General features: G+C 42.3%; 1 long non-coding RNA gene across 1 annotated transcript; it reads right to left on the bottom strand.

Moving 5' to 3' along the window:
• Positions 1–31,960: 31,960 nt before the first annotated feature.
• On the bottom strand, positions 31,961–44,124 carry LOC310876327. Its single transcript, XR_014570721.1, has 3 exons — positions 43,874–44,124; positions 32,321–32,360; positions 31,961–32,075 (listed from the first exon to the last, which is right to left on the bottom strand). It is a non-coding gene; the product is annotated as an uncharacterized lncRNA (long non-coding RNA).
• Between the last annotated feature and the right edge of the window lie 27,965 nt (positions 44,125–72,089).

The following is a 72,089-nucleotide window of genomic DNA, read 5'->3' as shown; positions in this document are numbered from 1 at the left end:
TTTTCTTGTTTGCCAAATTTGACTGAGGGACTCCATTGGATTTTTTTTCATGAAAGCAGGGAATCATAGCTTCAAATTGACATTGGTTGTCATGTAATGTCTTGCAGAAAACAGGCTTTTTTCATTTATTTTCTCAGCATTTATTTCATATTTACATGTCTTCTGTGGACTCTTAACATTACACCTAGCTACGTTTAAGCATTTATTTCATATTTACATGTCTTCTGTGGACTCTAACATTACACCTAGCTACGTTTAAGCATTTATTTCATATTTACATGTCTTCTGTGGACTCTAACATTACACCTAGCTACGTTTAAGCATTTATTTCATATTTACATGTCTTCTGTGGACTAACATTACACCTAGCTACGTTTAAGCATTTATTTCATATTTACATGTCTTCTGTGGACTCTAACATTACACCTAGCTACGTTTAAGCATTTATTTCATATTTACATGTCTATCAGCTCTGACACATTTATGCTCTAGTATGTGAGTATTCTGCCTGTGCTATTCACTGTATTATGTGTAGATAAGAAAAACAAGGATTTCATCCTGTGCTGGAAATCTTTTCAATAAGGACCCCAAACATATGCACTTGGCCACCGACCCCCATCTGAAAATGTTATTCCAGGAACCCCCCAGAAGCAAAGATTTGAGTTAAAAACGTTGGCTCTGAAAGAATATATATTTGTGCCGCATTCACGATTTTTCAAAAATAGCAGACCTACAAGCTCCTAGCGTGTTGCGCTGAGCTTGTAGATCTGCTATTTTTCAATAGCTAAAGTGTAACATAATGCTTAAAACACAAAGGGGTTCCCGTTCAGAATGGGTTAACAAAATATTGGAGTTCAAGGGATATTTCACTTAAAAATAAACATGATTATTTATTTTTCTTCTTTTTACTCATTTCAACCTGAGAACACATTCTACAAAATCCTGACAGTTTTCTGAAAAACCTGTTTCTATGTCAGTGGTGCTCAACCTTTTCCATGTCAAGGACCCCCAGATTTATCTGTATTTGGCCGCTGACACCCATCTGAAAATATGTAGTTTCAGGGACCCCCCAGAAGCAAAGGTATGAGTTAAAACGTTCATTGTGAAAGAATATATTCAAAGATTTGCTCCACATTTTTTCAAAAATAGCAGACCTACAAGTAGTACAAGCTCGTAGCGCGCCATCGAGTGGCACGCTATGAGCTTGTAGATTGGCTATTTTCAGTAAGTGTAAAAGTGTCATTACAACGGCATCAAGGCCCGACGAAATACATTTTAGTCGACTAAATCAGCCGTAAATTTAGTCGACTAAAAACACAAACATTACAGGTGACTAAAATGTGACTAAAACTAAATGAAGTTTCATTCCAAAGACTGACTCAACTAAAATAGAAATTTGCTGCCAAAAAAATCCACTTAACCATAGTTTTTCCAGTTAATTGTTAAATATGTAACAGTACATGGAGTGAGCCATCTCTCTTCAGTTACAATCTGCAGATTATTGATTATTAGAAACATATGACAAAACAATGAAATTGTGGTGCCCTATGCAGAATCACAAGGCCCAGGCCTTAACAAGAGGCCCATACTGGTAGTTGCTCAGCAAGCAGGCTACGGTCCACGTAGAGTTTATGCTTCCCATCTGAGACACTGGGATGTCAGAGTGGAAGAGTTTGTTAAATTTAATCCTACCAATTAATCTTTCTACGTGGACTCGAAGGTGCGCAATATCCTGTGTTTTCTTCACCTGTTCCGCTGGCATCTGGCTCTGTTTTGAGAGGAAGGGTGGACGATACAGTTTACCAGGGATACAGTCTTCTATCAGAAATCCTTTGTCTGCCATTACAGCCATATCCTCTGTCAGTAGGCGTTGGATGCCTGACTGCTTAAACAGTTCTTTGTCACTGATGGAGCCAGCATACAGGGAAGATATAAAAGTGACTGCTCCATGCGGTGACATTCCAATCAGACCCTTCAGGGTGGTATGAGACTTGTAGTTGGAGTACAGTTCACTTTGCAGAGGCAGACTTTCTGGCTGTTGGCATCTCAGCTCGGTGCAGTCAACAACTACCTACCAAATCAAGTAACATCAAATAATTTTTCACACATCAATGTCCTACTGCAACGTTGAGTGATAAGTTAGGTTTATTTGGAATACATTACATAACACGTAGTGTATTTGAGAGCTTATGTTTACCTGTGTGTCTGCATATTGGCTCTGCCTGAACTCCCTTGGCAACGCAGCTTGAACTTGCTCTTTAGTCAGCCAGATTTTCAGTGAGCCAAGTAGGAAGTACAGGTAGTGGGTCCATGTTGTGATGATCCGGCTAACTGTAGATGTGTGGATCCCAAAACGGTCTGCCAAGTCAGCTTCTGTGGACCCCAGGGCCAAGTACATGAGGTAGAGGAACATCTCATCCATAAGAGGAAGAGCATGTCTCTGTAAGACATTGTACAAAACAGATTAGAGACAATTATGTCACACACACACACACACACACACACACACACACACACACTTACTGAATTACTGAATAACTTACTGAATAATTACATGGAAACATTATTTCCTCATTTCTCTGCTGGGCTCTCCGTGCTCGAGTGACCCGGATGATGTTGGCAGTGGATGGTGCAATGAGTTGCCAAAAGGCCATCAGGTGCTCATAGCTAGCAAATCTAAGAAACTTAAGACACAGTCATAAGCAAGGTTTAAATTAATGGCATTTACAGCATCATACAGTTGCCTGCCACTGATTGTGTCTGAAATCCTTTTTAAACGCTTTGGCTTTTGCGAATATTGGAAAATGTAGTACTGAAATCAACCAGCAGGTGGAGCAGTTGAGTATGTTTTTTATAAATGGCCTGAACCCTGCACTAATAGATTGCATGTGCTAATAAAAAGTATTTATGCTTAAACTTTTAAATTATATAGTTATATATGTTATATAGCCTATAAAAGTTTAAGGGGATATGATGGACATATAGTGCCCTGATATAAAATACCAATGTAATAAAAAGTATTTATGCTCAAAAATTTAAATTAGTTATGTTATATAGCCTATAAAAGTTTAAGGGGATATGATGGACATATAGTGTGTGCCCTGATAATAAATACCAATGTGAATATGTTTATGTTTCAAATTAGCATTCTATACAGATGCGAGAGAGAGAGAGAGCGATGCATGGTCACACAATGCCCACATTCCTCAGACACTAGCCTACAAACTTAACCATATTGTTCATGTTTATATATCACTGTTAACAACATTGAAACTTATCATATGTTGCATTAAATGCAGCGAGCAAATATAAATGAACAATATGCACTTATCATGTGTCTAACATAGTGTGTGTAGTCTAACATCACCATAATATCGCTCTCTCTCTCTCTCTCTCTCTCTCTCTCACACACACACACACACACACACACACACACACACACACACACACACACACACACACACACACACACACACACACACACACACACACACACACACACACACACACACACACACACACACACAGCAGCCAGCAGTGGTGGAGTTTAAAGCTGCAAATACCGCACACGCCTCACCGATGAGAGCTTGCAATCGTGTGTGAAGATTAAAGTGACATTTTACGTGCCCAATGTTGAAAAAAAACATGGCATAATAATGGAGGGTGCGTTGACTGCGTTCGGAAATGCGCACCGCGGGAGCACACTCGCCTATTAGTTTGCATTGCACAGTGCGCTCAGTGCGCTATTTCCGAACGGGCTTAAACCATAGCGCACTTTTTATTTTGATAGATAGATAGAGGGGTATACATACAACTGATATAAAGGCTATTCATTCTTTATTTTAAAGGTATGATTGACGGTGCAAAAGTTTCAACAATCAACATACATTGCAGCTACCGACACACACACACACACACACACACACACACACACACACACACACACACACACACACACTTATCATATGTTGCATTAAATGCAGCGAGCAAATATAAATGAACAATATGCACTTATCATGTGTCTAACATAGTGTGTGTAGTCTAACATCACCATAATATCGCTCTCTCTCTCTCTCTCTCTCTCTCTCTCACACACACACACACACACACACACACACACACACACACACACACACACACACACACACACACACACACACACACACACACACACACACACACACACACACACACACACACACACACACACACACACACACACAGCAGCCAGCAGTGGTGGAGTTTAAAGCTGCAAATACCGCACACGCCTCACCGATGAGAGCTTGCAATCGTGTGTGAAGATTAAAGTGACATTTTACGTGCCCAATGTTGAAAAAAAACATGGCATAATAATGGAGGGTGCGTTGACTGCGTTCGGAAATGCGCACCGCGGGAGCACACTCGCCTATTAGTTTGCATTGCACAGTGCGCTCAGTGCGCTATTTCCGAACGGGCTTAAACCATAGCGCACTTTTTATTTTGATAGATAGATAGAGGGGTATACATACAACTGATATAAAGGCTATTCATTCTTTATTTTAAAGGTATGATTGACGGTGCAAAAGTTTCAACAATCAACATACATTGCAGCTACCGACACACACACACACACACACACACACACACACACACACACACACACACACACACACACACTTATCATATGTTGCATTAAATGCAGCGAGCAAATATAAATGAACAATATGCACTTAAATATTATCATGTGTCTAACATAGTGTGTGTAGTCTAACATCACCATTATATCTCTCACACACAAAGGGTTTGAGGAAAAAATATCTGCCCAAAGCACCCTTATACTGTACATTTATCACTGTGCCTGCATGCCGACAATGTGAACTTTTATTAGCCTACATTATAACTAGAGCTGGGACTCGATTAAAAAAAAATCTAATTAATCAGAGTCTTTGCGATTAATATGTTTTTTGGTATCCCAGTGAATCAACGAATAGTGACTACAGGATACCACTCACGCTTTACATGGGGGGGCTTTACAGAGGTAAAATAAATTAAAAACAACTTTAATAGAAAAGGAAAAATAACACTAAAAGCTAAAGAACATTAAAAGACAGTGACATATACTGTAGCAAACAACACTACAGTATAACCGGTTTGGCAACCCCCAGACCCCCATCTCAGGCACAGAGGTGCGTGCTATCTCCACGCCCCTGCACCCGCCCACTGGGATAGTATAAAGCATGAATGAATTGATCCAATCATTAATCATGGAACTAAGCAATTTCTATGGTCAAGCGAACACCGACGTCGGAAAGATGCCCCGAAAATCTGCACAACAGCCGTTGCTCCAGCCGTTGCGCCAGCGTCCAAAGAGGTCAACAACAGCTGGAAAATCTTCAACGAAACAGCTGGCAGGACCGTCGGTGACGCCGGTGACGCCAGTCCAAGCCAGAAAGACACGCACCAGGCCAAGATGTGTCCCCAGCACGACCGAGGGCCTGGCTAGACCAACTAAACCAACAACCGTACGCATGGTTAAGAAAAAAGCGGGTAAAACTGTACTCCGTCCGCCTAATAGAAACCCACAGGGTGGCAACTACGGCACCATGATGCAATACTGTAAACTGAACATCGCCGCGGAACGACGAATTGCTCGCAAAATCGACGAAATACATGCCTTGCGTAAGAGTGCAGAGACGCAAAAAGAAACTATGTCTGCACTTGAAGCTGAGCTTTCCCGTCTGCAAGAGTCACAGAACGAGCATGATGGACAGATGTCGTCACAGAGGGATGTCAGCGCAGCCATAGAGGCCCGGAGAGAGAGAGACATTTTCAACCTGGCAAAAGGGCACAGACAAGCGCTGAAAGAATTGGATGCCAATCACGCACTCATTGCGCATGACCTCAAACAGGAGGTTACTAGACGGGACATGGCTATACTAGATCTACAAAGGGACAATAGGCGGCTTATGTCCGAAATAGCAGAGCTCCAGACTGAAAACATTCGTTTGCTACGCCTTAGTGCGGGAGTTCCTGCACAACGCCCTTCCGTGTTCCTGGAAGTTACTGTGCCGCGCCCAGATGTGGATATCCGAGACTTCACAGAACCAGAGATGGACCGCATGAAGCGCCTGGCGGAGGGCGATGTTGGTACACTCGGCAGTTTGATTTTCCGATGTGCAATAGCACTGCATACATACAGATTATGGGCTGAAACCACGAACTGGGATGGTAAAAGGAACAAGTTTGCTCTACCACAAAACCTGAGAGACTGCATTATGGGTCATGTTAACACTGCATTCCCCATTAATTCCCAGAAAGCAAATGAAAAAGCAGTCAAAATTAAAGTGAACGATTATCTCCGCAACCCAAGAAAGGGGTTGTCCCTATTTTAGCATTGGAAAAAACGATTTTAACTGTATACTTGTTAAACCTTTTTACACTTTTGTATTTTTTTGGCACGGCTGAAGTCAACTGTATAGTTTTGTTACCTTTTTACACTTTTCTTATATATTTTTTGGCACGGCTGAAGTCAACTGTATAGTTTTGTTACCTTTTTACACTTTTCTTATATATTTTTTGGCACGGCTGAAGTCAACTGTATAGTTTTGTATAGTGCAAGTGAACTTTGTATTTTATATTTCCAATATTCACAGAAATAAATGCAATGCAAATTGAATTCATTGAAATGAATGCGTGTCTTTTTTTATTACATATTAAAGCAATTAACACCTTCAGCCTGCATGCTGTCAGCCTGCCTACAGTAGGCCTATAACCGGTTTGGCGAATTAAGCCAAGACCCCCCCGGCCATCTCACTGATCCCTCGATCTGTCCCCCCACCCCCCCCCCCCCCCCCCTCTCTCTCTCAAGACCAACAACTTTATTTCCCCTAACCGTTTGCAGTGAGCTTGTAGAATGTAGATTGGCTATTCTCTCTCTCTCTCATACTGCAAGACGGTATCATGTCATTATAACGTGCTCAAAAACACTTGTTGCTGCTCACATCAGTTGCGGTGAGAGCGCCGAATATAAAATAAAATAAAAAGTTCCGAAATCTGTGTCTTATTTTATTACATAAGAAGCAATTAAAATAGCTTGTGTTTAAGTGTGGGGGCCAGACCTTAAAATATACCATATTATATTTATTGGCTACTTCGGTATGCATTTATTTGACAAAAATGTTGTATCATGTTGAATCAAACTTGTTAAATAGTTTATTTCCTCTCTCTCTCTCTCTCTCTCTCTCTCTCTCTCTCTCTCTCTCTCTCTGCGCAATGTTGCTGCTCAGTTGCGGTGAGAGCGCTGAATATTTACCAAAGAAAATGTTCCTAAATCTGTGATATTTTACCGATTCCGTCCAATTAGGTTAGATAGGCTGAAACCCCTCCTATTTAAATAAACGGAGAGCGGCGTTTAATCTATATTAATCCATTTCACCACTAATATGACTGTAAAATCCGGGATTCGAACTCGGGAGCTACAAAAAGAAGTAGCCTACGCTTAAATCGAAAGCTCTGACCACTCGGCTACGACGACGCCTTACATAAAGACAGAGGCCATGGTAGATATAAAGCAAAATGGTTGTGATCATGTTCAAAAAAAAAAAACGTTCCTGTGTTGTGTTGTATAGAACAACACAAGAACGCTGGTGGAATAAATGTATTTTTCACGTCACGTCATTAACAACTATTAGTGTTATCTTACATGTTTCTACAACTTGTAGAACATATTATTATTAGTTGTTAATGACGTGACGTGACGTAATAAAAAGACCAACCACCAAAGTCATTATCTCTCTCTCTCTCTCTCTCTCTCTCTCTCTCTCTCTCTCTCTCTCTCTGTCTCTCTGTCTCTCTCTCTCTCTCTGTCTCTCTCTCTCTGTCTCTCTGTCTCTCTCTCTCTCTCTGTTGACACTTTCAATTCAAAGGGCTTTAATGGCATGAGAAACATACTTACATTTCAGTGGTCTCAGATTTTTATATAGCTCTCTACTCCCCCTAGTGGACATAATATATACATTGTGAAATGCGCAGATCACGCAGTCCTCTCCAAAATGAATGAGACACAATCAGTGGCAGGCAACTGTACATTAGTGAAGTTATTCATATGAAATTGATATGCTTTGTGCAATATTACATTCACCTTGTGAAAACTTTAATTTGCGAGTCTGAGCCTTCAAATCTATGCAGCCCAAACCGACATTGAATCGTCATGTCCTCGAGTTGCTTCCTCAGTTCAAGGTTTTCATCTCTCAATTCGTCCCTCTCGCTCAAGGCCAGGTCAACTGCGGCAGGTTCAGGAGATGTGCAGTAGTCGTGGTCAGACACTTCCATTGCACCCGCTCCATCCTCGTCACTGACAGTCTGATCTGCTGATTGAATGAATACTTTATTAGACAGAAATGCTAACAGTACGAGTACAGTCATACTACTGGTAACCCAAAAATGTCCTGAGGGCTTGTTTCCAAATGTGGTCCTGTGTATTCAATCCAGAGACATTTAGACACACAATAATATACAATATTATGCCCTACATCAGCACTAGTAGCAAAAATATATGTAAACAGTTGGGGTGGGGGGATGTCTGGTGTTAAGTTTAGATGTAAATCAGACCAGTTACCTTCAGTACCTCCAGGGTCATCATCGTCAGTCTGATCGGTGCAGTTATCCACTGGTCTCTCTCTCCTCTCCCAAACACTGACACGTTGGCGGACATCATAGCCATTCCATTGGAACAGCACAGGCACTGCTCCCTTTCGGATACGATGGCATCCACCTGCAGTTGTTACCACATCTTCGGGGAGGAAATGCCTGCTGCACACCCTGCTCTTAGAAGTAACTATGAAGTCATCCCTTTTGATGTTGACAAGCCACCTTGCCCTCAGTTCAGCATTAGCTGGGATGGCATGGAAACTGACCGAACAGACTGAAGCTGATGTAGAGCAAAGAGGGACTGAGCAAAACTCTGCAGAACCACACGCCCTCTTCATATACTTTACAGTGCCTTTCTTCATCCTGGAGCAAAAAAGGAGGCAATTAGATTTGTATAAAGAATCAGTCTTTTGTGAGAAACACACACACAAAAATGCTGCATTCTTTAGGTACAGTGTCTTGACCAATACACATATGAGTACATACTGTAGAAGCACGGCAGGAATTCATTAAGATGTGGTATGATACAATAATACAAATGAATAAAAAACATACCTGCCAGTGCCAACACTGTCCTCCGACCTGTATCTGTCAGATGATAATACCAAGGCTACCTGGTTGTGTCCCTACACAGAGAAACGGGGGGTTATTAATATTTGAATTTAAAAAAATAAAGATCTACAAGACCACATTGCATTGTGACTTGTTGTGAGCATGTAGACAGCCCACTTTCACCTTTTGTCATGCAATAATAAAAGTATGTAGGCCTAAAATAATAATAAAGTACAGAGTGTTTGTATAGATAAATACATTGATCTGTGATCAGATGCAGGCATTGGTGGAAAAAGCAGACATACTGAACATATTTGGCATAACATTATAAACGTTATGCTGTGGGTTGGGCAGGACACAAACATAAATAAACAATCATCATCATCATCATCATCATCATCATCATTCATCATTATGATGAATTGAAAACGGTGGACCCTCTGGTAAACAAGTGTAGGCCTAATGCTTTATGGTGTCGTCCACTCACAGTTAACAGTTGTTGTATTTAGTTGTGCTTGAATGTACTGTAATTATGCAAACTGTTAATACATATTTCAATCAATCATCATCATGTAGCCTACCATGGATGTTCACATGTTTTATTAAGCCATATCCATGTAGCATGGCATAGCACAAGTCTACTTTAATTAGACTTGCTTACATCAGGTGTTAACATTGAGCATTTGAGTTAGCAGTAGTATAATGTAACTCCTAGAGTTATGAATAATGTATGTGGCGCACAGACGTTCTATAGAGATATATTTAATGGCCATATAGAGAGATTGGCTTCAGACGGAGCTAATCTGTGATGCTAATGATCATGATAATGATGCTAATGTTGTGCTGTGTTCTTCTTTGTCATTATCAAACGAGTCTAGGTCTAACAAACGCGATGGTGACACAATTGAATTGATATGTCTCATATAATGATATGCTGTATATGCACAAACAAATGTGATTCAACCAGCAAACTGTGCCTTGCTCTAACAGTAAACGTTTTTTTATACATTAAATAAAGCCCCAAAAGCTTAAAAGACACCACTGATAAAAACACTTAACAAACGTTAACTTATTAAACAAATTGTAGCATAATAAAATAATGTTTACCTTAATCTAGCTGTGTGCAGTGTGCATAGCCATTCGCCTGCCATACAGTGTTGAATCCACATCAATTCTCTTTGGAAATAAACGCATGATAAAACAATTCCGATAAAAACGAAAGGTATATTAATGAACCATACAAATAAAAGTAATTTTTAAACGTAATTAATACATTTACGAGTGACGAGAAAATAATATAATTTACCTTAGAAAACCAACGGAATCAATGCAATGTGGATAGGGCGGAAGTAAACAGAGGGGCACTATTCCGACAGGAAGTCCCGCCTCCTACATTGTGCAAAGGGAGAATAGGACGTTTTAGCTGTCAACAGTGCAACACTAGAAACACTGACATGTTTAAGCCAGTAGAACAAACAATGCAATTTGTAAGGTGCCCCAATAAACCCTTTTGAAAGTACTAAGTATTAAATACTAAGTATAAGTATTCAAGTATTAAATATTAAGTTAAGTGTTCAATTTAACTTATTTTATATTTTCATTTTATGCAGGTCTACTTTAAGCAATCAAAGTCAGACAATTGACCCAGTATTTTAAATAAATAAAATCGACGCATCAGGCTATGATGTTGTGCGCTTGTAGATTTGCTATTTTAATAAACAGATCTGTCCACATGCTGTCACAATGCCTGGTTTCTATTTAGTGTGCAAGGCTTACATCCGGTCTAAAGCTGTACTGTATGCGCTGATTTATATACACAATACATACACGATCCGTATCCTCCCCTCACCGGATGTTGAATTAACAGTACTAACGGCCGTATTTGAAAAGACGTATCCAATCTTTTACACAATAAACCGATTTCCCGACATTTCCTTTTCACTTGATACCGTTTCGTAGAGAGGGCCTACACAAACGTTCTATATACCAAATGAAAGCCTGCATTTCATAGTTTACATAGTATATAACCTTTTTTTAAATGAGCAAGAAATGAGCGAGTTGTGATTAAAAGAAAAGACGTGTGATCTTGGCTCTTTGCTGGGTGCGCGAGGAAAAAAATAAAGCGATTTTCCGACATTTCCTTTTCAATTGATACCGTTTCTTAGAGACGGCCTACACAAACGTTCTATATACCAAATGAAAGCCTGCATTTCATAGTTTACATAGTAGGCTATATAACCTTTTTTTAAATGAGCAAGAAATGAGCGAGTTGTGATTAAAAGAAAAGACGTGTGATCTCTTTGCTCTTTAACACACGACACAGACGGCTAGCTAACTAGGCTAGCTAGCTTCTAGCCTGTTGTTTGTTGGTGAAAGACTCCAAGCTGGGAAGTGTATTTCAGCGAGTAGCTATACGTGGTTTTGTTTATTTTCTGTAAAGTCTAACCCAAATGCTCCTCCATACTACTATAGCCATGTAGAATACTTCTGTGTTTACAAACACAAGCACGCTAATGGGCGGTGATCAGAGCGTGAAACCTGAGGACAAAGAGATTCCAGGACCAATCGTAAACAACATGCAAATCTCGGAACTGCGCTCTTCTGCCCCCAGAAACTTGTTAAAAAACAAGCCCACTTTGACGTATAAATTTATACATTTCATTTGCCCAAATGAACAATCTGTTTGAATGAAAACCTTCTTCAACATTCAAACTGTATAAATATGAAAAAAAAAGAAAATCACATAAAATAAAAAAATAAGTTTATTTATTGATTTAAGGCATGTTCATTCTGGCGACATGAGGCATGTTTTGTTGGCACTGGTCACAGATGTGATGAGTTCAGCACATTTGGGCAAGTGGCTATGGCCAAACTAGGGGGTCTATGGCCAAACTAGGCGTCAAACTCCTTGGGCTAAATTCGGTGAGGTGAGCAGTGAACAGTGAGCGAAAGACTGAAGACAGAAGATCTGGCTTCAGGACTATCAGGCAGGATGTGCAGACACTGAAGGCATCAGTGTCTTTCTCTGTGTCCCCAGCATGTCAACCAAAGCAATGTTACCAAATCAAAGGAGCCTTCACCTCAAGTCACCTGGGGCTGGGTGAGCAATCATATCCTGTATCTAGCCTCACAACTAAATACAGACACTTGGCCAGACTGCCGTTCCAATCATCCTGATTGGGGAAGACCACCTCACCTAATCACACCAACAGAACAAGTGAGGTTGGGGCCTCCAGGTGGGCCAGCAGCCATCTGCACAAGACTGGGCTGGACCCTGCAGGAAAGCAATCTCCAGCCAAGACAATGTAAGTTGACTATAACAGAGCCCCAGAACACAGAGCTCATGAGAAGGATGGAGAAACACTGGCAGGAGGCCACCAAGATACAACGCCCCAGAGACCCAGAGTGTGCCACCGCTGGCAGTAAGGAGATCAACTGCTGCAGCAACGATGTCATGAAAGGCAAGTCTCCACCAAAAAAACCCTGAACCTAATCGGGGTGTCAAGAGACCAAAGTTTCTCTCCCACAGTTCCCTGCAGTGGCCAGTGAAGTCAAACTGTGCATCTGTACCTGAAAGGGACAAGTCAAAGGCCAGAAAGCCCACCTCCTTTTAATGTCCTGTCAGTAGCAACTCAACCTGCACCTGAAGTAATCCCTGACCCCTCCCAGAGAAAGTTCATCCTTGAAAATGTAATGATTAGTCGCCAGAATCAAGATCCTTGGTGGTCTAAAACTTGAGTTATTGATAAAATAACAGCAGGTTGGTGGTCATTTTGAAAAACAATGGCTGCCATGGTCACAGGACAAATGTAAATAGTACCACTGTATTCCTCATCTTTTAAAATGTATGATTAGTCGCCAAAATCAAGATCCTAGGTGGTCTAAAACTTGAGTTATTGTAAAATAAGAGCAGGTGGCGGCCATTTTGAAAAACAATGGCTGCCATGGTCACAGGACAAATCTAAATAGTACCAATGTACCCCACATCATTGAAAATGTATGATTAGTCACCAGAATCAAGATCCTAGGTGGTGTAGAACTTGAGTCATTGTAAAATAACAGCAGGTGGCGGCCATTTTGAAAGATGGCTGCCATGGTCACAGGGAAAATCTAAATTGTACCACTGCATCCTTCATCCTTGAAAATGTAGTCTTAGTCACCAGAATCAAGATCCTAGGTGGTGTAGAACTTGAGTTATTGTAAAATAACATCAGGTGGCGGACATTTTGTAAAATGGCTGCCATGGTCACCACGAGACAAATCTGTGATGGCCCTATAGCCAAAAATGTTCCTTAAGGCATGCTCTAACTGTGTGCCGAATTAGAATACTTCCCATTATTCAAAAACTATAATTTTATTGTTTTAGGAACACTTTTGTCAACTCCGTCAGATACATGTCAACTCCGTCAGACACAAAACCTGACGGAGTTGACGTCTGACGGAGTTGACAAAATTGCATTTGTTTTCATCTTAACCCTCTGTAGTACAATGTAGCCATTTAGTTTTTTCTTCAGTTGTTAGCTAAACCTAACCCTAAACTAAAATACTAAACATTATTTTGGAATTCTTAACAAAGATCATAATAATGTCCTGACGGAGTTGACATGTAAAAGCTGTGACCACATGGATATCAACATTGTTTGTTTAAAATATCAAACAATGGAATGCTTGTCGGACCAGGTGCTCCACTGTTGCAACAAATATAAACAGGACTTGGAAAATGAGTCTTCAGGCTAAATCTGTCGACAATATTTTCTGATTTATTTAAGACTTTTTAAAAACCTGACGGAGTTGACGGAGACGTGGGACACACATTTGATATGAGATATTTATAGGAAAATATAAATTAAAATGAACTGTGTATATTGTTTGCTATGTTGTTGACAATCTACTTTCATTTAGTATGTATATTTATGTGATTGTGACAGTATTAGACACTTTTTTGGCTGTTTGAAATTGTGACCACTTGCTGGGGACAGGCAAATACAGGCATTTTTGGGTACAGAGCCTGCTTTTAACTAATTCAGATGGAATATGAAAATAATTATAATGAAATGAATGTCATAAGAATACACAACTGTATTACATATAACTTAGCAAGTGCTTTTATTTTTATGAATTAATTTATTTTTAACATAAATAAGGCTCTTATGTGTGGGACATGTTTTTTCCACTTTTGTCCCTCATCTCAAGAATGAGTGATATCACTCATTCTTGAGATGAACTGACCTAAAGATTAACTGACCTAAATCAGTTAAACTTGTCAACTCCGTCAGATGTTAGTCAACTCCGTCAGACGTTCGTCCCGTGATGTTTTTGTTAATTTCCAAAGAAATAGAAAATTCGATGTTAAATCTTTTGTGCTTATGTATTGAAACACCAACTGAAATGATACGTAATGATGATTTATAAAAAAAATTACATGGTTTTCATGTTATAATATTGAAAATAAAGGTTGAAATGACGGATTTGAGAAATTGGATATTTCATAATAGTGTGATATTGGAACAAAACAATATTAAAAGAATTGTATTACTCAACTTGATTACTGAAAGCCATTATAAGATAACTGAGGACTTTATATTATTGTTGAAATTATCAAATTCAATTAAAAGGGATTTTAGTGTGTCTGACGGAGTTGACATGAATCAGGTATTAAGTGCATAAATGTCCCATTTTAGAAAGAAATGTTATGCGAAAAACCTGTTCCTTCTCAAGATTGGTAGTTGAGACCTGTGTCTACAAATACATCTATTTGATTTGAATGTATCTTAAAAAAAAAAAAAAATCTAGTTTGAAAAAGGTTTTGTCCCTTATCTCAAGAATGGGTGATTATTAATAATAATAATAATAATTATTATTAATATTAATAATCACTGAAGCTCTTCCAAGCATCGATGCAGTGCAAAAGGAGCCCCCCCCTCACAATGTAAGGAGCCATAGGATTGGCTGAAGGCGGACCGATCTGATTGGCCGAGGAATCTGTCAATCAGAATGATTGACAGATTCCCTCAGCCAATGATGACGTTCGTTAACGCCCAACGTCAGAAGAGTCTCAAAAGTCTCACAGATTTGTAACTCACAAGTTCAGATTTGCAACTCACGTGAGTGAACTCACAGGTTCACATTTGTCTTTTGTATCCACAAGTTCAGATTTGTGTTTTGTATCCGTGTTTCGCATCTGTGTTTTGTATTTGTGTTTTGTATCTGTAATCTGCATCTGTGTTTTCTATCCGTGTTTCACATCTGTGTTTAAAACACAGATGCGGGCCGCCCCCCTGAACGAAACCAAATGGACCCTTACAGCTCAGACATCTTAGCATTAGCATGTTAGCATGATAGCATTAGCATGTTAGCATTAGCATGTTAGCAGGGCTGCCATATTTCAGAAAATGTCAAGAGTGAGACTCTAGTGTCTTAAGTGTTCGACGCCGTCCAAAGGGGCGGCGGCGGAAAAAAATTGCTTTTTTTAATGTCAATTTGGCCCATTTTAACGTTGATATTTAACCTTAACACTGATGTCTTCACCTCCATGCCAGCTGCTCTCCCTGCACTGACAGCCTCCTCATGCTTAAAGTAGAAATGAAAAAGATATCTACCTATCTATCTATGCTCCTCAGACCCAGCCAGCCAGCCAGCAAGCCACACACATAGTAGGCTACTCAGACCCAGCCAGCCAGCCAGCCAGCCAGCCACACACATAGTGCTCAGACCCAGCCAGCCAGCAAGCCACACACATAGTGCTCAGACCCAGCCCGCCAGCAAGCCACACATATGTGACCAGTCTTGATCGAGAGACTGCCATTGGATTTTTTTAATTTTTGTTTTTATCATGTCATATGAAAGCAGGGAATCATAGCTTCAAATTGACATATTGGTTGTGCAGTTTGACCCACTAGTTTTTGAGATATGGCTTATAGTGTAATGTCTTGCAGAGCTACAGCAATCTGAGAATTTGGTCTTCAAAGATGCAGTTCCGTGGTCAGTGGCATTTGGGGGCGCTGTTTCCTCTTCATTGCTAAACTGCGGTACTCTACCCCCCCAGGTGGAGCAGTATTGAGTCGAAAACAAGAGTGAAGCTATTATATTTAATTCTGGGTCAGGGTATAGTAAGGACATTAGCCTTTATAAAAGTGTCAAATTAAAAAAAGTAGTAGGCCTATAACCTACTATAAATTACCCAATTGATTTACTTAAGTTAAGTACTACTACCCTATTCATACTAATGAATATAAGGTTGAAGTGGTTAATGCATGTTTTATAATAATTATCAAAATCTATAAAGTAACTATAGTAACTGGAAAATGTCAATGTTTTTAGCACCTATTATGTTATTGGGGTAGATTCAAATAGTAGACAAAGATGAATACATAATGCAGTTACCACATAGTTTTAATTAAACGTCCCTTTGTTCTCAATAGAGGGGAACAAAAACAAAGATACACAGCGTATTTGTAGCTTTGAATCTTTGTAGGTGAAGTTGAAACCAGTTCATCTTATTTGTAGCTCTGTAGATTCATGTCTTTTGCAACAGCTACAAATCGTTTTGTTTTTTTGCTGGGATTTGAAAATCCTCTCACGGGAGTGAGAATATCTGCGGAAGGGACATCCAGGGCTACTGGACTGTTAGCCGTTAGCTCCTGCCGCTAGCCGAATAGTAGGCTACTGAGCCCGTTTTCAGCTAAATGCGGAAATGACCAGGCTAAATAACTTATCGACGCGAGTCTTGTTAATATTTATATTTATATCATTGTCATGTTCACTCCAAATAAATAAGTATTATGCACTTGTGCGGAGAGCCATCTTATAAAAAAGTTGGTTTGCGATATTGAGGTGGCAGAAAACAGCCCGGTCACGTGGTTCATGTACTTGCAAGTAGGGACAAAGAAGGCTATGTAGAAGAGCTGCCATTGACTGACAGACTAACAGACAGACTGGCCCCATGACGTAAACGGAGGTTGCTTAACTCTGATGAAGCTTTAACGTTAATCATAATAGCATAATAATAATAATATAAGTTTCTCAAACTAATCTGAGAAATCCCATCGGCAAATATTCGGTAAAACAGCGACCCCTACTGTTCCAACAAAACAATCAAGGAAGAAGATTGAGGCCTTAATGTTTATTAAAAAAACATTTTTGTAATGTACTTAGGCTAGTATTTAAGGTAGAAATACATAACGTGACTCACGTCGATAAGGCCATTTACCTTATATATATATATACACACACAATATACAATAATTACACCAGGAATAATTAATAAAAAAAATCAAATCACAGCAAACATTACAATCCACACAGCAAACAACACAGCAAACAATTCCTGGTATAACATCCTATTTAAATTCTACAATCTACAATCTTGCTGGTGTCTTTGACTTTGTTGGGCGTGATGGTGGGCTGGGTGGTGGCTTAGGACATGTTGTGTCTTTGGCATAGTCCTCACAAAACTCTCGGATGTGTTTGTACAGATAGGCCTGCCTCTCTCTGTCCAGTCCTGCTGGTTGTAGAGTGGGAAAGCCATGCTTTGGTGGCAGGACGTTGACGTCACGAAGCAGTTGGAACTTCACCTCTTCTTCATCGTTGTGTTGTTTCTTGGCAAACACCATGCCAGGCTTGTCGGCGTCAAACCTGCATGTGATGAAATATAAAATTATGTAAGTAGTGGTTGTTATAGGGTTGAAAAGACAATAAATTCCCACTAGAAAACACAAGTTTTTATATAATTGAAAAGTGTCAATAAATACATGTTTAAATATAAAATAAACCCACCGGAAATGCTGGTACTGTTTGATGTGCTCCAGTGGGCGGAAGTATGGTTGGAGGAATTTCTGCCAGTCATAGCAGTGCACCATCACACGGCCATCCTCTGTTCCAACCAGCTGTGCAATGTTGGGCTTTGAGCTGTTGTTCACCATTGCAGCGATGTCAGCCAGGTTGTGGGCGTCTGACTTGTGGAAGATCTTCTTGAACTGACCGAAGTAGCAGTCAGGAGCAAATTTTGTGTGACCTACAATCAAAAAGTGGAGCCCGAGTTGATGATGCAGTTTGTGTATCGTGCGCCAGGCACAATACCACAAGACAAATCTGTTTTTATTCTGGCCACAGCAGTTGTCACAGTGAAGATCCACGTCCGTCTCTCCCAGTCCATAATCACAGAAGAAGTGGTGTACATAGCTAATGACTGCATTGCTCCCTTTGCCACATGTCACACACACACTTTGTTGTTTTTCACATAGCATCCACCCCTAGTGTTTACATCATAACATGCTTTCTTTTTAACCTACCAGGCTCATATTTCTTTGATGTCTCCTGGTATTTACGCCAAACTTCTGCCCTGGTGGTACTAGAGGAGAGGACTTCTCCAGAAAAGTTTTTCTGGTTTGCTTGGCGCCCTGGCAAAACCACAGCATACTCTGCAGCATAACCTGATTGATTGAAGTATTTATTAACAGATTACAGTACATTTCAAGCGCAACTCAATACAAAGACTGTTATTGTGGACGGCACCATAAAGCATTACACTTGTTTACAATACCTCTTATGAAGGATATGACCCGCTGAATGTCATCTGGCTGCAGATAGCGCTTCTGTCGAGGTTTCTTCACAGAGCGTGGCACAAATCCATAATCTCTGAACTGCTTGTGGATAGCGATGAGTGTTTTCTCTGCCAAGCTAGAATGAAAACATTGATTAAAAAAAATGCAAACAATAATGTGACTGGTCTTTTAAAATGTGAATTTTAAAATGTATGTTCATCATGCATGTATGATGAATGTATGTAGTCTAATGTATAATGTAATGTAAGTAGAATCAGAATATAATTGTAATTAATATACAATGAAATATCATATAGGCTACATGAAATTAGCTATAGCAAATCTACAAGCTTACCAATGCATAAACATGTACGTTGTCCTGCAGATTTTGATGTCATTGATGATGTATTCTGTCCATGGAGTCTTCCGTTTGGTTGGCGTTTTTTTGTTGCTACTAGTCATCTCTGTTGTTCTTATGTGAGTGTCATAATGTCCCATAATCAGCATGTCTCTCATGTCTGCCGCCAACATGGATATCTGCTGACGTCTGTCATAGACATCTAATGGATCTAACTTTAGCATACACGACTGTGCGGAATTGTTCTCTTTATTTGCCTGGCGCTTTGTGCATCTACACTTGAAGTTTCGGATTGTATCGAGTTCATTTTCTCTAATAGGATGGACGACCTCGTTCGCCAATGTCTCCTCGTGGATATTTTCCTCCACTGTGACAATGTTACAGTCCGTGTCATCATTTTCAAATACACGAACATCGTCAATATCTCCTGGCAAACTGGATTCTTCGTCCGAATCATCTTCCTCTGTCAGACTTCCAACATCACCGTCATCCATATCCAAAAACTCCTCAAGCTCCTTATCCAATTCTAATTGATGGCTTGGTCTCAAACCTTCTGCCCTCAACATGTTAAGTAGCGTACAAATTCTTTTAGCGATAAAATCACGTCTAGCAGCAGGGTCCATCGTGTTCTTTTCGGCTTCCATGTTCATTAAACGCCACACACCCAAGCAGCTGTTTCTGTCGCTGAAATAAGGATCAATAAGGAAGTAAAACACAGCCAAAGCCAATCACAGGCGCCTGCGTCTTACGGCATTAGCCAATCTCAGGCCGTCACTCAACATTTCACAAAAACAAAGAAGAAGAAAATGCGGATTTCCCCTTATACAAACGAAGAAGAAACTTAAAGTTTCTTATTAATTAAACTGATATAGCAACATAACGTGGCTAATAATTGTTTATTTGGAATGTACTCTGGCTGGTATTTAAGGTAAATATAACGCGACTCACTTGTATAAGTAATTTACCGCGGACATGCCGCATTTACCGCAATACATTGGCTTTAGTAATGCGGTTAGCTTATAATATTAGCTTTTTAAGCTAACGGCTGGAGGACTACGGATAATCCGGTCAATAACATCATTACACTTAAACATTAATACAATTATGTCATGTTTACATGCATAGTCAAGCTCTGACATTTATTTCAGACCTGCTCAAACATTAAATGAATAATAATATAGCTTCAGATCATTTTAGACAGAAAAATAAAAAAGGAAAAATAAAAAAGTTTTTCAGCCGTCCTGAACAGTTGCAACTTGCGCGATGGCAGTCTGTACATCGTGTGGGGTCACATATAGTGCTCAGACCCAGCCCGCCAGCAAGCCACACACATAGTGCTCAGACCCAGCCAGCCACACACATAGCTCCGTAAGGGCCACTCAAAAAATCTTCAAAAAACTAGGCTACTGGAGATTGGAGAACCTGATTTGGACATGATCTGATGCAGGACAATGTCACTATGACAGAAAGAGAAGATGGGTCTGGCCACATTCATTCACCCCATAATCTCAGTGGAAATTGGGGAATATGTCAGAAAACTGGAATGTGGGACAATTCCTTATTTTTACATTTTCTTAGTTCAAACACATCTGTGGGCTCCGGCTCTCTCTCTCTCTATGAACAGAAACAAGTCGCGATGCGGCCCCTCCCCCTTCACTTCACACACACACACACACACACACACACACACACACGCACACACACACACACACACACACACGAATTTGTCCCTATAATGTGCACGGGCTATGGCACCGTTCCACTTCCTCATATCACGCAAGAGACGCCACACACCAGTATAGAAGAGAGATAGTCACTTACTCACTTGTTGTAACTTGTGGGGGCTATATTGTCTTCCATGAAAAATATTTCGAAGCGATGTTAAACTCTGCATGGCTCATTTCCATGCGTCACACAGTCAGGGACCCTGCTGACAATTTGGTCCACTGTTTACCCTCCTGCATATATCAGCGCTGAATGCAGATCGGCTATTTTACCGTTTGTGAGGACGCACACATGAGCGTGCGTTATTACGCGGCGGAGCCGCAGAGAAAATTGTTATTTCTCATTATAATGCGTGTGAAATGGCATGTGTGGCGTGGTGCGTGGTAAAGGGTTAAATTGCGTGACTGTCACACTCAAAGGGTGAGACGTGGCAGCTCTGATGTTAGCATTAGCATGTTAGCATGTTAGCATTAGAATGTTGGTGGCAACGTAATGCGCAATAAACTAAGACAAAATACCCCATTGAAAGTCAATGGGGAGACCTGGCTCACATGTAACCAAATGGACCCTTCTGAGAGGCTAAATGTCATCAAATGGTGGTCCGTGGCTCAAATGCTGCACAGACTTGGCGAGCTTCAGGCACCCAGTAAAATTTCTTGAAATTTTGTTTCTAGTTCATTTTCATATCCTTATAATGCAATTTAATATATTAAACTATGCCTGGAATTGATGGGGACTGAATTATAAAACATCGTAAAGCCACAAAATGGTACTTGGGAATATACTGTAGAATAAAGGCATATAAGAGTAATTATTCCCTGATGTTGAAATATAACAATTATTAAACAAAACGTAGGTGATTATGGCATAGAATGATGGGGCGTGCAGGATTTTGTGTGCAAGGGGAGATGTGTGCTAACAGTGGTTTGGTAGGAGAAGGAGAGATGTGTGCTAACAGTGGTTTGGTAGGAGAAGGCGGACCCTTTCCATAAATGGTAAATGGTGCATTTATATAGAGCCTTTATCCAAGGCGCTTTACATAGATTGTGCCTTCACCCATTCACACACGCATTCATACAGCGATTACGGCGGAAGCCATGCAAGGTACTAACCAGCACATCGGGAGCAATTTGGGGTTCAGTGTCTTGCCCAAGGACACTTCGACATGTAGACAGGAGGAGCCGGGATTCGAACCGCCGACCCATGGATCATTGGACGACCTGCTCTACCTCTTGAGTCACAGTCGCTCCATCAGGGTAGAAGGATGTGTACCCCCTTTCCATTAGGATAGAAGGATGTGTACCCCCTTTCCATTAGGGTAGAAGGATAGTTAAGACATTTGAAATTTTTGAAATGCCGGGGGACCACATATAGGCTCTGGCCTGGCAGCGCGTCGCGTGTTCGAGTCCCGTTCATGACGACCTTTGCTGCGTGTCTCTCTCCCCATCTCTCTCTCTCTCTCTCTCTCTCTCTCTCTCTCTCTCTATCCTGTCAGTCTTCACTGTAACTGTCAATTAAGGCCCCAAAGCCAAAAACAAATCTTAAAAAAATAATAATTGAAATGGCGTTATTGAAATGGCGTTATTCTAATAAGCATAGAGGCTAATTCATCACATCATAGGCCTATTAGACTAATTAGTGGAGGAATAGTTGTAAATAACCATTTAAGAGCTATCTTGAGTATGAAGTGTTGTTTTCCATAAGTGGCCCTACAGTTACTCATCCTGGCTAGAGGAGGGCGCTGTCACCTTTTGGGACAATCTAGCCTTTGGACCTTCAACTCTGGACTCTGGCTTACTTTTATTCTTTTCTCTTTCTTTGAGGTCTTGAAACTGTTTTCGTGTTTATGTGATGGTTTCTTGTCAGCGCCTCAACCTACTTCTGTATTGTGTTTTGTCTGACATGGTTGTGTTTGAGTTTGTTTTGTTACACTGTTTTGTGTAAGCTTTTGTTTTGAAACTGAGAGACCGAAAGGAAGTGGTTCAGTAAGAGTACTTTTTGGCACGATATGGCACTGGTACAGAGCAATGTAAACAACTACGCCAGCAAAGGAACACTTCAGTGTTTAGTGGTTACAACGCCACAAATGTTTGTTTTGTTTAAGCACCTGACTTAGGCCACAAGGTAGGCCTACAGTACAGTTTGCTATGGCTGCATGATATTTTTGCTATGTTTTGCATTTTATCTTTGCCTCTGTGTTGCCTTTTGGTAGTTCCTTTTGAAGTGAATGTGTTTCTGACGATCTGTTTTGGGACATTTTGGGAAGCCTTGTGTAACTTCAATGAATACATAGATGGGTTTAGACAGTGGTTGTATGGACTAAACTAAGGGTACATTTCATGGTTTTTGGTTAAAAGGATAAAACTACACTTTAGTGTTTTATGTTTCATGTTTTACACTCTAAAGGGAGATTGTCTTTGTTTTGAGCAATTCATGGTGTTATATGGTAACTAGCCTGAGCTAACGTGTTAGGTTTCTGGTCTAGAGGGGCGGGTCGCGGCTGAGATTTGCGCACGCCCTGATTGGATCTCATCAATCTGTCCGTCACCCCCGGCCCCTCCTCTCCCCCCTAGTGCAGCGCTACGTCACATCATTTGGAGCGACGCCCACCCGGAAGGGTTGACTCCCACTTTAAGACCAGAGCGGCGAATGCGTTCCTCCAGGCTTTCAATTTTTGGTTCGATTTTCAGGTTACAGTGATACATTTAGATTTATTCTGTATTGATTATTTTATTGAAATGTCTTTGTATAGAACTTTTTGTTAAGACAACTTATGTCTGTTATCATATATGTAACATTTTGTCCTTTTTTCTGTTGTTTTCTCACCTAGCTCTTACGGTGTTACTAGAATTAAACATTCTACATCATCAGTTCAAGAGTCCATCCTTTAAAAGGCCAGGGTCGCTTACAATTGTGTTTTGAAGACATCAGACACACATTTTATTGTGTCAAAATACAAGTTACCACCACAAGCCATCAGCATTTTAATGACAATAGCCTATAATACAGAGACAAAACAGAGTATCTAAAACAGTATATTTTTGTAAAAATAACGTTTTCAAAGCGTGAATGTTCTTCCATACAGGGTACCACAGCTGACGACATCACGCACGCATGCACGCACGCTCGCACGCATGCACGCACGCACGCACGCAAACACAAACACACACACACACACACACACACACACACACACACACACACACAGGAGGACAGGCATTACGTATGGACTAATCTGAAAACAATGGCCCCCGTGTTTCTCTACGAATTTGAGATAGTAAAAATAAGAATAATAAAAACTGCACAGCAGCCAATATAAGTGACCTCATCGTCTGCAGTGCATTTCCATGTTTGACACAGTGTATTATGTCAAACATAATGAAATGGGAAGTTAACACTAGTAACATCTTGAGTAAAGCCCACCAGAGGCTTCACTTCCTACACCTAGTTCGGTGTGACTGGGGAGGTGTTGGTTCACTTCTACAGAGCCACTGTGGAGAGTGTCCTCGTTTTCTCAGTCTCAGGTGCTATTTACACGAGGATGGTGTTCATAGAAAACGGCAAAATAAAGTATTGTTTGCCGGGGTCCGTTTAGACGAGAACCGTGTTCTCAGGAGGTGAAAACGCAACAAAGTGAAACCACCTTCCAGAGTGGAAATCTTTGAGAACGCCGTTTTATCCCTTCTCCGTGTAAACAGGCAAAACGGTGAATCCGCAAAACTTATGACACCATGGCTCACGTTGGCTCACAGCGCATATATGTTTATTACATTGATGCAGAGCCATACTATATGATATAATGGAGTTCCTGAACAAGCCTCCCTCCTCGCCTACAAAGTGCTGCTCATCAGCGATGGTGAATGTAAAACCATGATGTAAATAAAAAGCCTTGTGATAGGCGGCAGCCGCGGCAGCAGCGTTTATGTAGCCTAATGTATTATAAAATATATAACCATCCCGTGGCGCGCTTTGCCTGCAGTGTTGCGCCGCTTGCGCGGCAATGTTTTTTCTTCAAAATAAGAGTATCCTCTAGAGTATTGAAAAAGCGTTTCATTTGCACATTAAAACTACAAATTAAGCATTTAAATGATGCTATAAGACACACATTATGTTTCTGTGTTATTGAATTACTTATTTTTACACAGAAACATAATGTGTGTCTTTACAATAACTGTAATGTAATAATAATACTATATGTAATGTAATAATTATTTAATTGACGACACTTTTATTCTGAAAGCAACCGGATGTCTTAAATTTGCCAGCTCTCAGACAGGAAGTTCTAGATTTGCTAAGAAGACAGCCGTGTTGCATGAAGGGGTTCTTCTTCTTGTACGTGGGTGACTGGTCTATTTGGCAGCCCGTTACCGCCACCTAGCGACATTATAGCATTTTCATAAAGTGTGCATTCTCGTGTAAAGGGTAAAAAAAAATGAGAACGCAACGGGACTTTGACGTTTTATATGAACACCATCCTCGTGTAAATAGCACCTCAGTGTGGTATGGAAACACCACCGACTTAGAGAGGAAACGGCTGGAAAGGGTGGTACACACAGCGTCAAAAATCATTGGCCTCGACCTCCCATCCGTCTCCTCTATCTACACCACACGCACTAAGCGCAGGATGCAGAAGGTGATCGCTGACCCCTCCCGAGGCTGTTCGCCTCCTGAATGCTGACCCTCTTTTCACTCGCACTTTACAGCGTGAAGCTGCTTTGTAAAATGATGAACTGTGATGAATTTGCTATTTATTTATTCAACATGAATTGTAACGTTTTGCATTCTTCTTATTTATTGGTCCCCTATGATGTCTGTACTTTTGTATCGTGTTCTGTTCTATGTGATGTGAATATGTGTATGTATCGTATGTATGTTTTTAGTGCACTAAAACAAATTCCAATCAACTCTGTTGACATGGCAATAAAGTCTTGAATGAATTGAATTGAATGAATGAATTATCACCAAGAAGGGAGATAATAAAGACATGTAACTGATACATTTTCAGAGTCTCTTTGTTCACTTCCACAGAGTTAGGCATACCATATTCTGAATTACCAAAAAGAGGACACATGCACGCGTGCATGTGCGTGTGCACGTTGTGCATGTGTCGTGCATGCACGGTTCTGTTTGAATTAAATTCAGATGTCAAAATAATCTATAACAAAAAAGTTATGCTCCTAAATTTGATCAAAATTGCTCTATATTAGTTATGTATTTATTTAAAGCAGTGGCTCTCAAAGGTGTGATCCAGGGACCCTCATGGTTCCTTGAGGGGGTTCCAAATGGACCCATTATAGGTCTGTAACTCTGAGAGTGTACAAATGGAACCAAATGGACCCTTACAGGTCTGTAACTCTGAGAGTGTACAAATGGAACCAAATGGGCCCTTACAGGTCTGTAACTCTGAGAGTGTACTAGTACAAATGGAACCAAATGGACCCTTTTATAACTTTTAACTCTGATGCTGTACAAATGGAATCAAATGGGACTCTTATGGGTCCATTTGGTTTTACTCTCGGAGTTATGGGGGTCCTTGAAATTAAAAGTTTGAGAACCTGTATGCAATGGCTTATCTCTTGTAAAAAGAGAGACCAGCCTATTCTCCAAACCATCATATCTTATGCTTAGGTTGTACAAAATAATATTGGGTCAATTGAATTTGCAGGACTCGCCTCGCGCACAGCTGCCTTGTCTGTGTTGTTGACATGACATGGGCTTGCAGGACAGAACTTGTATTTGTGACAGACACATAGTTCCTTTGCAGACAATACAATCTGCTTCTCATTGGTCAGTCACAAAGCTAAGAAAACAGTAGCCTATATACTTTTTCTGCATGTCAATGATGAGATAGTTCTTTGGCATTTCAAGCTTTTCCTCACGGAGAGCAGACAACAGTCTATCAAGGTACTCTGTCAATTTAGCAGACGAGCTCTCACCCCGTAGAGCTGTTTTGTGCTTTGTAGTTTCGATATGGGCTCGTAGATCACTGGCACCTTTATTTGCCACAGATACATACGTTCCTGCTTTGCACACAGTGCATTCTGCTTCAGATTTGTCACGGCCAGGACGAAAACACGGATACTTTTTCCGTAAATCATCTGTGAAGTTGCATTTTCGTTTCTGCATCTTTCTCTTTCTCTCTCTCTGTGCACTGAGTGACACACACACACACACACACACACACACACACACACACACACACACACACACACACACACACACACACACACTGTGACTGCATGCATGCGCTCGCCTCCAGTTAGTTTGTTTAGATCTGCGCATGCATTCCGCCTCTCAGGCCGCAGTCACACCTATCAGACAAAGATCTTTGTCTTGTCTGATGAAAAGCGTCAGACAAGACAGCTCCCAATTCATTTCCAATGGGAGTCACGTGGTGTAATCAGACAAACTTGTTTTATGTGGGGGGGGGGCAAGACACGCGACAGAAAACATTTTGTAGTCGAAAGACTGAAGAACAGGGTGGGACTTCAGACAAGACAAAAAGGGTTGGGTTTACCCCCCAACCAATAGGAGAGAAGGTCCGTTTGTTACGCTTCACTGGGCGGTCTTTTCACACTCTGTTGTTGTTTTTATTCAGCAAGCAGAGTGCAGACGCGGAGGAGGAAATGCATTTTCGGAACTAAAATGTTGTTATTGTTAAGTAAAGTAGTTTGGTCTGTTCCAGTAAGCAATTCAACAGGAAAAAATAATCCCTGCCCGTCGTGGCCGAACAGAAAATTAAAACAAACGTTATAATTCAAGGTGCATGCATTGTATCATTCACGATCCTAACCTAGCAGCCTCTGGTCCATATAGCCTAATGCTTATATGATTCTGCCCTGTGTTATGATCTGAGTGCCTATGCTGTGTAGCCTACTTGTACGACTGTACGTGAATATACAAATGTACTCAGCTATATATATATAATTCTGTATGTGTATAATAAATTGTGAACCCTTGGCGAGATACTGTCTGAGTGTCCCGTTATTATCGTTCTCCCGGGCCCGCCGATCGCCGCCCAAGGAATACTTCTGATGGATTATCACACACCACCCAGCCTGCACACACGCACACACACACACACACACACACACACACACACACACACACACACACACACTACCGGTCTGCCAGAACCGGACGAGGGTCCAGTACAAACAGTACAGTAGCATATCAAAAGAGATTGCATGCAAGCTATCAAATAATTCAGGTGTCACGTCGACTCCGTGAAGTTATCTCTCGTTCCACCTCGCATCAGTTTGTTATTCCACCCGACCCATAATCAATAGTTATCCGCCTGACTGCACGGACCAACCATATAAAAGGACATCAGTGCTTTACACAGAGGATGCGACATTATAAATGAAGGCCTACTTCAAACCATTCCATATGATTTGGTTTTTAAAATACAAAACTGTTAATATGAATGAACATGTTTTCGCATGGGCAGTGCGCATTGGACTGGAGATTATGAAAGAGTCGTAGCCATGACTTATATTTCTGAAAATGCTAGGCCTACTGCTCCCAAACAATCATTTTGGGCATGAAATGTTGAAGGATAAATGTAGATCTGATAATGATGTGCCGTGTTGGCTATGCCCAATTGGCCTACTGTACATTAGGCCTACTTCAGATTAAGGTTCAAATATGATCCCCCCCCCCCCCTTTTTTTCCTCTCATTTTTTTTAATAACATTAACATTGAGGTGTCCAGTGGCAATGCCAAAGCAGTGGTATGCACTCTTCAATCTGTCGTTGTCTCCTCTCATGAAGTCACGCTGAACGGTCTGACTGCAGATAGGAGAGAGCCGTGCGCCCAGGCGCAACCTGGAGGCTCCAACTTGGAGCATGTCATCTTATCCTATATTTCGCCTATAGCCTACCATCGACGTCTGCGTCATGGCTTTATTAAAAATAATGGAGTGGTTGCTAACAGAAAATATTAATTTTCCTCAAATGATGCCATGCTCTCTCTGCTAGTCTGCGTACCTGGAGGCTACTATACATACACACGGAACCAGTACCAGACTTGGCACCTACTGTGGTAGTGGTACTGATAACGTGGAGACAGCCGTGCGCCCGGACGCAACTTGGAGTCTCCAAGTTACGCGCAGCTGTCTCCAGTCTGGTACGTTCTGGAAAGTTCGTTCGACAATCAGTACCAGATTTGTCGATTCTGGCACCGATTGTGTGCAGGTAACCCCCCAGAGACGCAGTCACGCAGGAGAGAGCATCATGGCGTCATTTGACGAAAGATTAATTTTTTGTGTTTCAAAGTACCCCATACTGTACACCAAGAGCCATCCGTTCCACTGCAGGAAGGACATGAGATGGGCAGCATTTATTAAAATTGGCCGTGAGATAGACGAAGATGGTAAGTAGGCGAGATATAGCCTATAACGTATAGGATAAGATGGCATGGGATGGGTAACAGCATAGGTTGGCACCATGCAAGGAAGGGTCTGCACCACCTCTATTAAATATGTTCCAAAATGTAAAAAAGGACATCAAAATGTGTTTAAATGATTTGAACATGCTTAAATAAGACTAAAGGTCTAGAAATGATAACATTTTGCTACATGTGTGCTTCGGAAATGCGCACCGGGAGCGCACTTGCCTATTAGGCTAGTTTGCATTGCACTGTGGCTCAGTGCGCTATTTCCGAACGCGTGTAACTGTGCACAGATGCGATGTTGTGATTTATTCTTCATTTGATCTGACTTTTTGATTATTCTATTGGACATCTTCATGCCTCACGTATATAGGCTCTCGGCCTCTCGCTAATAAAGAGGCCGGGTCTCAAATTAGTTCGTCGTCTCAAATATATTTAGAAGGAACCAAGTGCATTCCCATACGGTCGAGCCACACACGGCTTTTCAAAGCGCGCGCGCGTACACGTGCCCCACGCATCCAGTTAATATGTGCTGTGCGCGTATGCGGGGCTCGCGTGTGCGCGCAAACGCGAGCTGAAAAGCCTGGTGTAGCTCGGCCGCAGGCACTTTGCGTCACGCGTACTCTGCGTAAAGTGCGTAAATACTTCTACATTTTGGACAAAATAGCCTATTTATGATCGAGGTGCCCACTCTGCTTGTATTCCTGTCGATACGTGTATCATACTGTGATTATACACTGCACACACAAGAAATGGTATAAGCCTACTTGATTTTATCATGTAAAAAAATATGAAGGAGATGCTTGTTGTAGGGATCAGGCATCATACAGTACTGTACTGTATGATACAGTACTGTACTGTATGATGAGTAGAGTAAACCCAGACCTCTGCAGTGTATTGCCTTGGGCAACAATTTGAATAGGACATAATACAAACCATGTCGATTGAGTGAATCATTCTTTAACGTTTTGATAGGCCTATAGTATATATCTACCAAATGGAAAAAATATAACTTTTTTCCTGGGTGTCCCTTTGGATTTGTGCTATGCTTCATTTCCGTGTCTTGCATACTCAGCACAAAAGTGCTTTGATAGGTGGACAGGCCTCCGCAACCAGTACACCAGGACAAGGCGAGAGTTGAGAAACCCCAAAAGTGGCAGTGAAGGGAGGGGCACTCACAAATGGCCACTGTACGAAATTATGTCGTTTTTGGAGCCCCACGTCACGGAGAGAGAAACAACCTCCAATTACCCATCTCCAAATGGTAAGAGAAATATTTGTTATGACCGTTTTGAGGCAGCACACAACAGAGTTTTACAATATATCTTTCAACCTTTATAGACAGCAATCAGCAGCACGGCAGCCAGGACTCCCAGGAGTTATTCTATGCTGGAAATGCAGGTAATAAATAATAATACACAGCACGTGTATTATGACTGTTATATAGTGACTGTTTCCAAATTCAACACCAACGCTTAAAGAATTGTACACAATAAATATGTTTGGAACTTTTCTCAGATGAAATTCAGCATCAGCAGCACCCAGCAGGTCACAGCCGCCACCTCTTCCCAGACAGTGGTGAGACGCATATTACTCATGACTGTTAACAAATGCAAGACTTAACACACATTTAGAGCCTTTTTTCCTTTTTGTAATTTACTTTTATTTGGGAAAAGAACAGATAAATGCTTGTCACATTACAGTGTTTTGCTTTTCTATCTATTCAGTCAGTCTTTGTGCCCGAAGAGCCTCTGCTACATTATTTGTCCTTGTACATACGATAAAGTATCTGCATGTTTTTCAATGGTCCCTTCATTTTTGTGTGTGCACAAACACACCAAATGCACTGCCAAAAAATAAAATGAAATAACACTACACCAGGGCTGCAAAAAAGGTAGATTGCAATCTCCCAGCAGATCACAAAGGCTGTTCAGGTAGACGACATGGCATGCCCCTAAAAAGATATAATTTAAATATGGAGAAATATGTAGGGTTTGTTGTATTTAATCTGTAATGCTACTGACATTTGTGCACAGCAAAACTCTTGAAAACCAAATAGTGGGTTTGAGCTGACAGGCCCTTTTTGATGCCAATCAATCAAGTCCCCTTAATTCAAGTGGCAGATTCCAAAAATATTTTCGAACTTTTTTAAATACTTTTTAGGGGCATGTCATGTGATCTACCTGCACAGCCCTTGTGATCTACTGTGCACCCCTGGTCTACATGTAATGCCAGCATCGCTATTCCAGAAACCCCTCATGAAAAATGTTAAAACTAAATTAGTTATATAGTATATAGTTACATACTATTGTGGGGATAATATTTATACAATATAAATATGTATAACTAAGTATATATAATATAGATAATTATTTTGAGGTGGGTAGATATCGTTGAGCAGGTCATTTTGAAGTAAAATCCAAAAAGTGTGGGCACCGTTGCTCTACACAGACATTCACCATGTGGTTGTGAATTTGACTGAACACAGTTCTATCAAAAAGATTAGCATCCCCTCATCTCTAACATCCAGAGCCTTGGTTTTTCTTTTCTGAGCTGGAGAATTTAAAGATTGTCTCCCAAGATGTTTATCAAATTTGTCGCACACCTTTCGTTAACATGCAATGTATTGTGAACTTGCATTTCCAGAAGACCTTTGTAAAGTCATGAGAGAATCCTAGGATGATTCTAGTTCTAAGCATCTGTACACTTTTAATAGTGCTGATTTTACCTTATCTATGATGACATTTCTGGAAATGTGTTGTAGTTCATGTATTTGTTTTTCTTTTGAATTTTGGGAATTCTGAACCTCCATTTTCTTTCCCATTTGTTAATAGACAGAAGTCTGCCACCATATCAGGTGCCCAGCTCGCCGTTTCCTGCTGAAAGAGGTAATATATGCATGTTAATCATAACAGTTTACAAACAACACGAATCCAAACCATACAGGTGTACACAATATATGTTTCAATCTAACTTCATAGAAAGAAGTGTGCAGCTTCACCACGTCCTCCACCCCTACATTGATGACAGTGGTAAGAGAATTATGTATATTAGTAATAAGACAACTAATTTCAAATTCGACATCAAGCCATGAAGCTGTATTCAATAACATGTTAACCCTTACTTTACAGATGCCACTCAGATTTCCAGGCAGGACATGTTTGCTGTTGAAAGGGGTAAAAATAAGACATGCATATTAATCAGAACAAATGTTTACAAGAACAACAAATTAAATAAATGTTTGAACCTTACTTCATAGAAGGGAGCCAGCAGAAGCTTTCTTATTCCTCCGTTGCTCTAAATGTTAAGACATGAAACCTTACTTTAGACTTTATACAATTTCAGAGCCAACTCAACGTGGAGCTGACACATGGTCACCAGCGGCCGTGGAGGATGACCCGGAGTTCACCATTGACTTGGTGTTCCTGAATGTACCAGGTAACATGTTGTGATAGTTATCCAAACTAAATTACACTTTGCTAGAGTTTTAGGGCTTACAATTCCAATAGAAAGTTCTACTGACTGTTTGCAACATTACCTAATAGAGGACGGCAGCCAGTCCCAGTCTCTGCTGGCAGTGCCAGCCAGGGAGCGAGGTCCACAGCGTGCTGAACATGGTAAGATGTACAGACAAGACATTGACAATTAGAAATGAAAGAAAAGAAAATCAAGCTCAATATCATATGATTAAACTTCTTCATAGTTGCCAGTCACAGCACAACCGGTCGCACCAGCCAAGCAGCAGGGCCGAGTTGGTCAGCAGCAGACCACAGACCCACAACCCCTGGACTCGGGTATATTCAGTCCCCAGCTGGTGAAAGTGGTAAGGTGTAAAAGACAGTCATTGACATTTACAAATGCAACAAAAACAATTCAAGCACAATATCATATTATGATTAAACTTTACTTCATACCAGCCTGTTACACAAGACGACGAGGGAGGGGGTCCAGTCGATCACCAGGCCACAGACTGCCAACCACGGTACCTGGGTACCAGGCAGGTCACCAGCCCGTGATGGACACAGCTGCTGAAAGTGGTAAGACATTCCAAATGAAACCATTTCCATTTAAGAATCTAACCCAAAAGCAATTCAAGGTCTATATCATATTGTGATTAAAACTTACTTCATAGAAGTCAGTCACACCAGCCACACTGCCACCAGCTGTGCAACAGCCAGAGGCAGAGGTAGAGGTAGAGGTAGAGGCAGAGGCAGAGGCAGAGGAGGGTCAGCCAACCAGCAGTGGTCCAGTCATCTGACTGGACCACAGGCTTCTGCAGGGTCAGCCAGTCAGATGACTGGACCACAGGCTTCTGCAGGGTCAGCCAGTCAGATGACTGGACCACAGGCTTCTGCAGGGTCAGCCAGTCAGATGACCGGACTGGTCACCAGTCAGATGACTGGACCACAGGCCTCTGCTGTGGTTGAGCAGAGGCCTGTGCTGCCATCGGCTAGTGGAAATGGTAAGATCTTTAGACAACTCATTGGGATTTGCAAGTCAAACACCAAAAAATACAAGCTCTATATAATGCTATTAAATCTTACTTCATATCAGGCCACACCTACAGGCACTGGAACCCTGCTACCAGGAGCCATCAGGCCAGACCACCAGCCTCTGTTGGTCAGCCTCTGTTGCAGCCATCACATGGTGAAAGTGGTAAGATACAGAAAAGTCATGAACATGTGTACAAAGCAAAGACAAAAACAACTCAACCCCAATGTAATATTTGATTTATACTTTGTGTGACTATAGTCAGATTTGACATTTGACGTTGTGTAATAAAATACAAAGTCAATGTAATAAATGGTTGAACCTTTGTTGAATAGGATCCAGTCAGCAGCAGCAGACGGCCTCTGGGTCTGGGCAGGGTGCAGGCCCTGCAGGGTCAGAGCAGCAGCCCAGCGCCTTTGAGAGGGATGTCCTGCACCAGCTCAAGGATGGACGGGACCTGCAACCCGACACGCACCATTTTATTCACTTTATTGGCCATGAAATGGACAAACTGACTCCATTGGCCAAAAATAAACTCCGCCTGGCAATTCACCAGGCATTGGTGGACGCACAAAATGGCGACCAACGCCAGCCAACGCCATGCAATTCTATTGCAGGAAATGGGGAGAGAGATGGGGGGGAAGACACACAGTAAAGGCCGTCAGGATCAGGAGTCGAGCCCGCGGCACACTGCCAGACTGGATTACCAGCAAAGGTGCCTGGATCACTGATCCACGGCCCAGGCATGAGTTATTATTTTTTATGACAATTATTTTTTGTGTTTGCTATGAAATATTATTTGAAATTCTTGTGTCAACTCAGCTGTGATGAAACCCTTATGACGTTTTTTTTTTGGTTTTCAATTTTTTTCGTCATAAAATAAAAAGCGGCAGAGGGGTGGCTAGAATGACTGGAATGACTTACAAGTGTGTGTGTGTGTGTGGGGTTACGCCCTCTGTCCGTAGCCTGAAATGCATGCCTTTTCCTTTTTTTAATGAGCCTATAAGTGACTATTAAATGTACTCACTGTTTTTCTTCACAGATATTTGATAATATCCAAAAACAAAACAACCTTCTGTTGTAGTTTGTCAGTGAAATAATCTTCCACAGGAATAGCCTATTCTGTCAATAGATCCATGGCCTGACCATGTCTCATTTGCATATTTGGTTACGTTTACAATGTCCTGTGGGGAACGCTATCCGGACCAAAAGAAATAAGCAACAATTAAGCATTTGGTCCCTCTCAGCAAATTTAGTTTGAACCATGTCTAAACGTAAATTTGGTTGGTAGCAACCTAAGCTCAGCTTACACTATATTAAAGTCACACTTTGAAACAAATTAATAACTAAATAAGTCATGCGGAGTAGGTTGCAGGATACACTGCAGTTAAGTAATTCCAAATGTGTCGCAAACTTTTAAAGGGTTACACAGCAGACGACTGAAAATCGAGCATTTTCTATAGCCATTGCTGATCCATTCGTCCTAAATGACTTTTTCAATGGCTATTTGTTAATGTTGTTGGGTTACATGAAAGTGAGCATTGTCTACGTCAGTGTTTCTCAACCTATGTACCGCGGCACTTTACTGTGCCTTTGAAATCTCCAGGTGTGCCTCGAGATTTTGACCAAAAGTAACACTAGCCCTCCCCCGAAAGCGATAGATAGGCGTCCTATTGTTGCGTCGTTGTTGTTGTCACACGTCTAATTAGACATGCGAAAACAACATGACGACGGAACAATAGACTCTTCACTCTTAACGACCATCGGCCATAGAAATGTTAATCGCCTGGCAACTTTACTGTATAAATGGGGCACAGCACAGACATTTCGCTCCCTCCAGAAAGACACCACCAGAACCCGACAGCAGCACACACAGCGCCGCCGAGTCACCTCCACCTGACGACGGCACAGCAACAACAGCAACAACGGCGGCTAGTGGCTACTAACGCAACGCCTACAAAGAAAGCCCCTGCCAGACTGTACCGCGATGATTACATGAAGTTTGGATTCACGTTTACTGGGGATAAAACATACCCGATTCCGCTGTGTATAGTTTGTGGATTCAAGCTGCAAACAGCGCATGGTTCCGAGTAAACTGAAGCGCCACCTTCATACCAATCATGATGAACTCGCTACGAAGGACAAACACTTTTTCTTGAGCTTGAAAGAAAAAAAAGGAGAAAGACACAACGAAGCAGGCAAGTCTCTTGATACTTGAAAGAATATCCAGCCATCACAGCCAGCGCAATGGCAGTGCTGCTCCCCTTTTCCACAACCTACCTGTGAGCTTAGCTTTTCAAGCCTGACTTGAAAATGAAGAGCTCCGTGTCTGTTTGTCCAGCATCCAGCCAGGATAAAAACTCTTTGTTCAGGAAAACAAGCTCAAGGTTCACACTAAGACAGAACTTGTCAAAAATATTTACTTTTCTTTTTATCAATTGTTTTTTACGATTTTCTTTGTACAAAAGTGCTCAAGTTTAAGACCATTGTATTGTGGCAACTCCTTTTTTTATTTAGAAGTATTACTTTGCATTGACAAATTGAACATGTGTGTGCTACATTTTGTATGAGTTTTCAAAAATAAATTGGTGAAACTGAGGCACTGTCTGTCCTTTTCTTTCTCTTTAAAGTAATTTGACGAGTGCTGTCATGTGTGTTTTTAAAAGTATATTGGGTTCACATATATATATATATATATATATATATATATATATATTATATATACAGTATATACACACACCATATATCTAGGTGTGCCCCGAGATTTTTAGGCTATGAAAAGTGTGCCCCGGGACAAAAAAGGTTGAGAGACACTGGTCTACGTACTTCACTATGGGAGACCATTTGCACCAAGTGTTACAATATCATGATTACCAAGTGACTCAGGAGGTGGAGTGGCCGTCTTGGAATTGGAAGGTTCCCCGTTCCATCCTCTTGCTGGCTGTTGTGTCACGTTTCTCTGATGAACGTACTCACTACGTGACAGCAGCGGTGAGGGGCTATGGTATGAGGAAGCTTTTGGAAATGGAGTGATAGACAATTCCAGTGCAAAGATATCTGTAAGAGAGGTACACAATCATCAATGTTAACAAGCATGGTTGATAATTATAGTTCAGGTGTACATGGATGGATTAGAGCAAAAATATAATGTCAGTGAAATAGTGTTGAAAGGAGCGTCCCATATGCTAGTGGCGTTTCCTACACAATGAACAATATTCACAATGATGATGTTTTAGTATCCTAAATAGTATGCTGTTCTACATTCTGCCAGCCAGACAAAGGCCTGTGCACCAATAGTTCAATCCACCTACTGTGTCAAGCATAGTAGGAGTGCCATACCAGGTTGATATTGTTAACAAATTCAGGACGGAAAGCCCTTTTGGTGTTTTAAGCATTGTTATACTTTAGCTATTGAAAAATAGCAGATCTACAAGCTGATAACGAGGCACTTGGTGCTGTGCTACAAGCTTGTTGATTTGCTGTTTTTGAAAATTTGTGAAAATGTGGCTCAAATTTGGAACATATATTCTTTCAAAACAAACGTTTTTAACTCAAATGTTTGCTTCTGTGGGGTCCCTGGAACAACATATTTTGAGATGGGGGTCGGAGGCCAAATACATATAATTCTAGGGGTCGTTGATATGAAATAGTTTCAGGACCACTGACATAGAAACATAGGTTTTTCATGATTTAGAAAACCTTTTGTAGAATCGAGCTGAAGTCTTAATGGGTTCATTTGCAAGGAGTGCACATATGACAGCATAGTGTCACTGTATCTCACCGAGGCATGGCCAGCTTTATGGCCTGCAGGCTGGAGAAGGCTGTCTGGTACTGGGAGATCCACTGGTCCAGGTCAGAGTACCTACTACCTGCACACATGTTCACACGTATTTTTATAATCTCTGGACATACAGTAGCATATCTGCAGTGGCTGGGGAGGTGGTATCCAACCACAGCAGTATAGACCGATTCCGTAGTGGGTCTCATGGTCGCAGCTTACGTATTTCCTGTAGGTGGACTCGACATAGCTGCAGGGTTTAAATCCTCACCAGGCGCACCTCTTCCACTACAGTGAACGGCAGAGTGACTGATGTTTAGTCTGCCTCAAACGTTACTCTTTTACCTCCTTTTTACTAACACTAATATTACAAATATGCCCAGAACATTGTGATGAACCTGTGTAGTTTATGGCTGCTCCAACAGTAGTGGCAACATAAAAAAGAAAAAGAAAACGGAATGTCAAAATAATGTCGGCTCCGCCTACAGGAAATACGTAGGCTGCGACCATGATACTGTTACGGAATCGGTCTATATCCAATCTTACTAACAGAGTTACACAGGCAGACATATAATTTCCTGACCTTTGCTCTAGAGATCAGGTGGTCTGGTCCTTCCAGGAAGGCCTCCTCTTTGAGCAGCTTGGCCTACATCTTATCCACTTGGCACAGCACTTCCTGCAGGGACAGGTACTCCTCCACTGACTCCTTCAACATTCTGCAGAGATAGGTGGACATGAATCAAAGACAGCAGATGTACATGTTTGCACTGAGCAATGACAGTGGGGAATCGGAGAATACAGATTATTACATGTTACTAATGCTTTAATAGGGACGTTACCTCGGATGATAGTTTCTTTTGTAGCTGCACTAGGAATCCTTTGGTTTGTCAGCGTGACGTAGGTCAGCTGTGGAAGTAGGAGGAATAGTGTGGAGCTCCTACTGTACATGTGTTACTTGCTCATGGGGACACTGCTCACTGTAGACTGATCATCAACTTCTCGTGTCAACTCAGCTGTGATGAGGGACTTTGTTATGAGGACGCTTTTGCAAATGTAGTGATATTGTTTACCAGTGGCATGGTGTCTGGATAAGAGGAAGAGAAAAATCAATCGCAATGTTAACACACAATCAGAAATGACATGTAACAACTTAGTTCAGGTATATATAAACTTAAAAAGCATGTGTATACTGATTTCAGTGATAAGACAGTATATGTCCAAGCTCAGTGTGTTCAATAATGTCAGTGGGGAGATTGATAATGCATGTTACTACTGCTTCACAGGGACATTTACCTGGGATCATAGTGTCATCTGTCACTGCATATATATTTCCATTGGCCAATCCTACAGTTCACTGCAGCACAACAGTCAGTGTGAGGGGGTGGTCAGGAGGTGTCTATGAACTCCACGTTTAAAGGCTTGAAGGCCACTGGCTGTGATGGAGTCAACTACATGCTCTGGTAGGCTGTTCCACCCACAGACAGCTGTGTGGAGAAAGGTGTGGAGAAAGGTTCTGTCCAATGTGCGTGTATTGGAGCCTAGGGGGGGGGGGGGGGGGGGTTGGAGCTGTGCCATACAAGGCATTTTGTAAAGGACTGTAACAGCAGCAATGTGTCTTCTGTGGCTGTCGATGGAGAGTGTTGTACTGGCAGTGTCCTCCTGGTCAACTCAAATTATTTTGAGAGCCTTCCTCTGAATATTTTCAAGTAGACTGAGATTTGTAGGTGGAGCACTCATCATGGAGTCATGGAGTGAGGCGTACTCCATGACACTGTGGACCTGTAGCTTGTAGACAGTTGCTTGTAACAGTGCTGTTAGCTTCTGACCGGGCCGGATGGAGATTTTGGTCATTTTGGTCTATTTTGACTGCAGGATGTCCAGCTCATTTGTGGTGGTCATCCACTGTCAGGTGAAATAAGGGATGTCATGTGTACATTCACTTTCGGGAGGATACCTTTGCGTTTGCATCACATGGGGAGACGGGCACACAGACAGCCATTAAGCAGTCATTAACAGATTTGGGTCAGGATCCAGTCGCATAGAGTCCAAGAATAGTAGGGGCTCAATGCTGCTGCAGCCTTCAGATCCTCATTCCCAGCTGTTGTGATGCTCCTGGAATGTCAGCATGTGTCTGGTCCTCCGTAGAGGTGTTGGATCGCACTTCGTCTGGAACCTCCCCCTTGAGCTGTCCGCCATGGGTGACCCTACCAGGAGCAAAGCTCCCGACGGCATAGCTCTCGGGTTCATTGGAACTCACAAGCTTCTCCACCACTACAAGGTGACGATCCAAGGAGAAGACAAATTAAATGGAGAAGAAAATGGAACCTCCCCTTTGACCTTACCGCCATGGGTGACCCTGGACGGCATCGCTCTCAGGTTCATTGGAACTCACAATCTTCTAACTAAAAAGGACAAAAAAGAAGAAAATGGAACCTCCCCTTTGACCTTACCGCCATGGGTGACCCTGGACGGCATCGCTCTCAGGTTCATTGGAACTCACAATCTTCTAACTAAAAAGGACAAAAAAGAAGAAAATGGAACCTCCCCTTTGACCTTACCGCCATGGGTGACCCTGGACGGCATCGCTCTCAGGTTCATTGGAACTCACAGGGCTGTATTTTGCGTGTCTTAAGTACCAGGTCTTATTCCCTAACTTGAGTAAACTAAAGACCTGGAGGCGTGATCAATGCTCTCTGGCCACTCAGAATAGCCAAATGGCATTGATCACGCCTCCAGGTCTTTAGTTTACTCAAGTTAGGGAATAAGACCTGGTACTACACTGGTAAGACACGCAAAATACAGGCCATAATCTTCAAACTAAAAAAAGAATAATAAAGACACAGGGGATTACAAATGGCGCTCTTGCCACGGCACCGCACCGGCTGGAGAGTTAAAGTACTCCCTGAAAGTGTTTTGCACTTGGAGACCATCAAAGTTCCTCCTGACTGCTGCCCCTGCAGCATGTGAAGGCTCCACTGGAGGCATGTGGGCTGCGTCCTGCTGGCCCCATTTGATGAAGTTGTGGAGGACGGTGGTAGCCTTCACAACCTTCTCAGTGTGGTCAGGGTTGAGCTCGATGACTCCGTGGAACACTCTGAACTTTGTCACCAGCACACCAAAGGCACTCTCCACAACATGCCGTGCGCGGGACAGCCGGTAATTGTAAACACGGTGGGTGTCCGTGCGGAGCGACTGGCGCGTGTATGGGCGAAGCAGGTTCTGGCGCAGAGGGAAAGCCAAATCCGCCACAAACGCGTACGGAAGTGGCCCCAGGTGCTCAGCATTTTGGAGCGGGGCATCATCAGGAAGGTCCAGTGTACCCCTCGTCAGAGCCCGCCCAAAATGAGACACTGCAAGTACCCCACCGTCACTGCCACCCCCATACGCACCTACGTCGACCACACGGAACAAGCCAAGAGCATCCACCACAGCCAGCAGGACAATTGAAAAGTGCCCTTTGTAGTTGTGGAAGAGCGATCCTGATCTGTCGGGTGCCTTGATGGCAATGTGTTTGCCATCTATGGCACCCACACAGTGAGGAAAGTGCCACTTCTCAGCAAATACATCGGATATAGCCTTCCAATCATCCTTCTTTGGCACAGGCATGAAGTCCTCAGCCATGGTGTTCCAGATGGCAGCTGCCACAGTGGGCACAATGCCAACCACAGTGGAGCGGCCAACACGGAAACTGCTGGAGATGGCCAGGTAATTGTGACCAGTGGTAAGATACCTGTAAAATAGGTAGAGACAATAATCACAACGTTAACACACAATCTGAACTGACTTGTTCAAGTTCAAGTGATGTTGATAAGATAATGTTAGCTCTGCATTATTAATATTACAGAACCTCAGCATCCATATATACTGGATCTATAATCATAATGGCATTGCTTTAATAGTGGCTCTGGAGAACAATGGCATGGCTGAATGATGAAATAATTTGTTCAAAAGTAGCCCACAGCAACTATTGAGTGCACAAATTAACATCCTTTTCAGATGGTCGACATTTCTGAATTAAAAAAGTTATATATATATAAAAAAAAACAGTTTATACATAATGCATCTATAATATGACAGTTAAATTCTTCCCACGACATTCAAATGTTTAACCCATTTAGACCTAATATATATTCAAAGATTTGCGCCACATTTTTACGATTTTTCAAAAATAGCAGACCTACAAGCTCGTAGCACGCTATGAGCTTGTAGATCTGCTATTTTTCAATAGCTAAATTATAACATAATGTTTAAAACACCAAAAGGGGTTCCCGCCCAAAATGGGTTAGACAGTGGAGCATCAAACAGTTTGAGAACATTTTGATCATAATAATTATGTATAGGTAACATCTTCGTCATGACCTGACAAAGATGTGCCCTATACTTGTTGTCATTTTTTACCTTCACCCTGTGTGTGCATTAAAAAGGGCTTGAACTGTCTGTGATGCTCCAGTGTCTTCCTTCCTATTCAAATGTTTAACTTTGGATTTAAACAGATCTTATATCAGAGTCTGCATACTATTTCAATAGTCCTGAGAATAAATGTCATTTGTCCCAAAGTGACAGTTTGTTTCAAAAAGCTTTATACCATGTTCTAACATAACGATGCAAAGTGACATAGCTCTGTTTGCAAAATGCTGCACCTCCTCCAACTGCATATACTTCCCCCATTTTCTACTTTTTTTAGTGTATTGTGACACTTGCTTTGGCAATGTAAACGTTTGTTTTCTCATGCCAATGAATCTCCATTGAATTGAAATTGGATTATGATCTGTATGATTGCTTTTACAGTGGTGGTTCTCAAAGTGAGAAGTGTGTTGCAAAATGTGTTAATATATATATATATATATATATATATATATATATAATGATTGTGATATCGTCCGAATCGGGGGGAAAAAACGCTACGAGTATGACGCACTGGACCAGGGGGTTCCCAACACATCTTTTCACATGGGGATCCTCGGCAGAAAATCATATTAATATGGAGTTTGACATGTTAAAGTGTAAGACCCGCTGATTTACAGTAGGTAACTATATAATCTATAAAAAGCCAGTTGAACAGAGCTGGGAAGTATTTGGTGCTCTCTCCACCTTGCATGACCCCCAAACGGTGTTCACTCTCCATTCCGACATGCTGCCACTCCGACATTGACTTCTAATTGTCGAAATGGTGGTATGCTCCATATTTGTAAACATCCCACCATTCCGACAGAAAAAAGTCCCACCATTCCGACAGGGACCCGCGGCAGAAAAAGTCCCACCATTCCGACAGATCACTTTCACAACTATTTGGTTTAGATTTGAAAGTATAAGCAGCTTTTTTCAGTTATGTTTATTGCCTTTTTGGTTTATTGATTAATAATAATAATAATAATAATTGATTGATGTAATATATGACACTGACCATGATACTGACCATGACACTGACATGATACTGACTATATACTGACCATGTCACTGACATGATACTGACTATATACTGACCATGACACTGACCATGATACTGACATATTTACATTAAACTGACCATTATACTGACATGATACTGACCATGACACTGACATGATACTGACCATGATACTGACCATGATACTGACATGACACTGACATGATACTCACCATGATACTGACCATGATACTGACCATGATGCTGACCATGATACTGACATGATACTGACCATGATACTGCCATGATGCTGACCATGACACTGACATGATACTGACATTATACTGACCATGATACGGACATGATGCTGACCATGACACTGTCATGATACTGACATTATACTGACCATGATACTGACATCATGTCAGTGTCATGTCAGTATCATGGTCAAACACCAGCAGCCTTTAGTAGACAACTATCCACTAAGCATATAGCCTATATAATATTATCTTTCATCCTCACATCCATTTACATTCCTGTTGCTGTTATGATTTCCAGCTTACAGTAACATATTTAAGTCTACCTGTCATTCCTTGCTGCACAGTGCACACTTTGATTGATTTAAATATTTATTAACAGTTTGTAGAATTTACAGTACATTTTAAGCACAAACTCAATACAAAGACTGTCAACTGTGAGTGGACGACCCAATTAAGCATTACACTTGTTTACAACAGGGTCCACATTGTTCAATTCATCAAAACATTTAAAGACATACAAACATTTAGAGACATACAAATAGACATTTCTATGTAGCTAAATTCATCATATGGGAAGCAAAAAAAGGGAAAAGATACAATATACAGTGAGGGAAAATGGGGTGGGGGGGGGATTCAGATTTTACAGAGGCCAGTTTCGAATTGCAGCCATCCACACACGTTAGCTGATTGGCGAGTTTTCGAGCTAACGATGCATTTACTAGGTGGGTAATCAACAAAATGAACGTAACATAGTTACTGTACCGTAAACAGATAGCAAGACGTTCAGCGGGAGGTATCGCTTCCCTGTAGAAAGTGTCTTGCTTCTGAATGTCTGGAGTCACCCTCGCCAGCAGGAAATCGAACTGTTGGATAGACATTCTAAATTCCTGGTGGAAACGGGTTTCATCCCGACGTAGCTCCCAATAAAGCTGGTGACCGTCACCGAGCCGTTTCCGAACTTGAAAGATCGGATCGACCCACACTCGCCGCCTCCTACGGACCGGAGGGGCCATTTGAATCTCCCTCGCTCGCATTCTCTCCTCCTCCTCCAGCCTCAATCTCCTGGCGACAAGCTCTCTCTGGCGCGTCTCCCTTTCCCTCTTTCTCCTCGCCACCAAGATCGCCAGCACAAGAGCCCTCTTTCTCCTCCAAAAAACCATTTTGTCACCACAAACGAGTTGCAATAACCAGCAAGCTACTATAGCTACTGTGTCCCGCAGCTAACAGCGTAAGGACAACAGGCAACACGTGGATGTGTTTCCGCATGTCCTCGCACCGCCCAGATTCCGCAAAGCATTGTGGTAAATTGATGCGACAAACGACAAGACAGAAAACATTGTTTTATCACACAACACACGTTGTCTGATAGGTGTGACTGCGGCCTCAGAGTGCTTTGTTCGGGCGCGTTCGGAAATATCGCACCAGAGCACACTCGCCTATTAGTTTGCATTACATCGCTCAGTGCGCTATTTCTGAACGTGCCCCAACCATGAACGTGCATTGTAAATACACGCTACCCTCAAAAGTTAAAACCCCGGACGTTTGCAGGATTTTACAAAACCCCCCGGACAGCCTCCCAAAAGAGGACTTGTCCGGGCAAAAGAGGACGTATGGTAAGCCTACACAGAGTCTCTTTGTTCACTTCCTTTATTATCTTCCTTCACCAAGAAGGGAGATAATAAAGGTAACTGATACATTTTCAGAGTCTCTTTGTTCACTTCCTTTATTATCTCCCTTCACCAAGAAGGGAGATAATAAAGGTAACTGATACATTTTCAGAGTCTCTTTGTTCACTTCCACAGAAGGAAGGACATTTGAATATTTATGACCAGGGCTGCCAAGTCTCACCCTTTGAGTGTAGCAGTCACGCAATTTAACCCTTTACCACGCGTAATAACGTGCGCCCATGTGTGCGTCCTCACAAACGGCAAAATAGCCAATCTGCATGAGATGATGCAGTGCTGTTACTGTATATGCAGTAGGAGGGTAACCATGCAGTGGACCACCATCCACCAAACCGTCAGCAGGGTCCCTGACTGTGACGGATGGAAATGAGCCATGCAGAGATTAACATCGATGAGGAACGGTGCCAGTAGCCCGTGCACATTGTAGGGACAAAGTAATGTGTGTGTGTGTGTGTGTGTGTGTGCGTGTGCGTGTGCATGTATGTGTGTGTGTGTGTGTGAAGTGAAGGGGAGGGGCCACATCGCAACTTGTTTCTGTTCAGAGGGCATGGGGAAATCATGGAATGGTTTGAACTAAGAAAATGTAAAAATAAGGCAGACGTGGTGGCGGCACACGTGCACACCGGAACCGTCCGGGCCCCCGGGCGTGTTCCTGGGGGTCTGGATGTTCTGAGGCCCCCGGGGCCCCCTACATGGTAACTGTCATTTCTCTACCGTTTCGGACGCGGGCGGCTCGCAGGAACTGGCCCGGCACCCTGGGCTCTATCCTATGAGTCTGAAACTACCATAGTTATAATTATAATGTAATGGCATTAAAGCAATACAATATATAGGCTACAGTGAAATATTAATATAATAGTGTGAGACACAAATATGATATCTTGTCTTAGACAAGGTACAAACGATTCAGTTGGCAGCAGTAATGTCCAGGTGTAGGACAGTAATGTCCAGGTGTAGGACAGTAAATGTCCAGGTGTAGCAGCAGTAATGTCCAGGTGTAGGACAGTAATGTCCAGGTGTAGGACAGTAATGTCCAGGTGTAGCAGCAGTAATGTCCAGGTGTAGGACAGTAATGTGTAATGTCCAGGTGTAGGACAGTAATGTCCAGGTGTAGGACAGTAATGTCCAAGTGTAGCAGCAGTAATGTCCATGTGTAGCAGCAGTAATGTCCAGGTGTAGCAGCAGTAATGTCCAGGTGTAGCAGCAGTAATGTCCAGGTGTAGCAGCAGTAATGTCCAGGTGTAGCAGCAGTAATGTCCAGGTGTAGGACAGTAATGTCCAGGTGTAGGACAGTAATGTCCAGGTGTAGGACAGTAATGTCCAGGTGTAGCAGCAGTAATGTCCAGGTGTAGCAGCAGTAATGTCCAGGTGTAGCAGCAGTAATGTCCAGGTGTAGCAGCAGTAATGTCCAGGTGTAGGACAGTAATGTCCAGGTGTAGGACAGTAATGTCCAGGTGTAGCAGCAGTAATGTCCAGGTGTAGGACAGTAATGTCCAGGTGTAGCAGCAGTAATGTCCAGGTGTAGCAGCAGTAATGTCCAGGTGTAGGACAGTAATGTCCAGGTGTAGTAGCAGTAATGTCCAGGTGTAGGACAGTAATGTGTAATGTCCAGGTGTAGGACAGTAATGTCCAGGTGCAGCAGCAGTAATGTCCAGGTGCAGCAGCAGTAATGTCCAGGTGTAGGACGTTAATGTCCAGGTGCAGCAGCAGTAATGTCCAGGTGTAGGACAGTAATGTCCAGGTGTAGGACAGTAATGTCCAGGTGTAGCAGCAGTAATGTCCAGGTGTAGCAGCAGTAATGTCCAGGTGCAGCAGCAGTAATGTCCAGGTGTAGCAGCAGTAATGTCCAGGTGTAGGACAGTATAATGTGTAATGTCCAGGTGTAGGACAGTAATGTCCAGGTGTAGGACAGTAATGTGTAATGTCCAGGTGTAGGACAGCAATGTGTAATGTCCAGTTGTAGGACAGTAATGTCCAGGTGTAGGACAGTAACACTTTACAACATAGTCATTTAGCAGACGCTCTTAATCCAGAGCGATTTTTCCCAGTCGCCTTGTCGGACAGTAAAGTTGAAGTCGTATCGATTTATCGTTTCTGGCGGCGGCGGGGGGGGGGGGGGGATTTAACAGGGGCGGGTGGAGCTGCCGCGCGCTCAAATACGGAGCATGTCAATTGTCAAACAAAGCACTGCGCATTCAGTGGCCTCTCCAATATGACACAGTCACAGTGCATGTATCATCTATATCAGAGGTTCCCAAACACCGGTGCCGGTCCGCGGGACTAGAGCACAGCACGGGTCCATAAAATTGGACCCGGCCCGAAACGGACCCGGTGATATCAGAACCGAACCGATCCGGATCCGAGAACATTCTAATTGGCCGCACCCGGCCCAGAACCGGACCCGAAATAATTGGACCCGGTCCGATCCGGAGCCGATAAAAACAGGTTCGGATCCGAAAAAAACCTACCCGTTTCGAAAGACCCGACGACCCGTTACACCCGTGGTGTGTCCAATCCTATAGGCCTATTATGCTCATTTTCACTGTGATTATGAGACTGAACGTCAGCAATGCTGCATGCATCACCCCGTCCTCTACAAATGAGCGCTGAAAAGCGCTAATCTACAAGCTCGCAATGCGTCGCATGGTTAAGTAGGCCTACAGTTTGTGTCTTGCGTTGCACAATGTGTACAATCAGAAAGGACGACGTGCTGTAATAATCAGAGATGCCCACGAGTCTCAGAACTGGAGTCCGAGTCAAGTCTGGAGTCTTTTGACAGCGAGTCCGAGTCGAGTCTCGAGTCTTTAACCAAGAGTCCGAGTCGAGTCTGAAGTCAGTTTTCCCTTGTGTATAGGGCAAGTCCGCGCAAGTAACAGTAGCCTACAGTACTGTAGCTTACTTAGCCTATTGAAAAACACAACATAGTGTATTTTCTTTAATAATAATACAAAAATAAAATATATACATTGGCTGTGTCAGTTATCATCTGTTGGCCCAACACTGACAACTCAGGCAATGTATATATATTATTTTATTATTATAATTATTATTTCGTTACCAAATGCTGTACACTAATCTTAGCCAAAAAGCAAACATACACGTTTACAACGCACCACATTATGGCGTGTCGATAGATCTGATCTAATAAACGGGACATGTTAACATGCTCTGCCTCCTGTTTCGTCAAACGCAGAGTAACCTAGTAAGAGAGTAATGACACTCATGTTGACTCACTCTAGCAATGGAATGCGGAAGTGCTCATTCTATCTCAATGGGATAGTTCCAGCCATAGGAACAATGTTTGGAACTATCGCCACTCAAGTGTCACCACTCTCTTACTAGATTACTCTGGTCAAACGCAAACATGAGCACAACGTTAGTTAAACTATCACGATGCATTCTGATAGTAGCAAATGTCAAGTAGGACTGGATTAACCATGGGTTTGGTGCTGAGACGCTTAAAAAGGTAAGACATTTACTGATTTACAAGCTTACCTCGCCTTGTGCGTTTTGAGGTGACGAAGAAAGTTACTTGTTGTAGACCCCTTTTCTTTAATGAACACACCGCATTCTTTACATTTCGCGGCTCTGTTTTTGTCTTTTTGTGAAAACTCTGTGTAGCCGAAAGCAATTATAGCCGGGGCACACGCCGCCGGAGAAGTTTCTGTAGCAGCAGCTGCTGTTGTAGTTGTACTCGTCGTCGCCATGATGTGATCTGGTGAATGATTGAGGCTGATGATGTGAGGAGGAGAGATCATAGATGGGATGTTTTTATGGTGGTGGTGGCGGCTGGGGCGTGCCACAGCAGCACAGCAACCAGCAGCAGGACGCGGCTTAAGGGGAAACCCTCCCATTTCAACAGTTTCAATGAAGCCGGTTAATTTGCGGGAGAGGGTCGGCATCGCGTTCATTAAATGCGTCCAAAATAAATATTTAATATATAAAACAAAGATTGCCCACGAGTCTTTGAGCTCGAGTCAGAGTCAAGTCTGAAGTCTTTGAGGGAAGAGTCCGAGTCAAGTCTGGAGTCTTTGAGACTCCCGAGGGACAAGTCCGAGTGTGAGTCCCGAGTTGCAAAAACATGGACTCGAGTCCAACTCGAGTCCGAGTCTCCGACTCGAGTCGCCATCTCTGGTAATAATTAGGCTTTATTCCAGACTGCGGTGGATCACATTCACATCGGAAGGCTGACTTCACACAACTGACTGTGTATGTGACCGCGCACACACTGTGACACACCCACCACCAGTGGATACGTTCCATTTCCAAATCCTCGAGGCGTGTATTTTAGAACATAATCATTACAACCGTAACGCATAACCATAATATCATGTCTATTTTCAAAAACTATTTTTAAAGTTGAAAGGTTATATATATATAATATATATAGTGTAGCGGCCAGCTATGGCTTTAGCCAATGGGACTGTCTTGGGGGTGGGACTCCCGGGATGGAGGAGTGAGTGACGCGGCATTTGAGCCTGTGAGAGGCTGTGTTGGTAGTTAGGTTGAGAGAGCAAACCTGGCTAGCATGTACACACACAAATGCTGTGGTTATATGGATGAATGTTGAACTATAATAAAGAGAGATCTTTATCATTGGAACTACGTCTCTGCCTCCGGTTCCTGGGATCGTTACAATATATAATAAAGCTCGGGTCCTGCACGGGCATTTCGGGTATTCTGCATTTCAGATACCCGAACCGAGATCCGCAGCTTTGAAATGGAACCGACCCGTTCCCCGACGGCACGTCAATATTTTGCACCCGACCCGGCTCGGTTCTCGGGTCGGATCTCGGGTATTCGGGTCCGGGTGGACCCGTGCTGCCCTCTACGCGGGACACGTGGCACTGGTACGCAAGAGGGGAATTCTAAGTTTTGCGTCGTTTAAAAATGTCCAATCTTTGTATCTTTAGCAGCAGCAGCTGTAGGCTATTTTGTGACGATCGCGTTAATGAAACCAAACGCTACACGCGGTTCCGGTACAGGATTATTATTTCATGTGAATCATGTCAAAATGAAAAGATGATGTTATCCAGGTAAAGTAGTGGTATTGGCACACAGCGCAGCAGCAGCACCGAGAACACAATAAGAGATATAACATTATTATTCTCCTCCTCCTCCACAACTCGATAACGTTCTCATGTTAGTTTGTTACTCATTTTCTGAGCCATGCAAATAAACAACAACCCGCACTGACCGGAGACGGAGAGGTTCATGTGCGCTGCGCGTAAAGCTTAGCCAGAAACAGACAGTCATTGCATCAGCATGAATGTAGCCTCGGGAACCCAGACGTTATATTTCCAGCACGGAGGTGAGGGGGATATCGTTTGGGGGTAACGTTTGCGTGCTTCTATCTGTTACTTCTCTGACACAGCGCAGTTCAAACAGACTTCAGCCAATCTCAATAGTGGGACACCGCGCGCTGAGAGCCACATAGCCTACACAGCTGCATTTGGTTTTTAATTAAGGGCGCGTTCTGAATGCAATGAAAAAAGGAAAAAAAAAAAAAAAAAAGCTCAACTTTCGACTCGCGCTGCTGCAAGTCGACTCGTGACTCGTTTATCGATAAATCGATAAATCGGTTTTTTGATGAATGCCCTACAATACATACATCACATACATGAAAAGTATCATGAATCATGCGTAAGCTAAGAACTTGACAGTGGAATATCTATATAATGAAACTATACATAAACTATGCATACTATACATACATACTATACTATACATATGTACTATGACTACGCTTTCAACATGATCAGACGTGTTTGCCCGCCGACAGATTTTATCAACTTTGCTTTTCTCCTCCTATGGTGTATGGACCCCTACCTTAATACACCCAAGGGACTACATTGAGTTGATACGGAGATAAACGGACCGGTAAAAAGGAATTACAACACCATTTCCACAGTGACTTCTACCTCAGCGGCGCCTCCAACAAAGACAACACCGGGAAGCATCCATGGGCATGGCACTGGAACAATTCATTCCCTGCTAGCCTGAAGAAACAAGCTCCAGCTTAGCAATAACGTAAGAAGATCTTTCGGTCTTATATTGTTACTACTGGCTGGCGACATCCAGATGAATCCTGGCCCCGTGATGACACGACTACAGGCGGCAAGGCTACTCATCTGTGGACAAGTAACGGAGAACAATGGAGCCACCGTCGACACAACAGCCACAATGATCTCCACTAGCCAGACGACGGCCGTCATCAACACCGCTGGCTTCCTTCCGTCCCAGCCAACCTGCACATCCACGCCAGAGATACACAGAGACCTAGTCGAGGTCCCGTTCGCCAATATTGGATCCGTAGGAGACCATCGATCGCGCCCCGTGCAACAGCAGGCTACTGCAGAAGGAACCACCATTGGCGGCTAACGAGGCACACAATGCGGTCAACAGCACCACCTACAGACGTGAAGAAGAGTCTCCACTTCCATCCAGGGGACACAACATGGCTGTAGATGGTTTTAATCGGCTACCCTGGGCCCACGCTTCTTACATGGATTCCCCTCAAACAATCAAGGACTACTTTCATACTCCAGGCCTACTACCAGAACCTACAAACCTGGACGAGGAACACCTCCCCCCCACCCCCAACGACCCCACTCCCGCCATCCAGCCCCGACCCCCCCGCACCCCCCTCCCTCCCCCCAAGGCAACCCACGGCGACTATAGACACCATCAACGACCCTCCGCTTTCCTACTTTACCACGGAGGAAATAAGCGCCATAGTCAGGGCCAACGGACTGCATATCTTTCATATCAACATCAACAGCCTTGGACCTACACTGGCTGAAATCAGACATATGTTTCAATGCGGTAAGGCTAACATAATTTGTTTCTCTGAAACTAAACTCGATGAGTCAACCAAAGACCCAGAAGTTGAAATAGAAAACTATTCTATGATCAGAAACGACAGAAACAAGCACGTTGGTGGTGTGTGCATGTATATTCACAAAGACACTGAATATGTTACTCGTACTGACTTACAGCATGATGAAATTGAAACTGTATGGGTTGAATTAATTTTCAAAAATGCTAAATCGGTATTAGTGGGCACCGTCTACAGACCGCCTGACCAACATGGGTTCTATGATATACTTGAGGGGTGCTTAGCTGGGGAGGAATGTGTAGAGAAAATCCTGATTGGCAACTAGTTATGGTAACAACTGATGAGGTACTTAAGAAATTGAGTGCCCTCCAACCCCACAAGGCCACTGGCCATGACAATATTCCCTCCAAATTCCTCAGAGACTCAGCCATCTCTATAGCTCCAATAATCACCCACATAGTAAACCTCTCCATCAAACAGGGACAGGTCCCCCAAGATTCCAAACTGGCCAAAGTAACCCCCTTGCACAAGAAAGGGAGTAAATTAGACCCCGGCAACAACCGCCCTATTTCTATTCTAAGCTCCATCTCGAAAGTGATGGAAAAAATAGTCTATGAACAGGTTGAAAAGTATCTTACCACAAATAAATTAATGTACGAGTTCCAATCTGGCTTCAGAACATCCCACTCCACTGACACATGCCTTCTCTATTTGAGCGACCACATCACACATGAGGTGGATGCTGGCAAATACTGAGGCATGGTCATGCTGGACCTCCAAAAGGCTTTTGGCACCGTGGCGTGAACCACTCCATACTGGTTAACAAGCTAAAATCTATGAGCTGGATAAATCCTACCTGGAGTTTTACTTTGGTTTTGATGAATATTAAGTAATTCCGGTCATTTCATAGGGGGCACAGGGGGCCACGCATTAAAAGTAAATTAATCCACAAAACTAGCGTAATTTCTATTGTTGACCTAATCCTAAAATATTAGCGCAAATTTCCCAAAACAAACAGGCTCCTACTTGGCCTCACCCCCCGAACCCACCTCAACCCTGCCCACTTTGACAGGCTGGAATGGCTTAGGGTCGACGACCTTGCAATGGGTCTGGTCCACAAGATTCGATACACCACCAAGATACCCATGTACCTGTCTAGATACTTCCTTAATGTTAACGAAGTCCACACCCACAACACCAGAGGGAGTGCAACGGACCATGTTGACCAAATAAAAGTTTATTATTATGTTCAGATTTGGCACAAACAAGGGACTAAATTATTTTCGCTCCTATGCCATCAAAATGTGGAACGCCCTACCAACAGTCATTAAGACATGCAAATCCCTTGAGTCCTTCAAAACCGCTCTCAAAGGGCACCTACGGACGGCTGCAATTCGAAACTGGCCCCCTTCAAATCTGAATCCCTCCCCACCCTTTTCCCCCTCACTGTATATGTTTATTTTCTCTTTTTACCTCCTTTATGATGAATTCCTGTTCTGTTCTTTGGCTATATAGAAGTGTCTATTTGTACGTCTCTAAATGTTTTGATGAATTGAACATGGTGGACCCTCTTGTAAACAAGTGTAATGCTTAATTGGGTCGTCCACTCACAGTTAACAGTCTTTGTATTGAGTTTGTGCTTGAAATGTACTGTAATTCTGCAAACTGTTAATAAATATGTCAATCAATCAATATATGACTACATAAAAAAAGCAATTCTAGTGTTGTCTACGTAACATGATATAAGTCTGTATCAAATGCTATCTAAGTCTACAGAAAGTGCTAGGACAAGTGCTACGGGCCATGATGGAGTCTGAACTGCACATTTTACCCATGGTTATTAACAGGAAATAGAGAGAGCAAGGCGAGAGAGAGGGGGCCTCGGTGCAAGGGTGGGGGGCCCTCCTGAGGCCCTCTTCTGTTGAATCTCTCTAGTTCTCCCTGGAGCACCAGTGGTTCAGGAGGTATAGTGACCGCGGTTCGATCCCTGTGGGCTCCCCCAGAGTTAGTGCAAGTTTCCCGGTTTGATCCCTGTGGGCTTGAGCAAGACTCTGAACCCCTAAATGCTCACAATATGCAGGTTGGTGCCTTGCATAGTTTCCTCCACCTTCTGAGTGTGAATGTAATTCACACTTATCGTAAAGTACCTTGGATGAAGGCGCTATAAATTATAAATTAATATATCATTCAGTAGCAGTTTGTTTCTTGTTAACTGTAGGCTGTCATGACTTAAAATCTATCTACTACTGAACAGGTAACAGAAATATAGAAACAGTAACTGAATATTTTACTATCTTTATGGTTTTATTTCTGATGATGTTCTACCTGGAAACGCATTTGAATGAACGCAGTTAGATTAGCACACATAACGTCAGTGTCTTGATCCCTCCTTAGTCATGTGCACTATTTGGATTATTCTCTTCTATGTGATTTGTCGACTACTGATGATGCTCTTCTATGTGATTGGTGGACTACTGCTAGTATTTGCATCAGAGTTAAATGTGGAGATAGTACAGGGTTTAAATATTAGCACTGCAGTCGTCAGTCACTCGGGGAAGGAGATAGTACAGGATTTAAATATTAGAGCTGCAGTCGTCAGTCACTCAGGGAAGCCACGATGAAGACTCACACTCTTCTACTACTCTTTATGCTGACAGGTATGTTTCCTAATGTGTTTCTAATGTGGTATTAATCTAGTAGTTGCAAAGGAATTCAATCATTGGTCCACTGATACTGGACACACTATGGACCATATGTAGACCGCGGCCATCTTGCCATGATATAAGTAAATACATGCAGGGTGCTAACTAGGTGATACATAGGCAGCCTGCATTCATCCAAACAGAAAACTGATTGTATTACACAACGTCCAACTCACCAACAGCTGTACGAAAAACTTGAATTATTCTCTTTCTATCCTCAAAGTTTTTATTTCATAAACATCCACTGTAGTCTGTAGACATGTTATGAGCTACTTTATGTCCTTGCAGGTGATTCTTTTGAATTGAGTATTGTAGTTTGGAAGTGCTCGTGAGATATCACTCAACTGCCCTGCGTACCACCTGTTTTGAATTTGCACATAATGCAGGAGGCAGCAGGACCAAACTCTGATGGCAAGATGGCCGCGGTCTGCAAATGGTCGGAGGGGTCAAAGTTGAATGAAAGTTGCTCTATATCGTAGAAATAGGTCAACAATACAAATTACGCTAGTTTTATGGATTAATTTATTTTTAATGCGTAACTGTCAGTGACCTAACCTGACGCTGCCAGATGAGGGCGGTATTGGGTAACCATGTATCCCAACACAGCATTCATCTGGGATCTCTCAGACAGTTGAGCTGACAAAAATCCGTTCCGTACCGGACCAATCAGCGTGAGCTAAGGGCGGGACATGGGCGAAACCGGATGTGAAGCTATATAGACACGTCAATATGATTGGTTGTGTTTGCACGCCCACACGGTGATAGACAGACGGTCCCATCCAATCATCTACCAAGTATCTTGAAAAAAAGGAACAGCCCCGTCATCGAATTTGCTTCCGCGATCCCAGATCCCAATAAGCTGTGAAACAAATTTGTGTAGCAAGCTTCTTGGATCTGGCAGCGTCAGGCTATCAGTGACCCCCACCACCAAATGACCGGAACAACTTAATATTTCACCAAAACCAGAGCACAACTCCCACCACGGGACTCAGGGAATCAATGAATACCTTTACAACTATAATGGCAAGTATTTCCTACGGCTTTAAGTCCAAAAATCTGAACAAACCCTTTAAAGCAAAAAACAATAGAAAAAGAAAGAAAGAAAGAGGTCTTGTAACTAGAATCCTATAGTTACGTTGCAGAGCAATGGGAAGAAGGAAATTGCGGGATTTGTCAGCCTCCACTTCATGTTACAGATGTGCTTTTTAACCCAGTAGTGTGCCCTTCACATGTGTGACCAGTGCCAGCAGAATATGCCTCATGTCGCCAGAATGAACATGCCTTAAATCAATAAATAAACTCGTTTTTTTTTTTTATGTGATTTTCTTTTTTTTTCATATTAATACAGTTTGAATGTTGAAGAAGGTTTTCATTCAAACAGATTGTTCATTTGGGCAAATGAAATGTATACATTTATACGTCAAAGTGGGCTTGTTTTTTAACAAGTTTCTGGAGGCAGAAGAGCGCAGTTCCGAGATTTGCATGTTGGTTACGATTGGTCCTGTAATCTCTTTGTCCTCAGGTTTCACGCTCTGATCACCGCCCATTAGCGTGCTTGTGTTTGTAAACACAGAAGTATTCTGGGCATTTGGGTTAGACTTTACAGAAAATAAACAAAACCACGTATAGCTACTCGCTGAAATACACTTCCCAGCTTGGAGTCTTTCACCAACAAACAACAGGCTAGAAGCTAGCTAGCCTAGTTAGCCGTTTGTGTCGTGTGTTAAAGAGCAAAGAGATCACACGTCTTTTCTTTTAATCACAACTCGCTCATTTCTTGCTCATTTAAAAAAAGGTTATATACTATGTAAACTATGAAATGCAGGCTTTCATTTGGTATATAGAACGTTTGTGTAGGCCGTCTCTAAGAAACGGTATCAATTGAAAAGGAAATGTCGGAAAATTGCTTAATTTTTTTCCTCGCGCACCCAGCAAAGAGCTACGTCTTTTCAAATACGGCCGTTAGTACTGTTAATTCAACATCCGGTGAGGGGAGGATACGGATCGTGTATGTATTGTGTATATAAATCAGGGCATACAGTGGGTGGGCTTTAGACCGGATGTAAGCCTTGCACACTAAATAGACACCCGATGTAGTATGAATCCACCCATCGAATGCACAGGAATTACTATAAATGAAACCAGGCATTGTGACTGCATGTGGACAGATCTGTTTATTAAAATAGCAAATCTACAAGCGCACAACATCATAGCCTGATGCGTCAATTTTATTTATTTAAAATACTGGGTCAATTGTCTGACTTTGATTGCTTAAAGTAGACCTGCATAAAATGGTGTACTGCAGCTATTTACAACCAGGTAGTGTATAAGTTAAATTGAACACTTAACTTAATATTTAATACTTGAATACTTATACTTAGTATTTAATACTTAGTACTTTCAAAAGGGTTTATTGGGGCACCTTACAAATTGCATTGTTTGTTCTACTGGCTTAAACATGTCAGTGTTTCTAGTGTTGCACTGTTGACAGCTAAAACGTCCTATTGTCTCTTGTCCCTCCCATTGTCACACCCACTTCTGTCCAGCTCTAAGGTGATAAAATGTTGTGAATATTGAAAAGGGCTTTTCTCAGCTTTGGGTGAAAGGCCCCAGTCATTTTAAAATGGTTATATCTCCTTCAATTATTGTCCAATTTCATTGAATGATACATCATATGAAAGCTTACATTCTGTACTTTAATAATCTGTAAAAATCTGAAAAATGGAAAAGGCGACATGAGGCATGTTTTGTTGGCACTGGTCACATGTAGTAACGGATGGCTACACATCGTAGACACACGCACACCCCCTGGGTAAATACAATAGTATGTGTACTGTACTGTAGTTTATGTAACAGGGTATCTGTATGTTTAGGCAAGTCAGATCTAACTTTGGAAAGACATTATATTTAATAGTGTGAGCTTGTGTATCTGTGGAAGCTGCAGTTAGTGTTGGCAAGTGTGGTCATTCTAAAGTGTTTGTCAACCACTGCTGTAAAATTGGACAATACATTTTGGCCTACATAGTGGGCTTACATACATAACTGCTGCAATGGTGACACCTAGTGGCTGACTACTGTCACTACTAGTATGTTTCTTTTTGTGAAGGATTGCCTAGTATATTATATTCCTTCAGTTTGCATGGATGGATTGATTGATTGGTTGATTTAAATATGTATTAACAGTTTGCAGAATTACAGATTGATTGATTGACATTTTGACACTGGTTCACTTCTGTGGTCTCTAACATTACACCTAGCTACATGTTTACGCATTATTTCATATTTACATGTCGATTTCAGCTCTGACACTTATTTCAGACATGCTCTAGTATGTGAAGAGGCTGCCTGTGCTATTAACTCATTTTGAAAAATAAATAAAAATAAAAAGAAAGTGTTTCTCCTCTGGTGAAAAGCTGGAATTTGCGCGGTGGCAGGCTCTCAGTCAAATCTGGTCACATATCCACTTATATAAAAAACTAAAAACAGGAAATCATCATAAATAAAGTAAAAAAGGGGAAAAACATGTAGACTACAGTATGGGACGAGTGGGTTGAGGCCAGTGTTCTGTATACAGTATGTGAATATATGAACTGCAAAAGTAGGGTTCACAAAGTGCCCCTAAGAGCGAAAGTTCTGTCGCAGCTCCAATGGGGGGTGGGGGAAACACACGCACTCACACACACACACACACACACACACACACACACACACACACACACACTGGGGAATTAGTTGTGGTCACGTTTACTTGTAATGAAGGATATACACACACATATAAACAAACGTAATAACCTGGTTGAAATGGACAGTGTTATCCGAGTGTGTGTGTGTAATGTAGCTCTGTGTGTGTGCGTGTATGTTCGTGCGTGCGTATGTAACTTCCGGGAGTCCGATCGGAAGTGTTGTGTACTGAAACTCGTGGTGAGATGGTGGCCTTGGGCAGCCAATGGAAAGAGGGGAAGCAGGGTTGCCAGGTGTGCGTGTTGTAAGCGAGTGTCTGTGTTTTTATTTGTAAGGATTTCACTGCGCAAAGAGCGTAGAGTGTAGGTGCGTAACACTGAGGATGTTAATGGAGAATGCGAACGCTTCCGAAAGGGTTAATAGCCTACCACTTTTCAATTGTATATATTAAAGATGTAATGTAATTTTTATATTAATATTTCAGCAGCAGCAGCAGCGAGTAACTTGGAGAGGAGAATGTATAACGGTCGTGATTGTCGTCCAGATGAAAGGCTGTACCATGTGGTACTGGCAAACAAGATCAGACCTTACTGTGGAGGTTCACTGATCGACAAACGCTGGGTGTTGACCGCTGCTCACTGTGCTCAGAAAGAGAAAAAGCATCCCTATAGGTTGAAAGTCTAAAATGGATTTCTCTCTACCTTAAATTCACATTGAAGTCATTTGTAATGCAGAGAATTACATTATCTCACTGACATTCATTTCCTCTCACAGCAGGAAGCCGCTCACGTTGCTACTTGGTGTGCACGGCCCTGGCACACCACTACCACCAGATGCACAACCTGAGCAACTTAAGCAAGTGATTCCTGTGGATCGACAGTTTGTTTACAATGATGGAACGCAACGTGACATCATGCTTCTGAGGCTAACTACAGACGTACCCAATTTCCCCGTCATCCTCCTGCCACCAAAAACGAAATGTCAAAGGCCTAAGGACGACGAAGCCATTGAAGTTGGAGGGTTTGGACGAATTGATGGCACATTGGTGGATGGTACGACCAATCCGCATCTCGTTGCTAAAGGTAAGTATGTATTCAGAGTTCACTTCATGTTGTCTGAGATATAGACCCAGATAATACAGAATAATAATAATAATAATACAGAATACAAATTAATGTATTTCCTTCCCAAATAATAAGACGGAGCAACGGCAGCCAAACTGGGGATGGAGTTGCAGTGTGGCACCATGAAAAGGACACCGTGCCTCTCGTATCCCTTGACCACAACCAAGGATAATTCTTTCTGCTATAAAGATCCCTCTGTTCTTCCTGTGACTCCTGGACCTCCTACTACGGTGGATACCTGCAAAGTTTGTCAAATTTGAATATTAAGCAATTTATATGATGACATGATTGTCTGGTTTGTTTCAATGCTCTGGTCCCCAAACAGTGGCTCGGGACGCACTTGTGGGTCACAGACCAAGTTTTATGGGTAACGACCCGGGTCTGTTGTGGTACCACAGTTTTACAGGTCGAGCCCGGCCCGAACCCTGACACCTTTTGTAATGTGCATTTTCAAAGTCTTTCTGCTGCACTCTGCTCTGTTTGAGTTTGTTCTTATAAAGGAATCAAAACAATGTTGCTTGGGTGTCTGATCCTCCCTCTACACACACACACTTCTCTCTGTGTCACTATCCACAGGGAGACTCTGGTGGAGCAGTGGAATACAAGGACAAGAAGCACGGTGTCAGGATCTATGGAGTACATATAATGGGCGGTCGTTATATGTGTATACACCCATCTCACGCCACAGATGTGTGTTACCAACCTATCAGAAAATGGATCGATGACACCATGAAAAACCACTGAACAGCTGTTTGATCCTCACCAGCAACCAGTGGACGACGTCTGATGAAGAATATGATGATTAGTTATTATTCATGATCATTCATTCATTCAACAAAATCGTTGATCCTATGTGGTAATACATTTATCCTCTGTGGTAATAAATGGATCCTATGAGGTAATAAATTGATCCTATAGAGGTAATAAATTGATCCTATGAGGTAATAAATAGAGATCTCAGATCTCCTTACATGGAATAAATGCCTCAGAGTATCTTGTATGTCTCAGTCATGTTTGTATTCACTTTACACCTTTGAACTTGTAAGAAATTACCCAGATTTGAATTTGGTGTGCTAGTTTTACAATTTGGTGCATGTTAGGTTTTCAAAAAGCTGTGCAAATGAGTTGGGCACGCCCCCTAGTGATCTGTTTGCACTGATAATGGTTGAAAACCAAAATTATGTCACAATAATAATAAACATGACAGGTTTAAATATACACAAATACAAAAATACAACAGGTACAGAATGTGTACACAATATGCAATATTTAAGCACAATAATACACATTGATTTCAGGATAGGACACAAAAAGATTGTCATGGATAACAAAAATCCAATTTGAAATTCCAGATGACTCATTTATTTATTGTTTGGTGTTGAAAATTAAAAAAAGATAAAGTCCCAAAGCTCCTAGTGAGGAAGCTGAGACCATTACTTTAATTATCACCAATTGTGTCCGATACTGAGAACAAATGCGGATGAGGACTAGTAGTTCTTCAGGAGGGGCACTCCATCAGAGTACATCATCCGACAACGTACAGATAAGGAAGAGAACATGTGAGATACAAATAGTAACAGGTGAGTACCTAAACATAATAAAGTGTGGGGCATGCACACTGTACTACTGCAAGAGTTCAAATCAAGTTAAAAACCCCCAAGTAAAAAGGGGGATAAATTCACCACAAATGTACTCAAAGGTATACTGGATTGAGAGACTTGAGAGACTAAATGCACAATTATATAACTATAGGAATGGTCTGATGTCGAAAGACTCATTCAAGCCCTTATTAACAGTATTGAGGGTTGACATCCAAAAAGTTTCACGCTGCAGGAGTAGAACATCAATGTCTCCACCCCTAGGTGGCAGTTGGACCCTTTCAATACCAATATACCCAGGGCTGCACACAACCTTTTTGGTCTAGTACCCCAAAGGAGCACCTGGAGTTTATTGGTGCAACTAAAATGCGGCGACCCGTCTCGCCGGTTGGATTAAAGGACCTATAACATAAAATTCAACTTTTTCAATTTCTTTTGTGTTTTTGGGGCTCCCATGTGTGTTTTCTATCCCCACAAATAACCAATTTTGAACAATCAGGCCTTCATGTCATATGGGTGTTTTAATTGAAATTGCTCTCAGAAACAGCTCGACTGATTTTGGCCTCATCGTGATGTCATCAATGTCACCCTACTTTGTATAATTCCTCCTTTTCTTCAGTCTTCAGTTGCAAATTTGCATTTCCACTTTGTTTACAATGTCCACCATTGTTGATTTTCCAAGCTGGCATGGAATGGAAACAAGCCTGGTTTTATCTAGCATGAGTATTATAATGACTCAAATATTAAATAATCTGCATATCAGCACCCTCTCCACCTCAGGACAGTGTGGTACTGCAGCTAAAACTGCTTTCAAAGTCCAGAAAGAATTGACAAGGCCTGATATCAGAGTGGTGATTGAGGCTCAAACCATTAGAAATAACTTTGAGGGACATAGACAGTATGATTATTAAATATTAAAAGCAGTTTTAAAATGCATGTTATTTGCGCTTTAAAGAGGGATGAATAACTCATGAGTCAATGAAGGGTATTGCAACTCTAGATTTAGCCATAGAATGGCTCTTGTTGTAGATTCATCCCATTATTAAAAAAATCTAAATTTGCTAAAAGTCCATGTGTGGTCCAGCCCTATGGAATGCATATTCTAATAAAAACAACTTAATACTTCCTAAGGATAATATGAGCATCAAAGCAATATTTAGATTTTTTATTATTTTGTATTTAAATAACCGATCTAGCTCACAACGTGTTGCTCACACACGTTGTGAGCTTGCAGATCAGCTATTTTTTTAACATGCGACACATCGTACGGCGAAGCATACATCAGGCTTCACTTTTGTTTTTAGCTGAGGCGACGTAGTCAGACAGTCAGACACACAAGGCTCCTCGGTGCAAAAATAAACAGTGTACACTACCCGACTTTACGATAATAAGGGACAGTATGTCGAGACACGGTGTTCATGTTGGGCAGCAGCAGTGCCAGTCCGCAATGCTTTAAACTCTTCCCACTCCACTATGTCGGAACTAAAACCTTAGTACCCGTAAAAAGTCGGTGGCCGGTGCGTAGGCTGTGAAAGACGGCTGCACATCGCACACGAGCAACCATGCTGCTTCAGCACCCAGAAAACAAACACAAGCACAGCGGCAAATGGGAAGAGTGCAAAGCAAAGCATGCCCTTTTACACCGGGGACTACAGTAGTTTGCTATCTGAAACGGGAAGACGAAACTATTTGTGTCAGGTTTTCTCACCTCCTCCCAGCAGAAAGCAGCATGGAATCTTCCCCCTTTTGAGTAAGGACGTGCTGTGATTGGCCACAATGGCCAGTGCACTTGTGCAAGACGTGCTGTGATTGGCCACTAGCCACTTTGAGTGGCAGTCGGTGGAAAATGCTCTCGCCACAGAAGGTACTAGTATTCTGGCCATAATAAATAATCATTCTAGGCGGCCCCGGCTGTTGGTACGCAGAAGCGCTTCCCGGCGCTTGATTGAAAGCATTTTGAATTTTGACGACGCATGCGCACTGGCGCACCACTTATGTGCAGCCCTGAATATACCTCAAGGAGGAAATACAATGTTGGGCTTGGTGGAAATGTGGGGCTACAGGATTTTTGAAATTTTTGTTTCTCATGTCTCCTACTCCTATGTTCTGAAATTCTGGTTTTAAAGGGTCTTAGAGTTTTGCCTATGTAGGCAAGCCCACACACACACTTAAGCATAATAGACCACATTATTTGTTGTACAGCTGATAATGCCCTTGACTTTGAAAGTCTTGCCTGTAGTGGGGTGATTAAATGTATGAAATGTTGATGTGAAACCACATCTGCCACATTTGTAATTACCATCTGGAATAGCAGACAAAAAATGTGTGGGTGTCTCCTGATGTAAATGTGACCTGACCAAGAGGTTCTTTGGTGGTCTTTTGTAAACTATGCGAGGAGGGGCAGAGAAGGTTCTTCCTAGGGTGGGATCTGACTTCAAGATATGCCAGTGCTTTCTGATCGTTGCTTCGAATTGTCTACCTAATGGAGAATACTGTGTATAACAGTTAATTTGTTGGGCTTTATCAGTCTTCTCCTTTGTTTTAAGACAATCTAATTGGGTACATTCACTGAATTTGTCTATGGCAGGTTTGATCCATTCATCTGGGTACCCACGTTGTTCAAAACGAGTCGGTCGCTTCACCATCTGCTTGCAGTATGCAGCACAGGTGATGCAGGCTGCATCACTGGTGCTGTCTTAAAGTTCGAGACAAGCATGGTGGTTTTCTCGAAGCCACTCCCGACCGATAAACAGGTATTTGGGGCCTGGCCAAGTCATTGTCGTGGAGGTGCAACCAACCAGCATTCATTTACAAAGCCATTTGTTTTTAATTGTTTACATTAGTAGGCTATTCATTATTATTATTTTTTTTACATTGATTGTATGGTCTGTTGGATGTCGGTTGTTTTAAAATGGACCTCTATTTCATTTTTACCAATAGATTGTACTAAAAAAGGACTCATAGCACGACACCGAGTGCCGTGCTATGAGCTTGTAGATCTGCTATTTTTGAAAAATCGTGAAAATGTGGCGCAAATCTTTGAATATATATATTCTTTCAGAGCGAATGTTTTTAACTCAAATCTTTGCTTCTGGGGGTGTCCACTGGAACAACATATTTCCAGATGGGGGTTGGTGGCCAATTACATATACTTTTGGGGGTCCTTGACATGAAAATGTCAAGGAAAGTTTTGTGAAAACCTTTGTGCGACACGTGTCGAATTGAACGGTCGAGTCAAGCCAGCATAACTGAAAGATTAATGAAGAGACCGCAGCTCTTCGACTTCTGAATATGATGTCTCGGGGCCTGTCGGATGCGCTTGACTGCCGTGCAACAATGCCAGACACACCGCTTGTGAGCTATGGCAATTTCCCGGTGGATTTCCCTTTCTTTTTTGTTCAGTTTTGGTCAGTTTTTCAAACTGACCAAAACTAAAATATTACAAAGAAAAAAAAAATGCACCTAGGGACAAACAGACAACTTCAGGGTGCTGGGTGGAGCAAGCTTCAACACACTCTAAAGCCCGACACACACCGTCTGCGACCGCCTCGCGTACCGCCGCGGCACAGTATTGCCGCGCGCCATAGCCGCACGGCAACACCAACAGGACGCGGCGCGCTACCGCGCGGCTGGGGAGTTTTGTTGACTATTCCATTCCAGATGGCACTGTTGGACAGTGCCATCTACTGCTACACCAGACTGCTACACCAGAGTTTCAGGGAAACCGCGGGACAATGGGTATGGTATAATTTTGTTCTACCTATTCAATAACTTTAAAACAAAAGTATGCCGTAGTTTGTTAAACTAGAAATCAATATATTGACTGTATTGCCATATGTAAGTGAATAACAAATACTTTACCAATGCCAGGACAGTATGACGATAGTATAGTAGCCTATAATGATGGTAAAAGTTGACATGTCAAGTTTGCAAAGCATCCATTTTGATACCGTGGGTATAGCTGTTAAAAATGTAATATACAATATGAATCTGGCAGGACAAATTCTGTTCATTTGAAACTGCCCTCATTGGTTTATTCATGTTTATAATGTCTACTCAGTAGGCTACAGTGTACTCCACCAATGTACAGTATGCCTAGACTCTACTATACATTGAACAATGTAGGCCAATACTAAACTCAGTACACCATTTAGTACAGGAGCTCTGGAGCTCTCATCCCGAGAGGCACCGAAAATATTTTAGAATGAGTGCAACTCAAATGGACCACCTTCTCTCATTAATTGGACCCGACATCACAAAGATGGACACAAATTACAGAAAAGCCATAGAACCACAACAAAAGCTTGCAGTCACATTGAGGTATGTTTTAATTGCTTTTTTCACAATTCCTCATTTGTAATATAAAATTTGGGCAGAGCCAGGGCGGGCCGACACCAGCCAAGCTAGCATCAGTAGGCCAGATCCAGCCCTGACAGAGGTCTAGGACTGGCACCCACGACCTGGCCCACTTGATGCTAGCCCGACTGGTGGAATTGACCCGCCATGCCACTGCCATCTCTGCCTTGAAAGTGCAAACAACATAGAGATTTAAAATAAAAATAAAAAATGGGCAGACCGGGTGGGCTGACACCAGCCAGCCGAGCTAGCAAAAACAAAAGCTTACAGTCACATTGAGATATGTTTTAATTGCTTTTCACAATTCAGATTTCACAATTCCTCATTTGTAATATAAAATTTGGGCAGAGCCAGGGCGGGCCGACACCAGCCAGCCAAGCTAGCATCAGTAGGCCAGATCCAGCCCTGACACAGAAGTCTAGGACTGGCACCCACGACCTGGCCCACTTGATGCTAGCCCGACTGGTGGAATCGACCCGCCATGCCACTGCCATCTCTGCCTTGAAAGTGCAAAGAAAATAGAGGTTTAAAATAAAAAAATAAAAAATGGGCAGACCAGGGCGGGCTGAAACCAGCCAGCCAAGCTAGCATCAGTAGGCCAGATCCAGCCCTGACGAGGTCTAGGACTGGCACCCACGACCTGGCCCATTTGATGCTAGACCGACTGATGGAATTGACCCGCCATGCCACTGCCATCTCTGCCTTGAAAGTGCACAGAACATCACAGAACAAATACTTCTGACAGAAAGAAGGTTGCTGCACTTCTTCTGCTACACCTTAGGCTGCATAGAAGAACACGGAGGATTTGGGTGCATGAACTCAATCAACAAAGAAAAGAACAGGGGCATTATCACCATTTAGTACAGGAGCTCCGGGCTCATCCTGAGAGGCACCGAAAATATTTTAGAATGAGTGCAACTCAAATGGACCACCTTCTCTCATTAATTGGACCCGACATTACAAAGATGGACACAAATTACAGAAAAGCCATAGAACCACAACAAAATAAGAAATGGGCAGACCGGGGCGGGCTGACACCAGCCAGCCGAGCTATCATCAGTAGGCCAGATCCTAGGCTAGTCCTGACACAGAGGTCTAGGACTGGCACCCACGACCTGGCCCATTTGATGCTAGCCCGACTGGTGGAATCGACCCGCCATGCCACTGCCATCTCTGCCTTGAAAGTACACAGAACATCGAACAACACCTGTGTTTTAAAATAAAAATAAGAAATGGGCAGACAGGGCGGGCCGACACCAGCCAGCCAAGCTAGCATCAGTAGGCCAGATCCAGCCCTGACAGAGGTCTAGGACTGGCACCCACGACCTGGCCCACTTGATGCTAGCCCGACTGGTGGAATCGACCTGCCATGCCACTGCAATATAATTCAATTATATACAAAATTTCAAGAAATTTTACTGGGTGCCTGAAGCTCGCCAAGTCTGTGCAGCATTTGAGCCACGGACCACCATTTGATGACATTTAGCCTCTCAGAAGGGTCCATATGGTTACATGTGAGCCAGGTCTCCCCATTGACTTTCAATGGGGTATTTTGTCTTAGTTTATTGCGCAGTACGTTGCCACCAACATTCTAATGCTAACATGCTAATACTATCATGCTAACATGCTAGCATGCTAACATTTTAATGCTAACATGCTAATGCTAACATGTTAATGCTAACATGCTAATGCTAACATTATATCAAGCTAAAATGCTAACATGCTAACATGCTAATACTATCATGCTAACATGCTAGCATGCTAACATTTTAATGCTAACATGCTAATGCTAACATGTTAATGCTAACATGCTAATGCTAACATTATATCAAGCTAAAATGCTAACATGCTAACATGCTAATACTATCATGCTAACATGCTAGCATGCTAACATTTTAATGCTAACATGCTAATGCTAACATGATATCATGCTAAAATGATAACATGCTGGTACACCTGTCGCTTTAAGGACTGTAGTTCACGTACCGTATGAATCTGGGCTGTGGTTGTGACATTGGGTGAAAGAGGACGAGTGTGGCTACAAAATTACCGAAACCCATGCGTGTAAAGTTAATATTTTGGCCGTGAGGACGATTTGTTCGGAGAATTTCGCTACAGTCTTCAGATTGGCTTCTCCCTCTGACCCGCTCTCTCTCTGGCCGTGCGACACTGAGAGTCGAGATTTTTGCTCAGACCACACACACTTTGAACTGCGATAGCGGGCAAACCGTGCAACGTATTTGAATTCCGTCTGAACCACAACAAAGTCGATGGCCTCGTGTGCTGTTTGAGGTTTAAATCGTGTTTCTACGTAACAGTATGCCAGAGTAATGTGGCTCCAAAGTAATGTGTCGTTTTCTGTTTTTACCCGCGTTTCCCCATTGACTTTGCATGGGGCATTTTCCGCGTAGTTTATTGCGAATTACGTCGGCACGGTAACCCGAAACGGAAAGAAAAGCACAAGCACACCATTCCCGGCCGAGCCGCACGTTTCAATGTATATATTGTGGGACTTTGGTAAACCCTGCGGCCGGCCATAGACGTCAAAGTTTCGTGTCTTGATTATTACGATTAAGTATGTGTTGCGGATTTCAACCTGTGTTTCTGCCATTGCATGGCAGGCACCCAGAATTATACTGTGTCAAAACCTGCCTCCATGCCTAAAAAAAATAAATAAATAAAAATGTTGTAGTATCGGAGGATCTAGGGCTCACCTGCTCACTAATCAAGACACTCACAGCTGCTCATAATGGGGACGCTCTTCAGTTTCCTCAGGTTGATAGGGTGGTGGTGTCAGCATGTTTGGGTAGTTTGAGGCAAATGGTGGTGGTCTAGTTTCAAACTGCTCTGGCCTGAAATGCGTATATACATTACTACAGTAATACTGTACATTACTACAGTAATACTGTACATTACTACAGTAATACTATACATTACTACAGTAATACTAAACATTACTACAGTATAGTCGTCCACTCACAGTTAACAGTCTTTGTGTTGAGTTGTGCTTGAAATGTATGTAATTCTGCAAACTGTTAATACTTCAGTCAATCAATCAAAAAAAGCTCCGTTTACACCAGTGGTTCCCAAAGTGGGGTCCGGGGACCCCCAGGGGTCCTTGAGGGAGTTCCAGGGGGTCCCCACCTAAATGATAGTTTGGAACCAAATGGACCCTTATGGTTCTGTAACTCTGAGAGTGTAGGCCTACAAATGCATTTGTACACTCTCAGAGTTAAATTAGCATTGATTTTACAATATAAATTGGGGGTCCCAGAGATATAAATGCCATTAAATGGGGCAGTAACAGTGGAATATCTATATAATGAAACTATATACTATACATATAAACTATACATATTTACTACTATGCTATACATATGTACTATGGCGTGCTATGACTATATACAATACAATTATAGTGCTGTCTACATAACATGCTAAAGTCAAATCTTCTCTTGTTATGGGTTCCGTGGCATTTCTCTTCAAAAGGGGGTCCGCGGGACTAATTACTGTAATTTTGGGGGTCCTGGACATGAAAAAGTTTGTGAACCACTGTATTACACACAGCACACGCCATGTGGTGCATTCATCTCTAACACAAGGGCGACATCTAGTGGCGTGCTCCGCCCCCCCCTGCACCCACCCAGCATGGTGCTGTCATTATAGTGTTATGGTGTTCAGCTGTTACTAATTGTTACCGGCTCCGTTGTTTGTGTGTGTGTGTGTTTGAGCGGCAGAATGCGGCAGATAGTTTCTTTTGGTGTTTTACTGAAGTTGTGCTTAAGGTTTTTTCTTCTAATGAAAAGGAAGCAGAGCTGAATGCGTGTTTATGGCAGAATGAAGTAAAATGCGGTAAAAAGCAGAAGAATTCAAGGAGCAGACGTGACTTAATGTCCTCCAGGTAAACATAAAGCTGCCAATGCTAATGCTAGCGGGCCATGCGTCTCTGAAGTTTAGAGACCCCCACCTAGCTATTTTACGTGAAAAGGTTTTTGTATTGTGAACCAGTGGTTTACAAACCTTTTCACGTCAAGGACCCCCAAATTGATGCTTTATTAGCTCTGCGGACCCCCTTTTGAAAATATATGCCAGGGACCCCCCCATGAGAGGGGGCTAGCAGTGTTTCTCAACCCGTTTGACATGCATTAGTCATACGGACCCCCATTTAGTGACATTTAATTACCATTCAGCTGTTGGGGACCCCCAACAGCTGGAAGTTTATCTACATTTTATTTTAAAGATTAAATCTAGAATTGTAGAGGCATTTTCATACTGTACATGTGTGTCCAGGTATTGCAACCACAACAGTCTCTGCTGGTCCCACAATAACAAGTACGGCAAACGTTTATCCATACTTTTATTTTAAGTTTTATGTGCTGGTTCAAAGACCAGAAAGTCCATGTCTGACTACAGCCTGTACATTTGTCAGTAAGTATTTTATAGACCATTAGAGAGAGGGTCAGGGCAGGTGCTCAAAATATAAAGTAAAACAGCATAACCTGTTGAAATATGCTCACTTTGGCTGTGGACGGCTACATTTAAAGGTCTGGTTTTGTGCTAGGAGTGTCAGGATTTCTAACTAGAGCAGGTGTCTTCATGTGTTTCTGACCAAGGACCCTTTAGCTGAGAGAGAGATGAAGCAGGGACCCTCACTGCATATTGTATCAAATTGTGTTGCAGATTAAACATTGTATAGGTAACTTCATTGACAACACTGTGTTCGTGTTGTGTAAATTAACGTTTTATTGATTGTTTTACACAATCTTTTCCATTTACAGTATATGTTGGATTCATGTACGTGTATAGCCTCATGTGCCTTTAACAAAATAGGATATCAACATTGTTCAATAGTAATTGAATTTATCAATCTGTGTTCCCAGGTATTGAAATCACAACAAAAATAGAAGACATTCGTTCAACCACACCAGTTCCAGAGCCAGATTCTACAACCGTAGATATTACTCATCCCACAAGAAGTATGGCAGCAAAAGTTTATCTCTAGTTTTATTTAAGTACTGATCTACAGTAATAGGCCTGATCTTATTTTAAGTCTTTATCTGAATTACATAAACTCTTGTTGTGGAGTCTGTCTGTAACAAAATAGATATTCTTTTTTCAATTAGAATAAAATAATTGAATGTTCCTATTTGTGTGCCCAGGTATTGCAATCACAACAGAAAGTGAAGGCATTCGTTCAACCACACCTGTTCCAGAGCCAGATTCTACAACTGCAGATATTTCCAGTCCCACAAGAAGTACGGCACCAAAAGTTTTTCTCTAGTTTATTTTATGTACTGATCTGAAAGGTCTGATCATATTTTAAGTGCTTATTTGAATTTAATCAAATCTTGTATCTGTGGAGTCTGTCTGTAACAGAATATGTGATAAAAAAATGGTTCAATTAGAATACTAATTGAATGTTCCTATCTGTGTCCCCACGTATTGCAGTCACAACAGAAAGAGAAGACACTCGTACAACCACACCAGTTTCAGAGACAGATTCTACAACCGCAGTTACTAGACTTCCTACTCATCCCACAACAAGAAGTACAGCAACAGAAGTTTATCTACATTTTATTTTAAAGACTGTTTGTGTCTCAGAGGAGGGTTGTGGACAGTTCAGAAAAGAAAATATAGGTGCCAAACTATCATTTAGCTGGGAACCCCCTGAAACTCCCTCAAGGACCCCTGGGGCGTTTCTCAAACTGGGGGTCCTTGAAATAAAACGGGTTGAGAATCACTGCTAGAGCCGTAAAAACTTCTCTTATTGGGGTCCCTGGCATATCTCTTCAAATGGGGGTCCTCAGGCTAATTGGTGTCACTTTTGGGGGTCCTTGATATGAAAAAGTTTGGGAACCTCTGTGTAAAGTTGCCCGAACGGCCAAAGCTCCAAGAACAGTCAGGAATGGTAGTTAAGGGCGTTTATTCTCCCCCAAACTCCTCCACCAAAAGTCCAGTCGTACAGAATTGTTCAGTGCAATAATTATCAATAGCAAACTGTAATACTGGCAACGAAATAAAGGACAAAAGATAAATAAATACTTAGGCAACACTCCTTAACAAAACCCAAACAGGATGAAAGCTCTCTTCAGGCTGTACCCTGATCAGTCACACAAGGCCCTGTAGCTCTCCCTCAGGGATGTTATTGTGTCAATGCCCACATCCAACTAACTTCTCTGTCCCTGCAGCCTCCCTTAAATAGGAGTGGATCCTACCACAGGACACAGAATCAATTGGCACCATTTCTTCTCAATAAATACTTTCAATATAAATACTACCATAAATAACACCTTGAATACAAGTAACCTAAACATTCTAAATAATGTGTTACAATTAAACAAGTATAAAACAGAATGAACACTCAATGACAATTACTCAAAGCATCAAGAGAAACACCCCTCTCCTGCATAGCACTCTGCCCCTTCCTCGTCAAGGGAAATGCCCAGGTGGAGCGAAATCCCGACCCGACGTACGACGGACGTTGTGACTGATTTTTTTTGCGTCGCGACCTATTATTTTCAGTCGCAACGTATAATATCAATTCGTCCCGTCAGAACGGACTCGTCGCGGCTATATCTACCCGTTTGCGACGTGATATGTTGACTATTCTTTTACGTCGCGACAGAACGGGACACGTCATGGCTATATCTACCCTTCTCGACGTAAAAGGTAATTCGTTGTGGCGTGTGTGGACTCGTCGCAACAGAACGGAACTCGTCGCGGCTATATCTACCCGTTTGCGACGTAAAAGGTTGACTTTGTTATATGCCCGGTGCCCGGCTCTCTCTCCGCCGTCTCCAAGCGAGCCTGAGTGGTTCTCTGGGGTTCCAGCAGGCCTTTTTCCGCGCGCATCGTGCCCGGGGAACGGCCCATGCGCTGGGCCTGGCACCAGCGCGTGCACCTTGTCCATGGAGCCCTTCTCCGTCCCCAGGCGACCCTGCGTTCCAGAGCTGTCACCTTTTTTTGCCCACCGAAAATAGCAGATCTACCAGCT

The sequence above is a fragment of the Protomyctophum parallelum genome (genome assembly GCF_964188405.1).
Source record: "Protomyctophum parallelum genome assembly, chromosome: 19".
Classification (NCBI taxonomy): Eukaryota; Metazoa; Chordata; class Actinopteri; order Myctophiformes; family Myctophidae; genus Protomyctophum; species Protomyctophum parallelum.
Note: the sequence above shows the minus strand (reverse complement) of the source record. Positions and strands in the feature narration are given on the sequence as shown.